This window comes from Megascapheus bottae, chromosome 11 (assembly GCF_031878675.1).
Source record: "Megascapheus bottae isolate mThoBot1 chromosome 11, mThoBot2.hap1, whole genome shotgun sequence".
NCBI lineage: Eukaryota > Metazoa > Chordata > Mammalia > Rodentia > Geomyidae > Megascapheus > Megascapheus bottae.
In genome coordinates, this window is record NC_143519.1 from 61344006 (window position 1) to 61416094 (window position 72089).

A 72089-nucleotide genomic window follows, 5' to 3' on the forward strand; every position below is an offset into this window, starting at 1 on the left:
CTAGATTATAGTTAATGGGCAGCAACACATGGCTACGAAACTTTAAAAAAACTTTCCCTTTTTGTATCATACAAACTCAGCCCAATTAACCACCAGAAAACTGGAAGTGGTGCTGTGGCTTACCTGGTAGAGCAGTAGCCTTGAGCTGAAGAGCTCAGGGACAAAGGGACAATGCCCAGGCTGAGTTCAAACCCTACAACCAAAAAAAAAAAAAAAAAAAAAAAAAAAAAAAAAGCAGGAGGACTTTGAGTCACCTAACATTTTTGATAAGGAAAAAAAAAACAACATACCATTACCACAAAAGTCATTCTCTTACTGGATAGGACCATTAGAATATCAAGTATCAGTTTTATTCACAAGGTTTTAAAAAGTCTTACAAAATTATTTGTATAGGAAAATGTACAAACAGATAAATTCCAGTATGCAAACTAATCACAAAATCTAAATTGATTCAAACTAGTCCCAAAGCAACGAGTTCATTTCTCTTTCCCTTTTGTCTTCACTAACAAACACTAAACCTAAGTGGCAGCAACATGAATGTTTGACCTAAAATACAAAAAATCTCTAGTGAAAAATATATTCCATATATACAAAACCGGGGGGGGGGGGCAGGAAAGGTCTGACTTTAACTTCTGCAGTGTGAGGAGCAGTTCCACAAGCCCTAAGCCTGAGGGCCTCTCAAGTGGGTTTCCTGAGAGCAGCCCAAGTTGGGGCCCCAGGGTTTCATTCCCAGCAGGAGGGTCTCCTCAAGCGTTTGTAAAGGTATAACTTGTTACAGTACATTTCTAGAGTAGGTGGAGTAGAAGTAAGTGGCAGTAGCACGTCTCCATGTTGATACACATAACTGGGGCCTTTTCAAAGTCAGTATCATATGGAATTCATTTTTAACCCTGATCATTTCTCTACTGATCCAGAGTGATGTTTCAGCGAGTGTGGACTTTTCCTCTCTCCCACCACCAGCGTGTGTTCATGAGTCAGAGGCTGACAGCAGCTCTCCTCTGATTCCTGGTTAGGTTAGAGAACTTCAAGGTATATGTCAGTGGTGTAAAGTCGCTTCTAGCCACCAAAGCTTGTCAGGATCTTGTCCAATAGAACCTTCACCGTTGATCCATGACACATTAGAACCTAAGGCATGGAATCTTTCAGTAGAAAAAGAGGCAATCAGAGGTGTGTTTTTTCTGGAAAGAAAATGTCCATGAATATAGCTGCTGTGGGTTGTCCGTACTTAGAACACATTTACCATGAGAACAAGCAGAAACACCAGGTTGTGTCTTGGTAAGTACATAGGCTGGACCATCTATCCATTAGTCTTTGAAGTTGATCATGTGACTTCTGGTTCGGAGAAGGATTACAAATCAGCCTGCAGTTTGTTCTTGCTTTTTGTGGAAGTTTCAGCTTACAACTGGTCTGGCTCAGAAGCAACTGGTTGAAAGGCTTCAAATGTCATCAGTTTGGTTCTGATTTATTTTTCCCCTTCTAGGAGCCATACAGGGTCCAGCTGGCTCAGGATAAGCCTAACATGGGGTGTATCCTTTGGTGTAGACATATCACTTCCACGGCAGGATGGGGACTACTTCAGGCTTCCTGAAACAGTCCCAGAGGAAAGCTTTTAGGTTCAAGTTAAAACTACTAAGAGATAATTGCAAATGCTGATTATGAATAACTACACTTATTCTAACTATGAATTGCTTATGTAGAAGTGTAATTATTGGTTGGATCCATGAGTTAATACTTCATGGGCAAGAAGACATTTAGTTAGCAGTATTCAAATACTCCAGTAACTTTGTCCTCTGAGAGTACGATAAATGCTCTAATTTCAACACATAGCTATTCCCATTTGCCAAGTTTATTCAGAAGATGAAACTATAACCCCCAACAATCATGATGACTTAATAATGAATTCTTTGGCTGATTGTCAACCCTCATTCGAACAAGACAAACATTTCTTCAATGTGTTAGAAATCACAGTCTTTCACCAAAGAGACTGAAATGTTGTGATGGTTTTTCCTTCCCATATATGTCACCCAATCAGGACTCCAGTGCCTACCTGAATTCTGAATTCTGTTACAAATTCAACAAACCAGAAACTCCAGGCACAGACAGAATTGAGTAGAAATGTTAGTAATAAGCTGTAGAAATAAAATTCTTTAGAAGATGAAACCATATTTTCTGTCTTGGAAAATAGCTTGTTAGGAAGAAATGTTAACTTAGCCTGTAAAAAATAAATAAAGCTAGTTGAGTTAAAACACTCAGCTCAGCTGGGCATTTGTGTCTCATCCCTGTAATCCTAGCTACTATCTAGAATCCTAGCTACTCGGGAGACTGAGATCTGAGGATTGTGGTTCAAAGCCAGCTTGGGCAGGAAAGTTTGTGAGAGTCTTACCTTCAGTTAACCACCAGACTACTAGAAGTGGCACTGTGGCTCAAAGTGCCAGCTTTGACCAGAAGAGCTTAGGGGACAGGACCCAGGCCCTAGGATTTCAAGCCCCAGGATTAACAACAACCACAAACAAAACACCTGGTTAGTCCTTTGATAAAAAGAAGACATCTGAACCCCACAAAGGTTTGTAGTAGTTGTCATTTCCTATTTTCTTTTGAACATTTAAGATTCATTCACTACATTTCTGATTCATTAAATGCAATAGAAGAGAAAGTATTTTTCAGAAACTGGAGGAGTCTCTCCCTCCCTCTCTTCCTCCCTCCCTCCCTTCTTTCCTTCCTTCTTTCCATGCTGGTCCTGGACTTGAAATCAAGGCTTTTGTGCTCTTATTTGGCTTTTTCCAGTAAAAGCTGGAAGGCAATTTATTGTGTAAGCCACAACTTTTGTTTTTAAATGTTTTTTGCTGGTTAATTGGAGATAATAGTCTCAGGATTTGTCTGCTCAGCTGGCTTTGAAAAATGATCAGATGTCAACCTCCAGAGTAGCTAGGTTTACAGGTGTGAGACACCATTGCCTGTTTCACAATCCTTCGTTCCTTCTTTCCTTCCTTTCTGTCCCAGGGCTTGAACTCAGGGCCTAAGTCACTTTCCCTGAGCTTCTTTTACCCAAGCGCTCTATCACTTGAGCCACAGCTCCATTTCTGACTTTTTGGTAATTTATTGGAGATAAGAGTCTCACAGACTTTCTTACCTGGGTTGGCTTCACATTGTGATCCTCAGATCTCAGCCTTCTTAGTAGCTAGGATTACATTCATGAACCACCAGTACCCAACCACACTTTTCTTTTCTTTTCTTTTTTTGCCAGGGCTTGAACTCAGGGCCTGAGTACTGTCCTTGGGCTTTTTCAAGGTTAGCACTCTATCGCACCACTTCTAACTTTTCTATGTATGTGGTACCAAGGAATGAAACCTCGGTCTTCGTGTATGCTAGGCAAGCACTCTACCACTAGGCCAAACTTCCGGCCCCCACAATGTATTTTTTGTTTGTTTGTCTTTGGTGGGTCATGGGGCTTGAACTTGGCCTGGGCACTTTCCTTGAGCTCTTCAGCTCAAGGCTACCACCCCATCACTAGGCCTGGGCATTGTACCTAAGCTCTTCAGCTCGAGGCTATTGCTCTACCCTGGAGCCAAGCCCCACTTCCTGTTTTCTAGAGGTTAATTGGAGACAAAGAGTCTCAGGTCCTTTTGTGCCCGGGCTGGCTTTGAACCTTGACCCTAAGATCTCAGCCTCCTGAGTAGCTAGGATTACAGGCGTGAGCCACCGTGCCCGGCTCACACTCCATTCTTGATTGAGACTCACACTCAAGTAATCTTTTATCTTTTTTATCATCATGAAAGCTGTACAAATTATGGGATGACTCAAAAAGAACACGATCAGAAAACAATCTTTCATAGCGAAAATAGAGCTCAGCTGTATACAGGTTATACTTATTTGCTTAATGTGTTTTATTCGTCTCTTCTTCATTTCCTCCATTTGGAGACCAAAACTAACATTTTTTCCCCCTTCAAAGCCAAGCAGTGTTTTTCTTTTCTTTTTCTGCTTCTATAAATTCTCCAGAAACTTGCTTGGTAGTTTAAAAGAAGACATGAGCATGGCAGATTTAGATCACTGTATAGCAGATTATACAAGAAACACACCTGTACCTGCGCCATAGTTTGATGTTGACTTTGTGTATGGGATAAGTGAAGTCTCATCGAAGGGGCAGGGGAGGTGTAGGAGAGTGGCACATGAGCAGTATGTGCTCAAAGTGTTCCCAGCTCTCAGGGTGCAGGAAGACAAGTTCAGCAAAGGCACAGCCAAGGGCCCCTTTTGCACTGCCTCTCTCCTTCTCCAGCTAGCAGTATGCCTGGAAGCTCTCCCATCTATAAGCTTGCCACCTCGGCCCAGCTCATGTGATAGTTTTATGATCATTACTTTAGTTTCCTTCATTCACAGTCAGGTTGTTTAGAACTGAGTTCAAAACTCACTCTCCTCCCCGTCTTCAATTGCTGTGTTCTGGGTTTCTCTGATTTGGCTAATAGATCTATCTGATTAGAAATGCGTGGTCATGATCAAGGAGCCAGTGAGTCAATGCCAGTTTGAGCAGGAATGTCCCTGAGACAATTAGCTATCCCCCCACCAAAAAAAAAAAAAAAGGGTGGGGAGAAGATTCCAGAAGTAGAGGTGTGGCTTGAGAGGAAGAGAGTCACAAAGTCAAGAGACAGCTTCAGACAAGTTCCAGCCCTAGTAAAAGCACATACTCATAGACAATAACTAAGGTCTTATTCTGCAGGGTACACCAGGGTGGTATGGCTCACACCTGTGAGAGGGTGAGAATGGAAGGATGGTAGGTCATGGCTCAGTCTGGGCACAAAAGTTTGTGAGACCCCCTCTCTGTTCCATGCATAACTAGATGTGGCAACCTGCGCCTGCCACCCCAAGCATCATGGGCAATTGAGGCTGGGAGGATCATGATTCTAGGCAAACCTGGATTTTTTTTTTAAGTGTGTGAGACCATTTTCATGGGGAGGGAAGTTTGATACAGTGCTGTATGCCTGGAATCCCAGCTATGATGAAAATCCTAAATTAAAGTGGAGTACCTATTTGGGATGAGATGGGAAGGAAGTGAGACCCTATCCTAAAAATAATGAGTGAGAACCAGAGCTGGAGGTGTGGCTTAGAGGTGGCATACAAGTCCAGCAAGTGCAAAGTCCTGAGTTCAAATCCCATACCATCGATAAAAAAGAAATTAGAAATGATGGAAAACCTCCACAAGCTTCCCCACATTTTATGGTGGGAACTGAGAACATTCTAGTCTGCCATGAAGCGATGACTTACCTGACTGGAGGGCAGGATGGTGAACTGCATCGTATCCCCAGCCTCTTGGTTTAGCTGGCTTCGAGCACTCCGTGTATCCTGAGGCGATATGGAGTCCATCGTTGTATCCTTGTATCCGGAGAAATCAGTAGGTCCTGAGAAGCTTCCAGCATGAGCCAAAGTGAGATCAGCTCCTCCAATCACCTCTTGACCACTGTTTGAATCTAAAGATGTTGAGTTTCCGTGGGGTCCACATTCTCCAGTCATCTCAGGGTAAGAGTCACACAACGAGATGTCATCGCCTCCCGTGGAATTCCGCATGAGGGGCCAAGCGTCGGAAAATTCACCGCATGTGGACCGAGAAAGGGTCCCGAAGAGAGCTGGCATCGCCTCCCCCAGCGGGGCTGTGCTTCTGAACACAGTAGAGAAGATCTCTAAGTATTCCTTGGCACCAAATGACATGACTTCAATGCAACATTTCTCAGGGAGGAACTGGCAGCTGGTAAGTCAGACACACTGGTGATAGACAGTAGTTTTCTATATCTGGCGTAGTTTCCAAGGTCTAAGCTAACTTTTTTTTTCCTGTTCTTTCTAGGTCTTAGCTGAGTTTCTTTGATGGCTGTTCTAGGACTCTAAAATAGTGCCTCACCAGTATACAACATATTAAACGTGACTTCTCAAAGACAGAGATGTCCTGAATGTAAAACAAAAAATAAAAGCTAGGTGCTCATGTCTATAATCCTAGCTATTCAGGTTGAGGGTGAGATCTGGAGGACCATGGTTCAAAGACAACTTAGGGAGAAAAGTCTGTAAAACTCCATATCTAAATAACTAACAAAATAAGCTGGGCTGGAGGCATGGCTCAGATGGTAGAGCACCAGCCAAGCAAGCAAACTGAGAAAGGCTGAGACAAGAAAGTCCATGAGACTCTCTAATTAACCACCAGAAAACCGGAAGTAAAGCTGTGGCCCAAAGTGGTAGAGGGCCAGGCTTGAGTGAAAAAGATCAGGGACAGGGTCCAGGCCCTGAGTTCAAGACCAACAACAATAACAACAACAACAGAACTGGTTGTTAATTCCTCTTGCAATTCCCATAGTGTCACTGGAAATAGAGTCCTCGAACTTTTCCATGCAAGCTGACAGTTTAGTAGAACACATCCTTGAAAAGGCAAATATATAAAGTGGTTCATTGAACACCCAGTTACCTCTCATGAGGGGTGGCCTTTGAATGTACCCCACAACCAATAGCTGGGCGGGGTCTACTGCAGGTTTCCTCACAGCATAGGGAGGGGATCAGGTGAACCGGCCCTGTGAAAACCAGTAGAGACTGAGTTTCAGTCTGAGTCTCTCTCCACAGCATATTTGTTAATTACCAGGACAGCAATAACTTCATAGTACAGAGGCCTGGGAGAAACTTCCTTAACCAAATGGCTCAGATTATCCTGTCCAGGCCTAGGACAGAGGGACACAGTGTCAGCTGATCTAGTATACTGACAAAGCCAATAATGTCTCTTCTGTGGCATTTCAGAATTTGATCTAAGAACACACTGGATAAATAATTCCAAACTGATGAGCATCTAACAAAATTTCTATCGGATGTTTTTACAAACGTCAATGTCTGGTGATGTTTGATATCCTCAGAAAGATTAAACAACATTCCCACATTAAAAGAGACCATAGATGGTCTGGGAGTTTGGCCTAGTGGTAGAGTGCTGGCCTAGCATGCACAAAGACCTGGGTTCGATTCCTTGGTACCACATACACAGAAAAGCCGGAAATGGTGCTATGGTTCAAGCGGTAGAATGCTATTCTTGATGAAAGAGCCCAAGGACAGTGCTCAAGCCCTGAATTCAAGCCCCAGGACTGGCAAAAAAAGAGACCAAAGAGATTTTTTTAGAACAAAACTCAATCCTGTCATCTGGGATTTTCTTTCACATCCAAGGAGACAATGAAGAAAATTCCCTGCCTGCTCCACCCCCCCCCCAAAAAAAAAAGAAGAAAATGTGAGCCGGCACCAGGTCCATGCTTCTAATCCTTGCTAGTCAGGAGGGTGAGATCTGAAGAACATGGTTAGAGGCCAACCAGGCTGGAAAGTCTGGTAGACTCTAATAGCCACAAAAAAGAAACAACAACAACAAAAAGACGAGGTGTGCTTCAAATAGTAGATCATCTGCTGTGAGTAAAAAAGCCCAGTGAAAAGTCCAGGCCCTCATTTCAAGTGCCAATATGGATACACACACACACACACACACACACACACACACACACACACACACACACACGCTACCATTAGAAAGCCACACCCACTGCTTTGTACATGGAGTGATTGATTTTTTTTTTTTTTCCCCCCCATGAGTCCTGGGGTTTGAACTCAGGGCCTGGGGACTGTCCTTGAACACATTTTTTCTCAAGGCTAGCACTCTGCCACTTGAACCACAGCACCACTCCTGGCTTTTTCTGTGTATATGGTACCGAGGAATCAAACCCAGGGCTTCAGGCATGTATGGCAAGCACTCTAGTACTGGGCCACACTCCCGGCCCTGTGGACTGATTCTTGACAACTTCCATCGCTCTGAGCCACCGAAGGAGCTAAGTCCTGCAGGAATGAACTCACCGAAGGTCTGGGCTGGGTCCTGGTGGCACTGACAGCAAGCTCTGTGCCCGTAGTTGCTGAGTTGAGGCCTGTCAAAACAGGACAGCTCAGAACCACTGTACTGAATATCTTGTGACCGCAGAGACCCTAAGGAAGGGAAGCAGAAAATTCTATGAACTCTACAGTTTCTCTAAAGGAGCCTGAGTTAACATCATAATACAAACTAGTACTCGTCTTGCTTTTCTACTTTTTTTTTTTTTAATTTTGGTGTTTAAATGGAGATTCGAGTCTCATGGGTGTTCTTGTCCAGGCTGGCGTTGAACTGCAATCATCAGCTCCCCTGAGTAGCCAGGATGACAGACATGAGCCAGCAGTGCTTAGCTGCTTTTGTATATATATATATATTTAAAAAAAAAGAAAAATTAGCTGTCATTATAATTTCTTTTCAACTTTTAATTTGTTACAATTTTTTGTGACAGTTGCTCCTCGGCTTACTCTAATTTGTTATGTTCTGATCACTTCTGGTAAGTTGAAGACACTTGTGAAGTATAATCTACTGGGCATTATAGATAGCATAGCCTTGCCTACCTCATGTATATGTATCAATATTTCCATTAGCCAACTGTGGAGCAATCCATGCAAATCATATGGTGCAAAGCCTATTTTATAACGCAGTATTCAATATCTCATACAGTAAAACAAACAAAAACCCAGAACTTTTTATCACTATAGTAAAGTGGACAAACTGTTAAGCTGAATTATGGTAAGATGAGGACTGCCTGCATTTCTTCTCACAAGGGAAATACAAATACAAAAGAAGTGTTAAGAAAGCTCAAAATGAAGCCCAGTACTGGTGGCTCCTCCTGTAATCTTAGCTACTCAGGGGGCAGAAAAATCCTTGAGACTCTTATCTCCAGTTAACCACCAAAAAGCCTGAAGGAGAGCTGTGGCTCAAGTGGTAGAGTGCTAGTTCTGAGCAAGAAAGCTTGGGACAGCATCTAGGCCCTGAGGACTGGTATCTCACATGAGCGTGTGCGAGCACGCGCACACGCGCACACACACACACACACACACACACAAGATTGGATGTAGAGCTGTGGCTCAAGTGGTAGAGCAAGAGCTAAGAGTTCAAGTTGCAGTACTTGCACACAACAACCCATTAAGCAAACAGTCAGCTCCTGGCACTCACAGCTGGGCTTTTTCTCCATGAACTGTCTCTTGCAGTAGATGACACAGAGGATGAGAAGAGCCAGAAGCACTGTGGCCAGAGCACTACAGATCACGGCAGCCAGAGCTGTGTCTCGAGGGCTGGAGACTGTGGATGCGATTTTTACGAGGTTGACCTTGCTGGTACCTGGAAGGCACAAGAATAGGGACTGTTATATACCTTTGGCCACTTCATAAATACCAAAGCTTACAGGACTTGTCAGCAAACAGTCCTCAGGGTGGCAGAAATGATACCCAAGGAGAGCAGCCCAACAGGCGTATAGGTGCAAGTACTTTCTTCTTCTAGAAGATTTCTGCAATGTAACATCTCCACTCTGGACCCTAAAATGTGTAGGAAGTGTTCCCGCAATACTATACATAATCCTGTGTGCCTCAGGAGGCAGAGATTGGTGTTTGGTCCACAAAAGCAGAATTCTGGTCTGCCATCTTGATTTGTGAGTCTGTATGAATTCGCACAGTAGTCCGGGACTGAAGGGAATTGCCACCTTTCCAAAATGAGCACGAATCAATATTTTAATGATATCCAGTTGCTGCAATATTAATCTGTAAATGAAAGTGCCTCCAATAGGCCCCTTCTCTATTAATTTTCTTAATCAGTCTACAGGGGGACAAGAAAAACACACAAGTTGGCTGCGAGTTTGGCCTAGTGGTAGAGTGCTTTGCCTAGCATGCATGAAGACCTGGGTTCGATTCCTTAATACCACATACATAGAAAAAAGCTGGAAGTGGTGCTGTGACTTAAGTGATAGAGCTCTAGCCTTGAGAAAACCCAAGGACAGTGCTCAGGCTCTGAGTTCAAGCCCTAGAACTGGCAAAAGAAAAAACAAAATAAAATAAAATAAATGTACAATGGTCTTGGAGATGGTACTATGATTTGAACTCGGATCCTCATGTTTGCTGAACAAGCCTGGCTCCTGAAACAGGCCTTCAGCCTGTTTTTGCATTGGTTATTTTTTTAGAGTCTTGTGTCTTGTCCAGGACCATGTATAACCTTTGGTCCTATTTTATACTTCTTACCATAGCTAGAATGACAGACACATGTACCAACATTCAGCAATTGGTTAAGAAAGGGTCTCACAGACATTTTTTTTTCTGATTCTGGGCTTGCACTCTGGGCCTGGGCACTGTCCTTGAGTTTCTTTGGCTCAAGGCTAGGACTATTACCAGTAGAGTTGTAATTCCAGGTCTAGCTGTTTTGGGGAGTCTAGCTGTTTGAGAGCCTCATGGATTTTCCTGCCCAGGCTGGTGAGTCTCAGATTTCATCCTTCTGAGTAGCTAAGTTTACAGGTCTGAGCCGTGGCACCCAGCTTAATATAAACTCTCAGTTCTGCATTTTTGTGTAAGACAAGGTATCATACCTGGGTACCCATGACACCTGCAGAGTCCTCGTGGGAAGCTGGGCTCTGGAATTTCCTACTGGATCTTTCTTTCTATGTGCAGGCTGATAAACCATGTTTTCTACTAGCATCTCTCTTATGGAAAATGGGCTCTTCATTACTAGCTTTACTTTGTGTGTGTGTGTGTGTGTGTGTGTGTGTGTGTGTGTGCATACATACATGTGTGCGTGTACATAGGGGGTGAGTCATCTAGTCTTGGGGCTTGAACTCAGGACCTATGTGCCTTTTGCTCCAGGCTAGTCACAGCTTCACTTCGGGCTAATTGGAGATAAGCATCTTTTCTGTCCAGGCTGGCTTTGAACTGTGATCCTCAGGTCTCAGCCTCCTGAGTAATTAAGACTTACAGATGGAAGTCACCAGAGCCTGGCTCTAGCTTTAATTGTTATACAGACACCAGCACATGCTTGTTCTAAATGTTCAGTTCATAGATCAATTAATATATTGAATTCCTGCAAAAAAAAAACCTCTAGCAGCACTTCGGAAGGACTAGTGTTACCAGAATTCCACTCTTCCTGAATTCGAATGCATGTCTAATCTCAACCAATTCAGTTACTGACCTCTCTCAGACTCTTAGAGGATTGGGCTTCAGAAATTAGTTTAGAAAGAGGATTGCTTTCAGAGCTTAAAATTTACAATATGCTGGAGGCATGACACAAGTGGTAAAGCAAGCATGTGGCCCTGTGTGGTTTACTGGTTTTGTGATAAAAGTTATTCTGAAGGACATTATAAAATATTCAGAACCTAGACCACAGACAGGAGAGACTGACGTTAAATGTTAGCCCTATCAGATGCTTACCTCCCATAGTAACTTTCCCTTCCCCTCCTTCCTTCTCCTGTTCTTCCTTACCCTCTCCTCCTTTTCCCTGGCCTTTCCTTCTCCCTTCTCTCCTTTGCTTCCCTTTTCCTCTTCTTCCCTTCCCTTTCCTGTCTTATGCTATATTCTTCCCAACCATTTGAGTAAGACATGTATAATACACACACACACACACACACACACACACACACACACACACACACACACACGAGCGGAGGGTAATTGGCTCAAACTTTGTATATAGGCAAATCAATTTTACTTAATCTGCTAGCATATACAATGTGGTTTGGCTTAATTTAAAACATAAATATGGTTGCACAACTTCAACCTGCCTTATCCCTAAGATTAAGGAGGTTACTGCTGTTTTTACCACAGTGAAAGCCAACATAGGACTTCAAAGCTTCTAGCTTTGGGATGTTATTTTTAACACTTGAAAGGTGTATAATTAGATGAATGTTAAATATAGTATGAAAGAGCCCATTGTAAGTTATGCTTTCTGTCTAGGCTCCTGTTTTATTTTTGTTTTTGTTTTGTTGGTCAGTCCTATATAGGGCTTGAACTCATAGCCTGGTCACTATCCTCGAGCTTTTGTGCTCAAGGCTAGCACTCTACCACTTTGAGCCATAGCTCAAAAACTCTTCCAGTTTTCTGGACGTCTCATAGACTTGGCTGCCTGGGCTGGCTTTGAATGGGATCCTCAGATCGCACCTAGTTCCTATCTGAGAGAGAGAGAGAGAGAGAGAGAGAGAGAGAGAGAGAGAGAGAGAGAGAGAGAGAGAGAGAGAGAGAGAGAGAGAGAGAGGACCTCTGTATGTGGTCAGCTCTAGAGAATGATACACTGACTTCTCGCTGTGTAGCCTGTCACTTTGAAAACTTCAGAATAACAGAAAATGCCAGAATGTTTTCTTGTTGGTGACTCCATTTTATCACAAGCAACCAGTGAAAAATTCTAGCCATAAATACATAATTTAGACATCTGGAAATATTTCTCACTAGTCAGGCACCACTGTCTCAAGCCTGTAATCATTAGCTACTCTGGAGGCTGAGATCTCAAGATCATAGTTTGAAGCCAGATAAGACAGAAAGTCTACAAGAGTCTTATTTCCAATTAACCACCCCAAAAAAACCCCAACAAAACAAAACCAGAAATGGTGCTGTGGCTGAAAGTGGTAGAGCTCTAGCCTTTAGCAAAAAAGCTCAGAGACAGTGATCAGACCCAGAGTTGAAGCCCTGGGATTGGCATAAGGAAAAAAATATCTGTTATCTACCTATGAATTATGTATCTATGCATTTATTGTCTATCCATCTATCTTTATTCTTTCCTCTCCTTTACCAGAGTATTTTAGCTTTCCTATTTGTGCTAAGCTCACGACTATTCAACCCATTAATTTCTAGGTGGGTGTCATTTGTCATTGCCATGCATACAAAGCCCAAATTGAATAAAGGCTTAGAAAAATTAAAACCAACTGATGAATCTTATTTCTAACTATGATTGCTAATAAGAATAAAATTATTAACCAAGTTCTCTGCAATCTTAATTGAGACATAGTTCGAGAAGGGAGGTTTTATCTTGTTAATCTAAACTGGCTAAACAAAAATATCTAGGGTAACGTTCAACTTATGAATTCCAGATGTGTCACAAAGGAATCAGGCAGTAAACAACATAGCTGTTTTCTTTTTTAAATCTACTTTATACTGAATACTCAGATACAGGACAGATGTAAAAGTAAATTTTATTATTTATACTTCCTTCAATGTAGACTTACTTTTTCAATAATGGAGAGAGATATCAAAATACGGAAAATGAGAATTTTCTCCTCTTTGTGCCTCCATCTGCAGCCATACCTATAAAAAATATGGACAGGCACCTGTGGCTCACACCTGTAATTTTAGATACCTGGGAGGATGAGATCCTGTTTGAAGATAGTCCAAGCAAGAAAGACCATGAGGCTGTACTCTCCAAGTAACCAGCAAAAAGCCAGAGGTGGAGGTATGGCTCAAGAGGTAGTGCCAGCCTCTTTGCTCCTAGTCTTCTTGCCCCTTCTCCCTCTCTTACCCTCTTCCTCCCCACCCCCACCCCCTTGACTTGAACTGGGCTTGGGCACTGTCCCTGAGCTTCTTTTTGCACAAGGCTGGCACTCAACCACTTGAGCTATAGCTCCATGGCTAGTTTTTTTTTTTTTTTTTTTTTTCTGTGATTAACTGGAAATGTGAGTCTCATGGACTTTCCTACCTGAACTGGCTTTGAATGGGGATCCTAAGATCTCAGTCTCCTAAGTAGCTAGGATTACAAGGGTGAGTCATCCTTTTCCTATTCAGAATGGAGTTTTCTTCCCATGTTAGTATCCCAGAATGTTGAGGTTGTTTGCCTGTGTGGCTGAATCCCCTTTTGTGACGGAACTAAAATCCATTTGTCCACAAAAAGAATTACCGCAGGCCCTGTGCCTTATCCTTCTTACTGTAGTTATTTTGCAGGAAATTGAATATATATGGGCCAAATATATGTATGAGGAAATACAGGGGCCGGGAGTTTGCCCTAGTGGTAGAGGGCTTGCCTAATATGCACGAATGCGCAGGTTAAAATTCCTCAGTACCACATACTTAGAAAAAAGCTGGAAGTGGTGCGGAGGCTCAAGTGGTAGAGCTCTAGCCTTGAGAAAGTCAAGGACAGTGCTCAGGCCCTGAGCTCAAGCCTAAGACAGGCAAAAAAAAAAGAAGAAGGAAATATAGATTTCTTCTCTGCTAATTTCTCTCAACCCAACTCCTCCCTTTTTTTGGTGTACCAGTTCTGGGACTTGAACTAAAGGCCCAAATCCAATCTCTGAGCTTTCTGGCTTTTTGTTTATTTGTTTTTGCTTAAGGCTAGTACTCTATCATTGACCCATAGCTCTACTTCTAGCTTTTTTGGTGATTAATTGGAGATGAGTTTCACAGACTCCTGATCAGGCTGGTTTTGAACAGTGATCCTCAGATCTCAGCCTCCTGAGCAGAGCAATTAGGACTCTAGGCATGATGGAGTACTATCTTCTAACACGCTACTGTTTTGTATATGACTTAAATATTTAGTGTAGTTTGTTTAATCTTAACACTTCTATTTACTTATAATTAATAAGTCCAAACTGGTACCAGATAAAAATCATAACAAATCTAGTTTTGTAGGTCATAATTGGCTCTCCAGTCATGTGGCAGTCCCTACCCTCTCCCCGCCCCCACAATTACAATCTGTTCTATCATATGGACAAGTAATATATGGAGGCAGAGTTATAAGGAGATGACATACAGAACAATGAAAATGAGTTGGAGACACTCACCTCACAACTTCCCAACCAATAAAGTTTTGTGTGAGCCAGGCATGCTCTGGGGTCAGATTTGTCTAGGCGGGTAGGGCTCTCTCTCTCTCTCTCTCTCTCTTGTACTTTTTAAGATGAGTACCTCATGTGATGGAAATACTAAATAGAAGTAAAAGGAGGGACCGGGAGTTTGGCCTCGTGGTAAAGAGCTTACTGAGCATGCATAAAGACCTGGGTTCGATTCCTAGCTACCATATCCATAGAAAAAGTGGTGCTGTGGTTCAAGTGGTAGAGCTCTAGCCTTGAGAAAGCCCAAGGACAGTGCTCAGGCCCTGAGTTCAAGCACTAGGACTGCCAAAAAGAAAAGAAAAGAAAAGGGATATAGGATGAAAGAACAGCCAAGAGTGGACAAAGCAAATGTGTTGGGATAGGAGGGAACAGTGGAGAGATAGGAGTTAGAGAGTTGTAGAGCGGTAGTGGGGTGAGGAATTCAGGCTGGAAGTGAGAGAAGTCAGAGGAATACTAAGCAGAGTGAGCCAGATGCCATCACACCCCTAATCCTAGCTAGCCAGGAAGATGCCATCTCAGGATTATAGTTTGAAGTCAGCCTGGGTGGCAAAGACCATGAGACTCAGCTCCAAAGAAGCATTAAAAAACCAGCTCACATGGTAGATTGCTAGCCTTGGGCAAAAAAGCTCAGGGTTAGTGCTCAGGCCCTGAATTCAAGGTCCAGAACTGGCAGAAAGAAAAAAAGGGAGAGAGAGAGAGGGAGGGAGGGAAGGAGGGAGGGAGGGAGAGAGAGAAAGAGAGAGAGAGAGAGAGAGAGAGAGAGAGAGAGAGAGAGAGAGAGAGAGAGGGAGGGAGGGAGAGGAAGGAGGAGGAGGAGGAGGGGGAAGGAAGGAAGGAAGGAAGGAAGGAAGGAAGGAAGGAAGGAAGGAAAAGAAAAGAGACAAAAACTACCATAAGAAATGCTGGCAAGCCTGAAAGTGACCACTAGTGACAGCCATCATTGTCCATAGCCATGACAGTGCAAATGATGACATCGACTACCAAGTATCTTATACCAGGCTCGAACTCATGACTTCACATTCCTCTTTATCTCTGGATAGATTATTAGTAGAGCTGTTTTGTACTTTAATTGCTGTAAATATCCTAATTAAAAAAACCTCTCCTCCAAGCCACAAATGACAACAGGTATGTCTACAGAATTTTTCAGTAAACACAATAAAGTTGAAAAATATTTCTGGCTTTCAAGGATGTGTTTGCTTCTGTGTATAATTCCCACTGACCTACAAAAAGTCTGGCAGAGTTTATTTGACTGAAGAAACAATGGAGCTTTTAAAACTTCTACCCCAAGAAAGAGAAAAGACACCATTGAAGAGATACATTATTATGGCTTTGAACATCTGTGCAGAAGAAAAACAAGCTCAAAAATAATCAGGCTTTAGATGGGACCAAGACAGGATTGCCATCTGGGAGACAGAACAAAGAGTTTAAAGTTGGGCCACTGCCTTCTCTGTTTTGCCTGTAAATGCTGCTTAACTCTCTGAGTGCCAGGCTCGTTATGGAACTCTGGAGTTCAGGCCCTTCTCAAGCGTGTCCTGGTCTATCATGTCTCAGACTCGCAGAAGGCTGGGCTGAAAAGAGGCCCAGAGGGGACACTGGTGAAAGTATTGTGCAATCATGGATTTTGGAACTCTGGGCGTTTGGGGTGTGGCCCAGAACCAATTTCCTGCAGGTACTGAAGGACGTGTGTAATTTAAAAAAAATTTTTTTTTTGGTCAGTCATGGGTTGAACTCAGGGCGGGGGTGCCATCTCAGCTTTTTTGCTCAAGACTGGCGCTTTAAGTCATAGCTCTAGTGGTGAATTGGAGGTAAGAATCTCATGGACTTTCCTTCCTGAGATGGCTTTGAATCAGGAGCCTTACATTTCAGCTCCCTGACTCACCAGAATTACAGCCTGAGGCACCAGCCCCCAGCAATGCTTCTATTTTTAGATTTATTTTTATTTTGGCAGGATGGGGGGACAGAACCCAGGGCTTCATTCAGGTTCTACCACTGAGCTACCAATTCAACTGTGATTTATACTGTAGTGTCCTTTTTGGAACCCACCTAAAGAGGCAGGAATTTGTGGGGGGGGGCGGTGCCAGTACTGATAACTCAGGGCCTGGGTGCTGTCCCTTAGCTTTTGTGCTCAAAGCTGGTGCTCTACCACTTGAACCATAGTTCCACTCCTGGCTTTTTGCTGGTTTACTGGAGGTAAGAGTTTTCCAGACTTGTCTGCACAGCCTGGTTTTGAACCTCAATCCTCAAGTCTCAGCCTTTTGAGTAGCTGGAATTATAGGCATAAGCCAGCAGGACTGGGCTTCAGCCAGGGTTTTCAATATCCTCCGAAAATGAGAAGTTTGCTGTAGCCATTTTTCAACATATTCCCAGAAAAAAAAATTGTTGGCCATATAAACAAGCTTTAATATTCATTTTTAATGGAAATCATACTGAATGAATTGTGACAGTTCTCAGCTTTCTTTAAAAGGCTTTAGCTGAATTCCAGGAAATGGAAACAAGAGGTGTTTTCTATTTTCTTGGTTGTTGTTTTTGTTTTCATTTTGTCTTGTTTGTTCATTTATCTGTCTTTGGGAGTGGAAGGGGAGGCTCTGAAATGGAGGGACAAAAGGTGAGCAAATGCAGAAGTCCTACTCACTGGACAGTATGTGGAAAATGAACTACACAGCTATGGGTGGGGATGGGAGGGAAAAACTGCAAGAGTGAGGGGAAGAGGTGACAGTGTCCAAAAAGAAAGGGACGCATTGCCTGACTTATGTAACCACAACCCTCTGTATATCACCTTTACAAAAACAGCAAAGAGTAATTTTTTTAATGAGGTGGGGGAAGGCTTTAGCTGGGCTGTGGCTCACTGATAGACTTGCCTTGGTTAGCTAGCATGGGGAGAGAGGGGGTGGAGGGAGGGAGGGAAGGGAGGAGGGACAGAGAGGGAAAAGGAGAGAGAGCAAAGACTTCCATAGTGTAATACAATCTTCCTCCTACCCCTTCCTGAGGTCCAGAATAAATAAAGAGATCTGTAATTATTGTACTGAGTGGCATTAGAGAGAAAGACTTCAAGGGTCAGTCTGTTTACTCAATACTAAATGTCACAAAATTACAGTCTTGTTTTGGGTTTCCTTGGCTGCTTTTGTGGCTATCTGTGTCCCCTGTGTGATTGCAGGCTGCCTTTTCCTGTCCGGTCACATCCAGCTTGTGCTTTGATCTAGGTTTCCCCCTCTGAGCTCCCTCAGCCATGGCTGCCTTGGTCTGGTTCAGCCATGAGAGCAGTGGGGTAGGTAGTGTATGATTCTAATCCCAGCTCTTGGGAGGTAGAGGGAGAAGAATCCAGAGTTCAAGAACCAGCCTGGACTATGGAGTAACACTTTGTTTCAATTGATCATCAATTAATTAATCAAACATTTAGTGAATGAAATGTGTAAGTCTGTTGTAAGGCTCTTACATGTTTGTTTTCCACAAAGAGCCTGAGTGCTTTGGCCTATCTAGGAAAATATCTCACTGATTTTTGAGTTGTCAGCTGTGTCTACATTGACAACTACGCCTTCTGAGGATTTTCCAATAAAAAAGACCAGGTCACAGCAGGAATCAGTGACCCACGCCTGTAATCCTAGAGAGGCTGAGATCTGAGGATCATGGTTTGAAGAAAGTCTGTGAGATTCTTATCTCTAATTTACCACCAAAAAGCCAGAACTGTGTGGCTCAAGTAGTAGAGAGCTAGCTTTGAGCAAAAAAAAAAAAAAAGTTCAAGGACAGTGCTCTGGTCCTGAGTTCAAGTCCCAGAATAGGCACAAAATAAAAATAAAATAAAATCATTAACACTGATGAAAAGAAAGTAGAGGGAAGCAAAGAACCGTAAACAGCAAGAGGAAGGACGGATGTTGCAATGGTGGCATGGATGGTCCCCAAAGTGTGACTCTTAGACTAAAATCCCCACTAGCGATCAGTCTTCTGGCCCGACACCCTGGAGTCTTGCTCTGAGGAGCAGAGATTGTTTCAAAACCCTCAGTAAATGGAGCCCTTCATTAGTCCATCCTGGCTTTGTGAACCCACACTGTGAGGCTCCAAGAAGCATTCTGGAAGATCAAGCCATTTAAGTATTAGCCAAGTCATCAGAAAAACTGCTACAGAAACAGGAAGCCCGCTGATTGCATAATAAAACAGCCCTTCTGAATGTCATTGGATTGTGTGAATGAAATGGTCAATTTGTCTGATCAGATTAAGTAAGTACTGACCTGGAGGCTGCTGGGGAAATATCCCAAAGGGCCTTCTTAACCTCAGGGCTGAGCCAGCTGAAATTTGTGGGGTAAGGGTAGGAGATGGGGACATGGCAGGGGGAGCTAATTGCCTGTTGGTGCTAGTGGCAGCAGCGGCCAGAAGAGCTGTGACAAAGGTGGTGATGGCAGCAATAGAGACAATATACCTGTGGGCTCTCCTCTCACCTCCAGCAGTAATTTAAAAACCAGGAATGGAGTCCACATGCCAACCAGCCACAGATGGAGGCTGAGACGTGTCACATTGCAGATGGGCCGAAACAGCAAGGGAAAGCATTTTAGTTCTCTTTCTTCTGTTCCTTTGCCTTTCTCTATTCTTCTAGTCTTATTTGCTCCTCTGCCTATTTTTTTTTATTATATCACTTAATATTTCTTTTGATTCCATTCTAACATATTTTCTTCTTTCCTATTTTCTGGTGCTTTTTCCTTCTTTCTTTCTTTTTTTTTTAGTACACTGATACCTAATCATTTGTCTCTGAGTTAGACTGTATTGGTTTCCATTTAACTGTGCCTAATTGGCTCATCCTGCTGTCCTTTCAGTTTGGATTGTTTTAATGCTTACATTAGATTTGCTCATTGGCTACAACTGTATGTAATTTCCTTTCCTGAGCTACAGAGAAAGAAAAGGAGTTATATAGGAGAATATCTATCTATGATTTTGAATTTCTAAAGCCTGTGCAATTATAGGGCTCTGGGTTAGTTTTTGACTTAAAATTGTGTTCTGTTGTGGTACTGGATTTGCTTTCATTTCCAAATGGACAGAACAAACCATAGAAATACAAGGAAAATGGTAAGTCAAGAAACCTCAACTCCCACTCAAAATAACCAGGCGATATAGCAGCCAATGGAAGATCTAGAAGTAAGTTTTCAGAATGCTTTAAAAACACTGTTGGTAAATAATGTTGAGTAAAAAGATAGAAAGCCTACACATGGCTATATGAGAGCATGATGAAGCTAACCAAAGATTATTAGAGGAATTCATGGAATCCACAAACAGCTGAATGAATTCTGAGGGGAGGAAAAGGAGTCCAACCAAAGCATAGTCACTCAGAGAAGACACTGAACAATCAAATCAATGAAGTAAAGAAGCCCATATAAGATCTGCAATCCTAATATGAGATAAAAATAGATTTTAAAATAAGTGAGAAAAGACAAAGACAATACACACTAATAAAGGTATTTCTCATACAGGAGGATATAATACTTCTAAATAGCTATACACCAAATGCCAGAGCACCCAACCTCCTCCAACACACTTTACTTACACTAAAAACACACATGGAACCAAACTCATTGTTGATGACTTTAACACACCACTGTCACCTCTGGATAGATCAATCCAGCCAAAGCTTAAAGAAACCTCAGAACTAAGTAACTACATAGACTACCTAGACTTAACAGACATGTACATAATATTTCTCCCAGCAGTATCAGAGCATACATTCTTCTCAGCAGAACATGGAGCATTCTCCAAAATAGAGCACATTTTAGGTCATAAAGCAAATCTACACACATTCAGAAATATTGAAATTATTCTCCCTGCATTCTGTCAGACTACGATGAAATAAAATTAGAGCTCGAAAAAGCCACTGGTGAGTCACTGAAGAGATCAGAGGGAAATCCAAATGTTTATGGTATTTAACAAAAACAAACACACAAAAGGCCAGTTCCTCTGGGACACAGCAAAGGCAGTACTCAGAGGAAAATTTGTAGCTCTGAGTGCCTACATTGATTCTTCTCCCAAGTTACTTAAACTGATCCCAAGCTCTAGCAAAGTAGCAGGGTATAAAATTAACCCACAAAAACGAATAGCTTTTCTATATGCAAACAATGAGAAAAGGCTGAAATCAGAAAAGCAAGTAATAGCCACAAAACAAAAGCAAACAAAAAAACCCTAGGAATTAACCAAAAATGTAAAGGACCTCTAAAAAAATTTTTAAAAGCCCGAAAAAGGAAATTAAAGCAGATTTAAGGAAGAAGGAAAACCTCCCTTGTTCCTGGATTGGGAAGAGTAACATTGAGAAAATGGTAATACTGCCCAAAACTATTGACAAAGTCAATGAAATACCCATCAATATCCCAATAAACATTCTTCAGTAATATAGAATAAGTAATCTAAAAATTCATAGGAATAAAAGAAGACCCTGAATAGGAAAAACAATCCATAGCAGGAAGTGCTGGAGGAATATCAAGACCAAACTTCAAAATCTATTATAAAACTGTAGCTATAAAAACAGCTTAATACTGGCACAAGAACAGCCTCGTGGACCAATGAAATAGAACCATGATTCAGAAATGAGCCCACTAACCTATGGCTAACTAATCTTTGATAAGGGAGCCCAAAAAATAGAATGGAAGAAAGACAACCTCTTCAATAAATGGTGCTGGTAGAATTGAGTATATATATCGAAAAATTAATGTTAGATCCTTATATATAATACTGCACCAGAATCAATTCCAAAGACCAATTCAAAGACCTCCATGTAAGACCAGAAACCCTGAAAAGATTACATGAAAGGATAGAGGATATACAAGGGCTTCTTGGCACAGGTTGAAACTCCCTAAGTAAAGATTCAGAAACCCAACAAATCAGGCTGGATAAATGGGATTGCATTAAAGTGTTGAGTTTCTATATGGCAAAGGACATAGATAACAGGATAAATAGAAAACGTGCAGATGGGGACATGATTTTTACTAGTTACACATCAAACTAAGGCCTCATATCTAAAATATACTGAAAGCTCAAAAAAATTTAACCCCTCCCCAAAACAAATCCTCAAAGAAACAACAATCCCATTAGTAAGTGGGCTAAAGACTTAAAGACAGACTTCTCCAAAGAAGAAATAAGAATGGTCATAGACATACGAAGAGACGTTCAACATCTCTGGCACTGAAAGAAATGGAAATCAAAACATCATTGAGATGCTACCTCACCCCACTTTGAATGGCCATTATCTGTTATTAAGATGCCAATGGGGATGTGCCCAAAAGGGATTATTACTACACTGCTGGTGGGATGTATACTTGTTCAGTCACTCTAGAAAGCATTATGGAGGTTCTTCAAAAGACTAAACATAGAACTCCACTATGATCCAGCAATCCCACTCCTGGGCATTTATCCAAATGACCAGAAACCAACTCATACTAATACGACCAGCACAACCATGTTCACTGCAGCATTATTTGCCATAGCTAAGGTACAGAATCAACCCAAGTGCCCCTCAGTGGATAAATGCATCAAGAAAATATGGCATATATATACAACATAATTCTATGCTTCTATCAGAAAGAATGATAGCGCCCCGTTCCTAAGGAAATGGAAAGACTTAGAAAAAAATTAAGTAAAGTAAGCCTGACCCAAAGAAGGCTGCATGCTTTTTCTCATTTGTAATAACTGGAATATGTCCATAAATCTACAATTGAATCCAATGGATACTAAAAGACAAATAATTACACCTGGGGGCCGGGAGTTTGGCCTAGTGGTAGCGTGCTTTCCTAGCATGCACAAAGGCCTGGGTTCAAATCCTTGGTACCACATACATAGAAAAAATTGGGAGTGGTGCTGGTGGTGCTGTGGCTCAAGTGGTAGAGCTCTAGCCTTGAGAAAAGTCCAAGGACAATGCTCAGGCTCTGAGTTCAAGCCCCACGACTGGCAAAAAAAAAATAAAAAAAGAACCAAATAAAAACCATGATAAAAAAAATAATTACACCTGAAGATGATTAATTATCAGCATTCTAAGCTTTTGCGCATGAGAACAAAGGAGAATATTCTTAGGAGAGGATCACAATAGCTCAATAGCTATGCGTATCTATCTCTCTATATATCCATATATAAAATGATGCCTATCAATACAAATTCCAAGAAATGGAAACAAGAGGTTGTTGTTTTTTTTTTTTTCCTGTTTGCAGGTATTTCTTTTTTTTCTTTCATTTTTTTTTCCCTTTGGCTTATCCCCAGTTGTCACTGTTTTTGATTTCTGTACTCTGTCCTACATATAAGTTAATCTGATTTGGGAGGGGGAAATAGAGCCACAGAAATGGTGGGACAAAGCGTGAAACAATTCAGCAGTGATCCTAGATACTATGTGAGAAGTAAACTTTACAACTGAGCAGGGCAGCAAGTGGAGAAAATGAGGGAGACGCTAACACTACTCAAAAAGGTAACACTAGGGCCGGGAGTTTGGCCTAGTGGTTAAAGTGCTTGCCTAGCATGCATGAAGACCCGGGTTCGATTCCTCGGTACCACATACATAGAAAAAAAAAGCTGGAAGTGGTGCTGAGGCTCAGGGGGTAGAGCGGTAGCCTTGAGAAAGTCCAAGGACAGTGCTCAGGCCCTGAGCTCAAGCCCAGGACTGGCAAAAAAAAAAAAAAAGGTAACACTATTACCTTATTTATTTAAATGTAACCCCTCTGTACATCATCTTTACAATAAAATTTAAATTTAAAAGACTGCTAGTTTTCTTCTAAATTTCCTTCTATATTGTGTGTGTGTGTATGTGCATGTACGTGTACAAACGTGCATTTGTGCCAGTACTGGAGAGTAAACTCAAAGGCCTTGCCCTCTTGCTTCACATTTTGCTCAAGGCTTGTGCTCTACCAATTGAACTCTGACAGCTTTTTACTGGAGATAAGAGTCTCATGGACTCTTCTGCCTGGGCTGGCTTTGAATCCCAATCCTCAGACCTCAGCTTCCTGAGTAGCTGGGATTGCAAGTGTGAGCCATCCATGCTCAACTGTTTTTGTTTCCTAAATGAAGTGCTCACCAGGTACTATTGCTATAAAATATAAGTCAAATGATAAGACTTGCAGTGTCTCATGGACACTGGACATGTTGGTGGGTGTGGTCTATGCCTGACCCAGTTGCACCCACCCACAAAAGTTAACAGCACCTTAGCCCAAAAACCTGTGTGTCTCAGTACTACATAAAGCCAGACACTCATGAATCATATGAGAAAACAGTATATTTGATGTGGTGAAAGGCTACAAGTAATATACACAAAGCGAGGCACCAGTGGCTCACGTCTATAACCCTTACTATTCAAGAGGCTGAGATAAGAGAATTGTGATGAGTTCAAAGCCAACCCAAGGCAGGAAAACCTGTGAAACTTATATCCAATTCACAACCAAGAAAGCTGGAGATAGAGCTGTGGATCAAGTGGTAGAGAGGTAGCCTTGAGCGAAAACCTCAGGGACAACATCCGTACCCCGACTTCCAGCCCTAGGATAGGCACCTCCCACTCCCACTGGAAATCAAGCTAAAAGTAACCGTCAATAAGGGCATATTTCAGCTGGGTGCTAGGAGCTCATGTCTGGAACCCCAGGAGGCTGAGATCTGAGGATCGTAACTGAAAGCTACTCAGGACAGGAAAGTCCATGAGACTCTTACCTCCAATTAACTACCAAAAAAAAAAAAAAAAGCCAGAAGTAGAGCTGTGGCTAAAGTAGTAGATTGCTAGCCTTCAGCACAGAAGTTCAGGGGCAGCGCTCAGGCCCTTAGTTTAAACCCTAGGACTATATAAAAAAAAAAAGGGACATATTTCTTGTCCTTTCAAACTAGTTGCATTTATTGTACAAGGAAACATTTAAAAATCTCTGTGGAAAAAAATCATTTTTTTTTTCATCACACAATTTCATACTTCTTGGTGCAAGGGAAAGTGAGTATTGGCTGGGTTCTGAGCCAGGTGACATTTTTGCAGCGTCTCAGAGGCCCATCGCTGGCACAAGCATGCCTTCCTCCCACTCAAGACTTTCACTGACCCCTCACTATCTGTAGAACCACGTGGCTTGTTTCTAACGAAGCCCCCAAGAGCAAAGCAAACATCTAGGTTAAACACACTTTCAATATCGTTATACCCTGGTGAAAACCTGCCTTGAATGCTTTTCAAAACCATTTGTTCCAACCACAGTATTTGTTCCAAACTTAAGTAAATACGGCTCAAAGAAATCACACAAAAATCTGCCTTTCTTATCAGACACAGGCAGGATATGGTTCTAAAATTTCTTGCTTCTTTTTTTTTTCCTTCTTGTTCTATTTCTTTTGTACATTCCATTATTAGAAATGGAAGAAGAAGTTGGAGCCGAGCCTGAGGCTAGGATTTCATTAGGAAAGGACCTTTTTACTCATTGGTAATTTACATTAATGGCATTAATTAGCCTGTGGCCCCAAGCTCAGTCTGTCATTATGAATAATTAGTGATCTGTGGGCCAATTGATCATTGCAAATCCACTATTATTTCAGGTTTTAGGGCATCAGGGTGCTCTTTTTGGTGGGGTGAGAGGATTGGAAATGGAAAAGACAAGAGTTTATCAAACTTCAGGCCTCCTGACAGCTCTTATGCAGTGTCTCTTGCGGCTCACCCACCAGTGAGACAGACCTCAAGGCCTGGCCTGCTGCGATAACCTCCCAGCAGAGGCAGAGCTACGTGCAGCCTTGCAAAGCGAACAGCTGCAGTGGATGAGGAAAAAGCAGTAAGGCCGTTGTTTGTCCTGTGGTTGGGATTCGGACACTTGATATTTCTCCAATTGGTTCTCTCAAATCTTCAGGGAGAAAGCTCATTTATCCCCATTTTCCAGGCCAGGAAACAGAGGTTGCCTGAGGCTGCACATCCGTACAGAGCAAGTCAGAAATCCAAACCGTCCCCAGTCATGTTCTATCCTGTTACCATCTGCAAGCATGGAAAATTCTGCCTCCTATCCTTCCTTCCTTCCTTTCTTTTCCTCCCTCCCTCTCTCTCTTCCTTCTTTCTTTCTTTTGTACTAGGGATTGAACTCAGGACCTTGAGCTTACCAGGCAGGCCCACTCACAACAATTGAACCATGCCCCATCACTGGTGCCCCACCGCCAGCACTCAGTTTTAGACATTCTGGATTATATTCTAAAATTTCCCCCACCTGCCGTGATGACTTGAGTGGAGCTGTGGGCCTGCCACACTAACTTCACTGTTCATCTAGAACCATTCTCGATCTCTACTAAACACCACACACCTAGGACAATAACTTGTTGCATGCATAAGACAGCAGCTCCAATGAACCAGGGGAGGAGTTGAGTACCCAAAAAGTGTTACAAACCAGGGGCCATGAAGGAAGTTGGCAGCACAGGGTTTACTCCTGAGGCCTCTGCCACTGCCTCCTGACCCAAGCTTGACACAAGTCCTTGAGATAGCTCAAGAGGTGTCCCTTCCAGATAGCCAGAGGGAACATACCCCAGAAGAAGCTCTTTGTACCTGAGTTGAAACAGCCAAAGGAGATGAAGGAAAACATAAGGCACAGTGTGTAATTTCCTCTCAAACATGCCAGACTCTCCTTTGAAGTGATTAGCTGTGTTTTGGAATGATCCCCAAGAACAGTGAAAGACATCCAACTGTCTAGAACAAAGATAAGCACCACTACTGTTTACTAAAACTCCAAACTGACTTCTTTCTCCTGAGCACCTTGCATTTTGGATTTGGACAGATAATGTACTTTGCTTTCTAAAACAGATTACTATCCACATTAAACACGGACATCTTTCACTATCTCTGACATGGTAGATTTGTACACTTTAGTTAACTAATGAAACCCTTAGAAAATAATGTAAGAACAAGTCACCAGAGCTAGATGCTGGTGGCTCATGCCTGTGACCCTACTCAATCAGGAGGCTCAGATCTGAGGATTGAAGTTCAAAGCTAGCCTAGGCAGAAAAGTCCAGACTCTTCAATTAACCAGGAAAAAGCTAGGAATGGAGCTATAGCCCAAGTAGTAGAGAACCAGCCTTGAGCAAAGAAAGCTAAGCAAGAAAGCAGGGCCTTGAGTTCAAGCCTCAGTGTCAGCATGAAAATAACAAGATTAAAAACAGAATAATTCTCTCATAAAATGTCAGTGCAGCTCTTGTGAGGAAGAGAGCAAGTTCCTCTACCATCTTGCCTGGTCATCACTGTTTCTTGAGGATGAGGCATAGTTTCCCCCAATCCCTGCTCAGGCTGTCCACCGTGCCTGTGTCATATAATTTGGGAGAGGGGTTTGCTGGTCAGGTTTGTATATTAAGCATTAAGAGGGAGAACAGCCATCCTTCTTCCTGTGCCAAATCCATGAAGACTGAAAACGGGAAACAAATACCTTTGATCACTAAGGAAAGCACAGGATCAAAGAGATGAACTAATGTTAACCGACAAGGACAAGGCTCCATTGTGTTATGGAAAGCCATATTCTCAGCATACAAGGAGCTCTCTCTTCTCACTGATTTGTTCAGCAAGAAAAAGGAAGGAACAAAGAGTCACATGCAGGAACAGTTTCGGAAAGCAGTGTATCTAACAAGCCAATGGTAGAGAGAGATTTCTGTTCCAATTGCCAAGGGAAGAAAGAAGTTCCAAAACATAATATGGTAAAAAGCTGGCTGTCCCTTGTGCCTGGCTTGGAAGGCAATCACTCACAGTGGGGCTCGTAAGGAGGAGGGGGGTCACCGCAAGGCACACACTCCATATCTTGAAAACCAACAAGCTTCGTCTTCCGATAAAATCTAGAAGAGAAAGGAAAGTGACTCTGATCACTTCTGCCATCGAAGGTGGCAGCTGCAATGACATGAGTTACATGCACAAATTATCCATGATCTCCAAGACTAGCTCTATTGCAAAGTGGTAGAGCACGAGCCTTGAGCTGAATTGCTCAGGGACAGCACCCAAGCCCACAGTTCAAGCCCCAGAAAAATGCAATTGAATTTTAGACAGGCAGATCCTTGGATAGCCTTTTAGGGAAGGCAGCAAACACATCTGAAATATCAATTCCACTTCATAGAACTTTATGTATCCTTAGCCAGGTGCGGTGGCTCATGCCCATAATCCTAGCTACTTAGAAGGCTGAGATCTGAGGATCAAGGTTCAAAGGTTCAAAGCCAGCCCAGGCACAAAAGGACCTGAGACTCTTATCTCCAATTAACCTCTAGAAAATGAGAAGTGGCGCTTGGCTCCAGGGTAGGGTGATAGCCTTGAGCTGAAGAGCTCAAGGACCGAGCTCAGGCCAAGTTCAAGCCCCATAACCCACAACAGAAAAGAAAAAAAGAATTTTATGTACCATTTTTCTGTATTGGGATGAGGTATTTCTGTATTGGGAGGAGAATAGGAAATCAGATGTTTGGGTCATATCTATTGCAATTAAAAACAACAAACACCTTGTAAATAAAGTGCCAGGGTTTGTTTGTCCTAGTACTGGGGCTTGAACTCAGGGCCTGAGCTTTTCCTTCAAGGCTGACTCTCTACCACTTTAGCCATACTCTCACTCATGGCTTTTGGACGATTCATTGGAATAAGAGTCTCAAGCAGTTTCCTGCCAGGGCTGGCTTGGAACCGTGGTCCGTGCGTACAATGGTCTCAAAAGACCTGAGCGGAAGTCACTATAAAACAAGCCACCGGTTGTTCTCTTCCCATGAATGCTGGCTTTCATGGGAAGAAAGGATGTAATTTAAGACTAATCATATAAATAAACTGTGAAGTAGTCATTAAGTGTTTATCTTTAACTCGCCCCCAAATGCTGTGTTTACTTAAAGAATGAGGTGACAGTGAAGAAACTGAACCAGTCTTGGGGCTCAGATGACAGCCATGGGGTTAGGCACGAGGAACCTCCAGGGGGTTCCTGTAAATGCCCAGAAGATAGCTTTGGGGGGAGCAATCAAGTCTTTAATTTCTTCTTTTCTACCCCTCTCAGAAGACTGCTTAATCTCAGTCATTCACGCCCCCGGGGAACTTCCTCTTTGCCCATTTTCCAGATGAAGAGGTAGACACAGACACACGAGCAGATGAAAAAGCCAGGCATTGGTGCTGGACACAGAATCTTTCGGATCTGTCTTGCCTGGGCTGGTTTTGAACTGTGATCCTCAGATCTCAGCCTCTTGAGTAGCCAGGATGACAGGTTATGAGCCACCACTACCCAGCTGGGTCTCTTCTTTTATGAGTTGCTTATTCATTTCTTGACCTGCTTGAGTTTACTTTGATGTTTGTCTGCAGGCCCTCGAGAGGTCTTCCTTTCACTGTTCTCTTGGTTAGCATACCTGTTAATGACATGTGTCACCAGCGCCTGGCACAGGGTAAGCATGGAGAACCCCAGACCCCCTCTCCAAGTGGATATGAAGACAAAAAGTCACTGGATCTCTGTAGATGCCTTTGGGTAAGTCTCAGTGTGTCTGGGTATAGAAGCATCCAAAGGGAACACTGCACTTCAGTGGCCACTCACCCTGGCAAGCAGTCCCCGCAGATGGCATCGCTGGTGATGGAACAGTTGGCTTTCTGGAATCGGTTCACCAGGGCACAGTCCAGACACGGCCTACATTTCTGGAAGCCCCAGCCCTCCTTGAACCTGTGAGGCCGGCATGTCACGCACTGCGCGTCCTCACCATAGCCAAAGCCACATTCCTGCAGAGGTGAACAGGACAACAGTGAGACATTCACTTCAAGGTGTGAAGAGGGGGATAAAGCAGAGATCTGGTGCCATGGTTTACCTTTCCTATACCAAAATGGCCCCTTCCCCGGCTAATCTTAGTCATCTACTCTAGTCTAGAAACCCTGAAGAAGAAATGGTCTCTGGACTCTTGCTGTGGCATTCTTGATAGATTGGCAGAGAATTGTGATATCTTCTTTGCCAATTGAGCCAGGCATGGGACTGTGCAGAAACTAAGTCAGGACAGTGTTTGGACTTATCATAGCTCAAAGGAGAAAATAAGCATATGAAGAAAGACCAAAGACCAGAGCTCAGCACAGGAAAGACTTCATAAGCTTGAACACCTGAAATCTATGCACCTGAGTTCCCTGATATGCTCAGCAACTGAAGACCTGCAAACAGAAAGATGCTTACATATTTGCTCAAAGAGAAGCTGGGCATAGTAGTGTATGTCCTGTCATTGTAGCTACTCAGGAGACTGAGATCTGAGGTTTGAGATCAGAAGCCAGTCCAAGCAGGAAAGTCCATGAGACTCTTTTATTTGTTCTATGTATCCTTTATTTCTTGAGTCTTCCCAGTCTCCACAAGACTCTTAACTACAAGGAACCACCCAAAAGCTATCTATGCCTCGAGTGGTAGAGCACTAGCTTTGAACAAAAAAAAGCCCAGAGACAGAGAGTGCCTAGGCTGTGAGTTCAAGACCCAGCACTACACACACACATTATCCCCCATCTTCCCCCCTCCAAAAAAAAAAGAAAGAAGGGAAGGAAAGGAAAAAGAAATATTTGTGTGCTGCATTGATGAGAGAAGAGGTTTCTTCAGAGAAAAGAAGTGTACTTCCACAAGTGGCTAAGGTACCATTACAGCCAGGGTTCGAATTTGCAGTTTCTTTATAACCACCACATTGCAGGGTGTGCTAGGTTATTTTTGGGGGGTGGGGGTGAAGTGCAAGTACAGGGATTTAAACTTAAGACCTTCCTTAGCCTCTTCACTCAAGGCGGGCACTCTACCACTTGAGTGATGTCTTCTGGCTTTTTTTTGCTTCATTAAAAAGTCTCAGGGATTTTCCAGCCTGGACTGGTTTCAAACCTCCATCCTCAGTTCTCAGCCTCCTGAGTAACGAGGACTACAGGCGAGAGCTCTACATCTTGTGCGGGTTTCTTTGAATGCATGTGCGTTTTATACATACAGGGAGGTGTCTGGCAGGGTGCCAGCTCACAAGACTGGCTGCCAGTGCTTTCTGAGTCATTGTATCTGCAAGATCTCTGCAGAAAGAAGCTGAGAAAACCCAAGAATACAGTGTAGATGTGACTGGGGGAATAGGGTGCAGATGAAATTTGTAGGGTCTCAGTTTTCTCCTCTGCAACCCTGGATGCAATGCTAGAAGCCAAGTCTCGGCTAGTTCAAATTTCCATCTGTCCAAGAAATGTACCTACATTTATTCCTTCATCCATATTTATATGCCAAATCAACTAAGCTGTACTGATTGGCCAAACCAACATAAAGATAACACTGCTCTGAGTAGCATGCTATTCCATAAGAGATGCTAGTAATCAATCCAGCCTTTCTACTAATTAACTCATTCATATTTAGGGTGAATGATGTATTTTCTCCTTTTGGATGCTCTCACTTAAAATTTCATTTTTTTTTACAGCCTGCAATGCTGGCACTCTATCATTTGAGTTATACTTTCCAGTCTAGTACTTTTGCTGGTTATGGTTTTCTTTTCTTTTGGGCTGGTCCTGGGGCTTGAATTCAGGACTGTAACTGAGCTTATTTTGCTCAAGGCTAGCATTCTACCACTTAAGCCACAGCTCCACTTCTGGTTTTCTTTCATTGGAAATAAAGAGTTTCATGGACTTTCCTGTAATGGCTCACTTAGCCATGATCGGTAGATCTCAGCCTCTTGAGTAGTGAGGATTACAGGCATGAACCACCAGTGCCTGGCTTTTGCTGCTTCTTTTTGGGTAGGGTCTCCCTTCCCTCCAGCGTGCCCCAAGAGCCACAATCCATCTATCTTAAGGCTTCCCACCTTTCCTGGGATTGCAGACTTGCACCACTGGGTTAATCTTCCCTTTGTGGAGACGGAGTCTTGAGGATTTTTCTGCTGGAGGCTAGCCTGGAACCATGATCCTTCCAATTTCAGTCTCTAATATAATCTGAGAGAACAGATGTGAGCCTCTGCACTCAGGAATAGGGGTCTTGAGAACTTTTCTGCCCTTGCTGGCCTTGAACCTCGATTCTTCCATTTTCAGCCTCTCAAATGGCTAGGATTACAGACATGAGCCACTGGTGGCCAGCCAAGTGAACAGCTTCAACACATACCATGCAGAGGTGAGAGAGCTCCAGCAGGAGCTGAGTTAGTCACTAAGAATTCCTGTGGCACTGTCTAGGTCATGGCAGGAGGTCATGGTAGCCGCTCTTGCACTCGTGACTGTGTTGAGGACACGTGTGTGGTTTGCCTAAACACATTTGTCACTAGGGCGGCTGTGAGCCTGCAAAAGCATTCTAAGTACAGAAGAAAGCCTCCCACACACAGCCTCAGAGCAGGATCAAAGTGGGTGCACGTGACATTGGGGGGTGGGGGGATGCATTGTTCACTGGCAAAAGAAAGCATCATCAGTCAAAGGCTTAGGCAGAGCCAGCATTTCACAATCCCGCTTTGATCAGGGCAGCCTGGGTTGTGTTACAACACAGGACACAGGAAAGAAAAGGACGAGGAGGAGGAGGCGGCGGAGGTGGTGGTGGTAGTGGAGGAGGAGGAGGAGGAGGAGGAGGAGGAGGAGGAGGAGGAGGAGGAAGCAAAAAAGGAAGAGAAAAGGGAAGAGAGGAAAAGGAAAAAAAAAGTGTACACAGGTGGCTCACACCTATAATCCAAGCTACTCAGGAGGCTGAGATCTGAGGACTGTGGTTCAAAGCCAGTCTACCCTGGAAAGTCTGTAAGACTTATTATCTCTAATTAATCAGCAAAAAGCTGGAAGTGAAGGTATGGCTTAAGTGGAAGAATGCCAGCCATCAGGGAAAAAGCCAAGTGAAATCACAAAGGCCTGAGTTCAAACTCCAGCACCAACAAAAACAAACAATAGCTTGCAATGACAATAAGACATTAAGATATTCATAAAGTGGCCATCATACTTATTGAATCTTGAATTCACTAGAAATTCAGAGATGTTTTCAAGGAATTAAATTACAATATGGAACTCATAGCCATCACGTTTTGAGTTGACTGTCATACTTCAAAGCCTTATAAACACAGAGACTCTGTAATTACTGGTAATCCAGACTACAAAGTAAACTGCATATAAAATATTAAATTACCCCCAATATAAATGTCTACTTTGATGTTTTTATTTCCCTCAGTAAAACCAGGTGATTAAAATGCCTTGCAACCCTCTCCATTACGTGCAGTAAATAGCTATGGAGTGAAAAGGAGGGGTGGGGGGGGTCAAAAGAACTCAAAGGGAAAGCAAGCCTTTAACCACGGCTGCCCTTGCTAGCGCTGGGCTGAACCTTGAAAAATGGGCATCACCCCTTTGACAAGAACCCTCTTTTCTCCTTTTCCCTTTTCTCCCTCTTTGTACATGGAAAATGACTACACATATAGAGTGTTCATTTAATTTAGCAGGATATCTTTTTTTCCCCAGTCAGTAACTTTCTACTCCTTCTAACAGGAAAACACTGGCTTTAGGTTTAAGGGGTGGGGGGCAACCTGCCAGAAAGAGTCTATGTGGCATGCACACAAATATGTAAAACTGTTCACCTGGCTAGGTTTTGTTGTCTCCATCTAGTTCATCTTGCAGAAGAGTGCTTCCTAATGCATCCCAGACTTGAACTCAGGGCCTCACATTCTTATATAACTTTTACACTCGAGGACATTGTTTGACCACTTGAGCCATAGCTCCACTTTCAGCTTAACTGGAGTTAAGACTCTCCCACACTTTTCTGCTAGGGCTGGTTTTGAACCATGATCCTCAGATCTCATCCTTCCGAGTAGCTAGGACTACAGGCATGAGTCACCAGCTAGGCAGTGAATGTACAGAAGGGTCTCATTTGGTCAGGCTGAATGATCCATCAGGTGGGCAGGGGTTGGGGGAGACAAGGTGGGGTCCCTGGATGAAGGGTGGGGGCTGGGTAGCCTTCTTTCTCTTGGATCCTGATCCAGCCTAATGACTCCTCTCTCCTTCTTCAACTCTTGTTTGCTTGCTCACATCTGTCCAGTGGCAAAAAGACTCAAGGCAGTCTCCCTGAAATCCCATTCTGTCCCTGAAAATCTAGCATTTCACAAAAGAAAACAAAACAACAACAACAAAAAACACCAGCTGGTTTTATGTCCACAGCAGAAGGCTACAGGCCAACCACAGGGAAACATCTAGAAAGCCTTTGGGGAAGTACATTTTAACCTTGGGTGTAATGAATTATTTATCTGTATAGCCAAAAAGTTATTAGCTTTGGTTCTTTGAACTTTAAAAAGTTCAATGTTCCATTCCCAATGTAAATGAGGAAGAATTTTTTTTTGGGGGGGGGTAGTGGAGAAAAATCTAGAGCAAATAGAAATAACAAATTCAATTTACACAGCCAGTTCTCAGAAACTTTGTAAATGTCCTTCATAAAAACAACCCTAAGGAGATTATTTCCTTCTCCAACTTTCAGTTTATAAAAATCCACAGTAGATTTTTTAAAGAAAAATTACAAGTGAGAGCTTGTTAATATCACTCAACCTGAGCTCCATCATGTATAATTAAACATAAATAAAGTGTACAATACTGTAATTAAATGATTGAAGTCAATCCCCCCTCCCTTTTATCTTGGCAAATTACATTCATTTTTGGTGACTTTAATAGTTTTCAAAGTCTTCAAATAGTTTTCGATATCTTTAAAAATATAAAATTGGATTTGTATTTCATTGTTTTTGAGTGTTAATTTTTTGTTCACACTATCTAAAATAATTGGTTAGAAAAGTTGACTTTGAAAATGATGCCAGAGGTCTGAGGCCTGTTTCAAGTGGCTCAAGCAAAAACCAGTTTCCTCATTTATGCTTTGAGGCAATCAGTTAAAAGCATATTGCTGGCATTAATTCTGAGGGGGAGGAGGGGCCATGGAGAAAGTCCAATTCTAGGCAGTAAGACTTGAAGTCTAATGGTTTTTTTATGCCCAGCACCTGTGGCTCATGCCTCTAATCTGAGCTACTCAGATTAGACTGAGACTGAGAGCTGAGGATCATAGTTCAAAACCAGCCAACAAAGAAAAGTTCATGAGACTCTTATCTCCAATTAGCCAGCAACATGCCAGAGCTAGAAGTATGGCTCAAATGTTGAAGTGCCAGCCTTGAATAAAAAAGCTAATACAACCCCAAGACTTGGAATTCAAATCTGAGTACTGGCACAAAACAATGATGTTTTATTTGAAAACTCAAAACCACTCTCTCCCATGAATCGCAAAACTGTGTTTATTGTCCTGACCTGAGGATAGCTGATGGCTAAGTCATATACATTTGGGGGTCCTATGCCCAACAAATATTAGGAAGCAAAAAGAGTATGAATTCTGTGCTGGTCCTGGGACCATGATCCTTAGATCTCAAACTCCTGAGTAGCTAGAATTTATAGGCATGAGCTATGGGTGCTAGCTAGGCTGTGAATAGAGTGAGCTTGCTTGCTTGTTTGATTCCTTCCTTCCTTCTTTTCTTTTCTTTCTTTTATTTAACTTTTGACTCTATGATTGGCAAAACATTCTCAATCTTCCTTAGAAGCATTCAAACAATGTAACTCTGCAGTGAAAGAGATAAATAAATAGAGTCCCTTGGGATAAAGTCCTTTAAACAGTGTCCAAATGGCTCAGTGACCTGATCTATTTTTTGAAAACTCAACTCCAGCTTTTTTTTTTTCTTTTGGTAGTGTATTAGAGATAAGAATCTCATGGACTTTCCTGCCTTGGTTGGCTTTGAACTGAGATCCTCAGATCTTAGCCACCTGAGTAGCTAAGTTTAGAGGCATGAACCCCGGATACCCAGCCATCTCTTTTTCTTCTTCTTTTTTTTTTAATTTCACTTTTCCTTCTTTTTCTTTTCTCCATCTCTATCTCTCTGTTTCTGTCTCTGTCTCTCTTCCCAACTTGAACTCAAGGTCTCAGGCTCCTGTTTAGCCTTTTCCTTCCAAGTTGTACCTCTATCACCTGAACTATACCTCCACGTCTGACTTTTGCTGGTTCACTGGAGGTAAGAGTCTCTCAGATTTGTTGGCCTGAACTGACTTTGAACCATGATCCTCAGATCTTAGCCTCCTGAATTGCTGTGATTACAGGTGTGAGCTACCAGCCCACAGCCTGTCATTCTGGAAGCCTCCCACTCAACAGCCAGGGCCTCATTGCATTTCAATGTAATCAACGGAAATGAAAGGAAATATCCACTTTCTCATTGCCAGTGGCTAAATGCATTTCAAGCCCTCAGTAGCTCCAGTGGCCAGAAGTTCCCATAGAGTTGCAAAAGTGTTATCTCTTCACACACACAGACCTCCTCCATAACAAGATGCTAGAGCAGTATCCAGTATCCGAACCAGACAGCAAAGGTGGGTGGGGTTCAGTGGCTAAGTGCTTGCCTCTCGTGTGCCAGGGCCTGTGTTCCATCCCCAGCACCCAAACCAAAATAAACCATAACACAACACAAGAAGGATCATTTTCCACAATGGCGCCACCTATCCCAGCCCCAGCACAGCTACTTACAGGCTGGGACAAAAGGACAAATGAGTTGAGCTCACGGGATCGAGACCCGCATCTGTAAGACAGGAGTAATGAGCCAGGCGGTGGTGTACACTCCTGTGGTGCTAGCTGCTCAGGAGGCTGAGATCTGAGAATCACAGTCTGAAGCCAGCCTGGGCAGGAAAGCCTGTGAAACTCCTGCCTCTGAGAAAAAAAATATCCACAAGTGGAACTGTGGCTCAAGTGGTAGAGTCACAGCTTCGTGTAGAAAAAGCCAAGAGAGCCTAGAAGGCCCTGAGTTCAAGCCCCAGTACTGGCACAAAACTAAATAAACACAAATAAAATGGGAGTAATTATCATCTGTGTTCATGAGGTGATGTGGGCAGGTCCTATCATTTAATACATAAATGTCACAAAGGTAATACTTGGGTTAGCACAATAAAATTAACCTTGTCACCTATCTTGGTCTCATGACGCATATAATATATAGTTGTATTAGAGTATGGAATAACAAAACACATGTAAGAGGAAATCCATTTCTGTTATATTGAGAGCAACCTTTTATCTAGCTAGGCGTAGTGGCACACACCTATAATCCCGGCACTAGGGAGGCTGAGGCAGGAGGATTGAAAGTTGGAGGCCAATCTGTACTACATAGCCAGCTTCAGGCAGTCACCCGCATGGTAAGACCCTCATCTCAAAAAAGAGGGAAAAAAAAGGAGTGGCTGGGCATGACGCCTCACAGCACACCTGTAAATCTCAGCTACATTCAGGAGGCAGAGGTAGGAGGATCCACTGGCTGAGGCTGGCTTCAGGCAAAAATATGAGACCATCTCTGAAATACAGTAATAAGCAAAAGGGCTGAGAGTGTTGCCAAGTGGTAGAGCACTTATCTATCAAACAGAAAGAGAGGGAAAGGAGGGAGGAAGGGAGGGGGGAGAGAGGAAGAAGAAGGAATGGAGGGAGGAAGAAGAAGGAAAGGAGGGAAGGAAGGAAGGAAGGGTATCCTTTAGGTCAACATACCCAAAGTATCCCCATTTCACAAAAGATTCAAGTAAGTGATCTTTAGAAAGTGTTGAAGGAAGGGTGGGGTGTCAATGTAAAGAAGCAGCGGAATTTATTGGAGAAGCAGGACTTGGTTCATTTCTTATTATCTGGCAATTAACTGCAAAGCAAGGACACATCCGGGATCGCTGTCCCAGCACCTTCCAGCAAACTGATCTTCCTGCCTCCCAGCTAAGAAAGAGAAAGTAAGCCTACACACCTGGAAAGACACAGAACTGAATGCATTCCAAGGAAAATAACAACGAAGAGCAATAAACCCACAGCTGGAAGTGTAAGTAGGCCTAAGTGCCCAAAGCGCTTTCAAGCTTTTTGTTTTGTCTTGTTTTGTTTGCGTGTGCATGCGTGCACAAGCCTGTGTGTGTGTGTGAGTGTGCACACGTGCACACACGCACGCACACATCCTGGATCTTGAACTCAGGGCTTGAGAGTTGACCCTGAACTTCTTTTGCTCAAGGCTAGTGCTCTACCTGTTGAGCCACAGCTCCACGTCCAGCTTTTTGTGGTTCATCAGAGATAAGAGTTTTGTGGACTTTCCTATCTGGCTGGCTTTGAACTTCAGTCCTCAGATCTCAGCCTCCTGAATAGCCATCCTGAATAGGATTACAGGCATGAGCTACCAGCACTTGGCTTGTGTAAAGTTTTCTGTCTAGAGTGTCATTAGAATGTGGATATCTAGGTCTTTCGGTACTATTTTTCAGAAATACCATCCTCTCCCTCATTATATTGTATTTGCTTCCTTATCAAAGATCTATTGACTTATGTATTCATTTATTATTTTTTATTTTTTGTTAATCATGGGGCTTGAACTCTGGGGCTGGACGCTGTCCCTGAACTATTCCTCAAGGCTAGCACTCTACCATTTGAGCCACAGCGCCACTTTCAGTCTTCTGGTGGTTAACTGGAGATAAGAGTCTCATGGACTTTCGTGCCTGGTCTGGTTTTGAGCTGCAATCATTAGAGCTCAGCCTCCTGAGTAGCTAAGTTACAGGTGTGAACTACCCAGTGCCTGAACTCTACTGGCTTTTATTTTTGTAGACCTACTTCTCTTTTCTCTCCTGACAATCTATTCTCTTGCTTATTACATACTGTCTTGATTACTGTAGGGGTTTTTTTTTGTTTTTTTGTTTTTGGGGTTTTTTTGTTGTTGTTGTAAGAATTGACATTACAGAATGTCTATCAATTATCTAATTTTTCTGCTCCTTTAAGATTTGGTTTTTTTCTTTTCTTTTTTTTTTTTTTTTTTTTTTTGGCCAGTCCTGGGCTTGAGCTCAGGGCCTGAGCACTGTCCTTGGACTTTCTCAAGGCTAGAGCTCTACCACTTGAGCCTCAAGCACCACTTTCAGCTTTTTTCTATGTATGTGGTACCGAGGAATCGAACCCGGGTCTTCATGAAGCATGCTAGGCAAGCACTTTAACCACTAGGCCAAACTCCTGGGCCATGGTTTTTTTTATTTTCTTTGTGTGTGTGCTGGTACTGGGGCTTGAGCTGATAGCCTGGGTACTATTCCTTAGTTTTTCCTGCTCAAAACTGGCCATTCTTCTATTTGAGTCACATCTCTACTTTTGGGTTTTTGGTGGGTTAAATGGAGAAAAGAGTCTCACAGACTTTCCTGCCTGTCTGGCTTTGAACCGAAATCTGCAGAGCTCAGTATCTTGAGTAGCTAGTATAGGCATGAGCCACTAGTACTCAGCTCTTGGTTTAATTTTAATAAAAAGGTAACAATGTGATCATTGGTTTATTGTTAAGCTTTCAGTAGCCTATTGATTCTTTTTAACCAACCCAAGTAAACTCTAATAAACATATTTTTCTTTTGAGGAAATACCACACACACTACATTATGCCACCAAGGCTATCTTGTTGAATTTTTTGGCTGATAGAACTTGTTTATCTCAAGCAGGTGCATGAATCAAAAGCTTTGAAAGGGGAATTGTATAAATATTTGGCTAAAGTGACATCATAAATCAGGAATTCCATTTTTGTATCCAAAAACTTCAGTAATCATTAACTAAAAGAATTTTAATTTTAAAGAAAACAGCACATTTTATCCTCACAGATATACAGCTTTCCCATGAAACCAATGTACCTTTGACAATTCCATGCCTGGCCCACACTGTCTGCACAGGACACAGTTTCCAGATCGATCTCTGAATTCCTGCTGTCTACAGTCTCCAGTTTCACCAAGCACTTTGCACGACTAGGGGAAAAAAAATGGTTTAACAAAAATGTTATCTTCAAGCCGGTGCCAGTTTAAGCAGGAATGCCCTGAACAGTGCTACTGAGGACAATTTTGTTTCCCCAATTGCAAGTTCAAAATCCTCAGAAGTGCTGTGGGATGCTTATGGTAATGAGAAGTCACTCCTTACAAATCTTCAAGCGGAAGATTTGTGAGGATATTACCTTTTCTTTCCCCCGCCTCTTCCCCAAAGAGTTGTTAGACTCTTTGGGGGAGCTGGGAAGAATAATTCCAGGTGGATTGAAGACTATACAAATTGGGAGTGGCACTGTGGCTCAAAGTGATAGAGTACTGGCATTGAGCTGAAGAGCTCAGGGACAGCTCCCAGGCCCAGAGTTCAAACCCCATGACCAACAACAACAACAAAAAGACTAAAAAAAATATCTGGGTGCAAAAACTCCAATAACCACCCCTCCTCTCCTCTCTCTTTCTCTCTCCTTCTTCTCCCTCTCCCTCCCCCACCCCTCATCCTCACTTCTCTTTTCAGCACTAGGGCTTGAACTTAGAGCCTAGGTTTCCCCCCGCCCCTCAACGATAATGTTCTACCACATAAACAACAGATCTACTTCCAGCATTTTGCTGGTTAATTAGACATAAGAGACTCAAGAGACATTTCTGCTTGGGCTGGTTTTGAACCATGATCCTCAAATCTCAGTCTCCTGATAAGCTGGGAATTCGGGTGAAAATGAGAATTCGTGAGCTAGAACTTCATGGCTAGTATGTGTTGTGATAGATGTACACCTTAAAAACATAAGATAACGGGGGAGGGGAGGAAAGTGGGGACCAAGACATGAGAAAGGGTATCAAATGTATGTGAAGTAAAGTACTTTCTATCTGGTGAATGTAATGTAACCCTTCTATTAATTACAATAAAAATATTTTAAAAAGATGAAATATATCTTTAAAAACATAAGATAACATTATATTAATATTATAAATAATATGACATCCTTCAGTTTAAATAAAATAATTGGCAACACTTGGTACCAACTCTATGGCTGAGCAGACCTCTCTCACTTATTAATTAAATGTACAGCTGACCAAATACAATTTGAAAGAAATAAAACATAATGTAAGATCATCAAAAGAAAGAATCTTAAGCCAAGCACTGGTGGCTCAAGTAGCTAGGTACTGTAATCCTAGCTACTCAGGAGGCTGAGATCTGAGGATTGCAGTTCAGAGCCAGGCTAGACAGGGAAAAAAATGAGAAAAAATTAAAAATACATCAAGAGAAAAGAGTCTTGATATATATTTACAGGCTTGTTTTCACAAACCTTTCATGAAAGAAAAGGTAAGTCTACTTACCAGACAATCCAGCAGAAGAACAATGGAGAAGAGCGTTTTCTGATATCCTTGGCGTGGTTGGAAAGCCATGGCTTCTGTCAGGTATGTTTATCCCTACAGAGTTCTAAATCAAAGCAAGAAGGAAGACATGGTTCACCTTCAAAACTTTAGTCACCATGAAATTACTCTACTATAGAATGTCTTTTATGTGTATATGTGTGCAAGTACTGGGACTTGATTGAACTCTGAGCCTGGGCTTTGTCACTTAGCTTTCTTGTTCAAGGCTGGTAACTCTACCACTTAAACCAGACAGAATTCCACTTCTAGACTTGAACTGATTCATTGGAGTTAAGAGTTTCTCAGATTTTCCTGCCTGGGTTAGATTTGAACCTCAGTTCTCAGAACTCAGCCTCCTGAGTAGCTAGGAACATAAGACATAGGTCATCTGTTGACCAGTTCTCTTTGTCTCTGTCTAGATATACAAAATACTAAGCGTTATATATGTTTGGAAAGGAACCATTCTTTTAAAGAAGCTACAATATCTTAAGATTTTCAAGTGAGAACTGATACTCTGCTTATGTACACTTTCTATCTCCTGCTAGCTCTGACTGCCCAGCTAACACCAGCCTTGATTTTCTACCCCAGTCTTTGCAGTGTCTGATCTTCAGCCAGAAAAGTCTCACACACAATCAATGACCTAGAAACTTCCCATTTATAGGGCTCTCTACAGTGCAAGCGAGATAATCAAGAACTAGCAAGTCAAAAAGTACTAAAACAATCAACACCCACTAGCAGCTATGGATAGTTTGCAGCATGCTTAATCCTTGCCTACTCATTTAGGACAATACAAGATACCATTGTCTTCATCTTTTGTTTTTGTTTTTTAACCTGTCCTGGGCTTGAGCTCAGGGTCTGAGCACTGTCCTTGGACTTTCTCAAGGCTAGAGCTCTACCACCTGAGCCTCAGCACCATTTCTGGCTTTTTCTATGTATGTGGTACCAAGGAATCGAACATGGGTCTTTGTGCATGCTAGGCAAGCACTTTAACCACTAGGCCAAACTCCCGGCCCCACATTGTCTTCATCTTAATGGGTACAATGAGACCAAGAAATCTGACAGGGCCAAGAAAACTGCCCATATTACCCAGCTCACAGGAGGCAGAGCCTGATGCACACAGGTGGAACCCACTGCTAGGTCCCTGTGTTAAGGTCTACGGTGCCATATTTACCCTGAAGCATGCTGTGAGATGTTCAGTCAAAACATTTGGCTTGCCAGGCAGTGGTGGCTCATACCTGTAATCCTAGCTACTCAGGAGGCTGAGATCTGAGGATCACAGTTCAGTCAGCCCAGAAGGAAAGTCTGTGAGACTCTCTCCAAATAGCCACCAAAACAGCCAGCCATGGAGCTGTGGCTCAAGTTGTAGAGTACTAATCCTACGAAACACACACACACACACACACACACACACACACAGGAACAGCACAGCACCTGGACCCTGAGTTCAAGTCCAAGAACTGGCACAATATAAATAAACAAACCTGTGCTTGGACAGTAGAGGTTTCTTTTCACTCAGGAGCAGACAACTAAGTTGGCATTTGTGAACTTGGCCTCAGAGCAGCATAAGACCAATTGTTTATTGGCAGAAAAATAAACATGCTTTTGGGGGGGCGGAGCTGGGGTGTTAGGGGACTGGGCTTTTTTGCTCAAGGCCAGAGCTCTACTACTTGGGCCACAACTCCACTTCTGGCCTTTTTTTGGAGGGAGGGGGTTAGAGGTAAGAGTCTCACAGATATTTCTGCCCAGACTGAATCCTGGGATCCTCAGATCGTAGCCTTCTGAGCACTGCCTGGCTAAACATTTGTTGGAAAACACCAAAAGGTCACTAGTAAGTGAGTCACAAAGGGTCCTGCTTCAACATTGGAGCAAAATCTAAACCTAGTCCTTTATTTTCATCAAGAATGATATAAGATGTGGCAATGCAGATAACTAATTTCTTGTTTATTTTTACAAATACACATAAGACCAAGAGATTTTTTTTTAAATGGGGCTTTCTCTGGTGGCTCTGTCTAACATGTAGGAAAATAAGAGAAAAAAATGCTTGGTGCTTGTTGTATGTGTTCATCCTATGGCTTGAACTTAGGGCCTAAGCACTGTCCCTCAGTAATTTTGCTCAAGGCTGGCATTCTGCCAGTGGAGCCATAATTTCACTTCCAGCTTTTGGTTGGTTAATTGGAGATAAAAGCCTCATAGATCTGTCTGCCCTGCACTGACTTCAAACTTCTGTTCTCAAATCTCAGCTGCCTAAGTGGCTAGGACTATAGACATGAGCTACTATACCAGTGGCACGGTTACTTTTAAAGTGAAATCACTCAAGGATTATTCTGGAAGACAACAGGTATTGTTGAGTCCGGGCCTCCATAGAGCGGAGCCTCAAACAGGCCAGAAAAGCAAAGGTGATTATTTCAGCTGCCTGGTAGGTCCAAAAGACAACATTGACGTTTATCATGTGTTAAATAAATGGCTCATTTTGAGTGAATTCCACCTTTCTCTTCTCTTTCTCACCTGCTAAATCTCAGCCAGTAACTACTGAACCATTCATCCATTCCTTCCATAGATAGTAGAGTGAAGTCTAGAAGAAAATTTTATTCCCTAATCTGCATGCCTCCATTCCTCCTTTTATTTTATTTATTTTTTAAATATTTTTTCCAGTCCTGGGCTTAAGCTCAGGGCCTAAGGACCGTCCTTGGATTTTTCTCAAGGCTAGAATTCTACCACTCGAGCCTCAGCACCACTTCTAGCTTTTTCTAAGTATGTGGTACTAAGGAATCGAACCCAGGTCTTCATGCATGCTAGGCAAGCACTCTACCACTAGGCCAAACTCCCAGCCCTCCATTCCTCCTTCTTGACATGGTCTTAAATTTTGAAAAAGCAAAGAAGGTGTGAGATAGAAACCTGTGATTTGTATGGAATTCATATGAAAAAAATCCTTACAAGCTGAAACTCCCTTATCTCAAATGCTTGGTACAAGAAGCACTTCAGATTCCAGATTTGTGTTTTCAGTTTAAAATATTTTCATAGACCTAATGAGGAATCCTGGGCATGAGATCCAAACCTCAATGCATCTGACATTTCATGTATATTACTTTTATGCATATCCTGAGAGCAATTTTATACCGTGTTTTTACTAATTTTGTGCACGAAAGGAAGTTTCACGGTGTAGGATCTTTCCACCTCTGATATCATCTGGGTGTTCACAGAGCTTCAGAATTTTGAAGCACTTCAGATTTTGGATTGAAATTTCTCAACCTGTAATGCCAAAGCATTTAACCCCATAAATGAAAAAAGGAGCTTAGTAGCTTAAGTTAGTACCTATCACAACAATACATTGGAACAAGAATGCTCTCAGAACACTACACTAATGACTAGAGAAAAATGAGCAAAAAAGGAGGCATTTCTTAATGTTGAATGATGCATGGTTTTATGCAGTTGCATAAAATAGAGATAAAAAATTGAACTAGTACTAGTAACGCGTGTTCATAATCCTAGCTCCTTAGAAGGCTGAAATCCAAGGATCATGATTCAAAGCCAGCCTGAACAGATAAATCCAAGAGGTTCTTATCTTTAACTACCAAAAAGCCAGAAATAGAGCTGTGACCCAAGTGGTAGAGTGTCAGCCTTGATTGAAAAGGCCTTTAAAGGACAGAGCCCAGGCTTTGAGTCTGAGCCCTCATCTATAACGAAGTAATATGCATCATCATACGTTCTCTATGAATTCAATCAACATCGAGTGCACAGTTGGGAGAGAGCAAGGGAAGGATGAAATTGTCCTACAAGAAATGTACTTAGTACCTGACTTAGGTGACTGTACCTCCTCTGTACATCACCTTTAAGATAAAGGACAATGTCCAGGCCCTGAATTCAAATCCCAGTAGTGGCAGAAGAAATAAAAACAAAATATAAAGGGCCTGTATGTCTGGCTCTCGTGATTGAGCACTAGCTTGTGAGTGAAAGTGTCAGAGCCTGAGGTTAAGTTCCAGTTCCAAGGAAAAAATATTTTAAAAACTAAAGCATACAGGGGCTGGGAGTTTGGCCTAGTGGTTAAAGTGCTTGCCTAGCATGCATGAAGACCTGGGTTCGATTCCTCGGTACCACATACATAGAAAAAAGCCAGAAGTGGTGCTGAGGCTCAAGTGGTAGAGCTCAAAAGTCTCTGATGTATGAAAGAACTAGAATATAATAAAATTTTGTTTAAGCATCTTACTCTTCTTTCTTTACCTTTAATTTTTTTTTTTGGCAACTGGGACTTGAACTTGGTATACTTTCACTCATTGACTGGTGCTCTGCCAAGTGAATGTCTCCAACCCTTTAGATTTCAATGCAAACATTTTCATCTGACAAAAGGATGAGAAATAAGCCAGGTGCCAGTGGCTCACACTTATAATTCTTTTTTTTTTTTTTTTGCCAGTCCTGGGCTTGAGCTCAGAGCCTGAGCACTGTCCTTGGACTTTCTCAAGGCTAGAGCTCTACCACTTGAGCCTCAGCACCACTTCTGGCTTTTTTCTATGTATGTGGTACCGAGGAATCGAACCTGGGTCTTCATGCATGCTAGGCAAGCACTTTAACCACTAGGCCAAACTCCCGGCCCTCACACTTATAATTCTTGCTACTCAGGAGGTTGAGATCTGAGAATCGGGGTGTGTAGCTGTCCTAGGCAGAAAAGTTTATGAGGTTCTTTTGTCCAATTCCCCTGCAACAAGCTGGAAATGGAGCTGTGATTCAAAGGGTACAACACTAGCCTTGAGTGAAAAAGCTAAGGGACAGTGCTCAGGTTCTGTGTTCAAGTCCCCGTACAGGTACACACACACACATTAAAAAAGGAAGAAGAGAAGGAAGGAAGGAAGGAAGGAAGGAAGGAAGGAAGGAAGGAAGGAAGGAAGGAAGGAAGGAAGGAAGGAAGGAGGAGAAATTCTACAGTCACCCCATGGATTGTTTCTCTATAGTTTCAAGTTTTCTTTCCACAGCCAACTGCCGGGAATACATGTACCAAACCACTTCTCGTCCATCTGCTCCCCTAGATGGCTGTCCATTCATTTATTTGGAATGTACCTTTAGTCAAGGTGAATGCTCTTACTCAGCATGTACTGAATATCAGTAAAACATGTTGGCTATTTTCAGAATTTTAAGTGCTTCACTTTTAACTTAAGAGTCATCAGATTTAATAGGACTTAGCTGTTTGGGGCCTTAAAGATGCACAATTTAGTTGGGGTTTTTTTTTGGTTTTGTTTTTTGTTTTGTTTTCTTTTGTTTTCTCCCTTGGTGTGGGTCCTGGGGCCTGAGCTTTTTTTGCTCAAGTTCAGCACACAACCACTTCAGGCTTTCTGCAGGTTAAATGGAGTTAAGAGTCTCACAAATTTTCCTGCTTAGGTTGGCTTTGAACAGCTGTCCTCAGATCTCAGCCTCAGCAGTAGCTAGCAAGGATTGCTGATGCCTAGCAGTGCAAAACTTTCCATTAGCATAGTGATAATTGATTTCCTGGATCAGTCCTGGGGTTTGAACTCAGGACCTGGGCACTATTCCTTAGTTTTTTCCTCTCAGGGCTGGCACTCTACTTCTTGAGGCACAGCTCCTCTTCAAGTTTTTGGTGGGTAATTGGAAATAAGAGTCTCATGGACTTTCCAACATGAGCTTTAAACCCGGATCCTGAGATCCTAACCTCCTATAGCTAGGCTTCCAGGAACGAGCCTCTAGCACATGGCCTTGGACTGGTAATTTTCAAGGGCAGAACTGGCTCAGGGAGGATGAGCTAAACCAAGGATAGGTTTGGAGATTTAAATAAATGAAAAAAATGAGAATAGGATTTTCTTCCTGAGTTCAAAACATCTCCAATATGCTCTAAATTCCAATAACAGCCATCCCAGAAAATTAAATTAATATATCAAAGAGCGCATACATCATTACTTGACTGGATTTTTCATTCAAAAAATATACAATTAAACCTCAGAAACATTTTTGTTCATTAGTCATTCAAATTAAGTTTCTGTCTTTTTATAAACCTCTTATTAGGCCCTGATGGCTCACACCTGTAATCCTAGCTACTTCAGAATCTGAGATCTGAGGACTGAGGCTCCAAACCAACTCCAGCAGAAAAGTCTTTGAGACTGTTACCTCCAATTAACTAGAAAAAACGCTGGAGCCAGGCGTTGTGGCTCACACCTGTAATCTTAGTTACTCAGGAGGCTGAGGTCTGAGGCTCGCAGTTCAAAGCCAGTGAGCCTCTTATCTCCAATTAATCACCAGAAAACCAGATGTGGTGCTGTGGCTCAAGGGGTAGGGAGGTAGCCTTGAGCTAAGAAGCTCAGGGACAATGCCCAGGCCTAGAGTTCAAGTCCTACATCTGACAAAAAAAAAGCTGGAAGTAGATGTGTGGCTTGGCACCAACCTTGAATGAAAAAGTTATATGAGTGCAGGCCCCAGTATTGAAACAAAAACAAAACAAAAACCATATATATATATATATATATACACACACAAACCATATATATATACACACAAACCATATATATATACACAAACCATATATATATATATATATATATGGTTTAACTAGCTACATATATATAAACAAAAACCTTATATATATATATATATATATATAAAAGGTTTATACATATAAAAGGTCATATATGTACGGTTTTTGTTTATATATGTAGCTAGTTAAATAACAGCCCTTACAGGAGCCGTTCTTTACATTCTATTTGCTTGTGCTCTGGAGTCCTCCTGTGTTCACACTTTAGCTTAGTCACCGATTGGAAGCTCAATGAAACAAATAACTCACACAGTTGTCCCAGAATATATTGAGGCAACATCTCAGATTAAACATCTATTGTGAAAATTTCTTTTTCTAAAGACCATGTGGCTATGAAATAATGCAGGCATAAGGAGATATTTTCATTGATTAAAAAATAAAGCACTTGGGCCAGGAGTTTGGCCTAATGATAGAGTGCTTGCCTAACATATACAAAAACCTGGGTTCAATTCCTAGGAACCACACACCTAGAAAAGGCAGGAAGTGGTGCTGTGGCTCAAGTGGTAGACCTCTAGCCTTGAGAAGGACAGTGCTCAGGCCACGAGTTCAAGCGCGCCCTCGCAAACACACACACACACACACACACACACACACACTCACTCAAAATAAAGCAGAGTTCATGATAACCCAGGCCAATGATATTGAGACCAAAGCATTTGTTTTCACAGTGCATTCCTACATTTTATGTTATTTTCAGGACGAGCAAAAAATCTTTTAAAAGTTATGCTTTTCTTTAAATATGTCAGAAGTGAGTTTCCACATTAGAACTCAATTCTTACCTTTCTGGGCATATGCTTTTTTGAGAAGGGAGGGGAGTTGTACCCAGTACTAGAGACAGAACTCAGGGTCTGGGTGCTATTCCGTAGCTTTTATATCCTCAGGGGTGGTGCTCTTACCACTTCTGTCATAGATCTGCTCTCTGTTTTCTGCTGCTTAGTTGGAGATAAGAATCTCAAGGACTGGGCCGGGAGTTTGGCCTAGTGGTTAAAGTGCTTGCCTAGCATGCACGAAGACCTGGGTTTGATTCCTTGGTACCACATACATACAAAAAAGCCGGAAGTGGTGCTGAGGCTCAAGCGGTAGAGCTCTAGCCTTGAGAAAGTCCAAGGACAGTGCTCAGGCCCTGAGCTCAAGCCCAGGACTGGCAAAAAAAAAAAAAAAAAAAAAAAGAATCTCAAGGACTGTTTTGCTGAGGCTGACTTTGAACCTCAATCCTTAGATCTCAGCTTCCTGAGTAACTAGAATTTCGGGCCCCTAGCTAGGCACATATCTTTAAATTCAACAATGAGTGCTTGAAGTAAAAGATATATTTTTAAATGACATGAAAGCATCAATGGAAAAAAATGCCTAAGGAGAAGTTCTTCCACAGAAAATATCTGAAACAAATCCTGAACTAAGGCAATATAATCCTCCCTTTTGCATCTAAGTATTTAGTCATGAAATAACAACACTGAGGTAAATTCTGTTTACATAAGTCATGTCGAACAATATCTGCTTCCTGTTTATATGAAGAAACTGTATTGTAGTCAAAGAGCCTGTCATTGGATTAAAAACTACACCTCTATAAACACATGGAGTCGAATGTTTCACTTCAGGGAATACTGAGAATGCTTATTTTGTTTCCAAACAAAATTCTGGCTACAAAAGGGACATTTTTTTTTACAGTGATGTAGGTAATCTTGAAGATTTTTTAACCATCAACAGAGATTAAAAGATTTTGATTCCACCAAACGTGATCTCTGAGAATATATTAACTAAAATTATTTTTCTCTAACATTATTGCAAGATACATTGTATTAAAAACTGATTTGTTAGGCAGGGGCTATTGGCTCATGCCTGTAAATCCTAGCCATTCAGGAGGCTGAGATCTGAGGGTCACAGTTTGAAGACATCTGGGGTAGAGAAGGCTATTAATTCCAATTAGCCAGCAGAAAGCTAAAAGTGGGAGTGCTGCTCACGTGGTAGAACACCAGCCTTGAGTGGAAAAATTAAGGGACAGTGCCTATGCCCTGAGTTCAAGCCCCAATATGGGCACAGAACAATTGAAACCCCTTCCTTGGCTTACAATACAAATACAAAAAAAAAAAAAAAACAACAACAACTTAGTTTACTGTATGCTCTAGTGATTAATGCTCTAGCAAATACCGTGGGCATTTCTGTCTTTTCTTTCTGCATGGTTGGAGTATGATTCTTACAGATAGTTCTCATGGTTATTTTTTTCAACCCCTGGGGCTTCAATGCTGCAGTGGGGCCTGCAGATGCCTGCATGCTCCGAAGACCCAGTGTTTCAGGAGCATGTGCATCTGGGGCACTGACGAAGGAGAGGCATGCCTCCTCACCATGGTAAGCAGGTATGATGCAGACATTTCGATACTGACATTTAGGTATTCACACATTTTTCGGTTTACAAGATCCCTAGATAAGAGTATGCGCTGCCAAATCCTTCTGCCAGCAAGATTGGGGGCAGGGGGCCAGGGGTCCCATGCTCTGCTCGAGTCAGCGACTGGAGTCCGAGCTCTGCACGCCCAGTGCCCCCTTCCCTGCTGTCCCGGACTTTCCCCCCCGCTTCCTGGGGCGCCTTGACTGGCTCACCTGTTCCTCTCTGAGACTCTCCCTCTGCTAGGCATCTGCCGCCTCTTTTTTTGGGGGGGGGGTGTGCCCCACCCACCCCGGAGGATCCACCGGAAGGAGAGGGGCACCTACCTTCTTAATCAACTAATCCATCTCTCTCTGACCGGCCCCGCGGATTCCAGCTGGAGTTTGAGGATCAGTGGCGTGCAGGGCGCAGGATGCGGCTCCTAAGCGGGGCGCGCACGCTGAGAACCTCCAGCGCGGCGGGATCCTGCTCTCCAAGTAGCCCGGCAACCGCGGCCGCTCCACCCAGCACCCCTCGTCGCCACGCCCCCTCCAGACTAAGCCACGCCCAAGGGAGGTTCACCCTCTAGGAGTCCCTCCTATCAATCAGCCACGTCCCTCTCCAGCCACGCCCCCAGCTTAAGCCACGCCCGGGGCGGCTCCGCCCTCTAGGAGTCCCTCCTACCAATCAGACGCGTCTCTCTCCAGCCACGCCCCCTCCCTCACTGGCGCCAAAAGCTCTGCTGGGTAGGGGTTGTGGGCACAGCCTGGAGTGAGTAAATGTGGGTTGGAGGTGTGCTGGGGATGGGAAAGCCAGGAAGACGCCACCTACCCCACCCCAAGAGCTCTCAGTTGAATTAGGAGAGAAAGAGAGAAGACTTCTTTTCCATCCCAGCTTGGGGTGGTGAAGGCCGTGATAACCCAGTGGTGACCTCACGACATCACTGACTCACGGCTGCATACAGGTACTGTCCCTGGGCCGGCTCACTGGCCAGTCACTCGTGATAAGCAGAGGTGCATCCTCTTGCCAGGCACTGGGATATCCACCTCTTAATATGCCCAGGACCAGCTCATTCCAGCTGTGAGGGTCGCCTCTGTGAAGGGCAGGAGAAAGTAGGGAACAGGATAGGGTTTCACTTTTATTGGGTGGTGTCAGGTTATTACTAATGTGTGTTGTGTTGTATGTGGGTGCTGGTATGGGGACTTGAATATAGGTCCTCCATGAAAAACCAACCAGTTTTTGCATTCAAAGCTGGAGACACAGCTCCACTTAAGATTGTTAAAGAGAAATGGACTTCCCTTCCTAGGCTATCTGGGCTGTCTGGCTTTGAACTGAGATCTTCAGATCTCAACCTCCTGAGGACCTAGTATTGTAGGCATAACTTATGCCTGGGTATATGATTTCCATTTCTGAGCTTTTGTTTGTCTTTGTGAAACTGAGCTGGCAATGTCATTTCATTAAGGGGGTGAAAGAACCATGTATGTAATACATATTCACAGATGTGTATGTATATATTTATGCACATGTGTATTTATGTGTCTATAAATATTGTATAAGTGTATGTGTGTGTAATGTACATATATTCCTGTCACACACACACACATATGATATATCCATTCTCAACAGTAGGAATGTAAGCAGCTGTTCTGTCTGTTTCACCTTCCTAATCCACTATACTTCCCTTTGTACAGGCTTGAGTTGTTTTCTTATATCCCAAGGCCCATTACAGTCCCTCAATAAACACTTGCTGGTAACTGAATGAATGGCTGAATAAGTTGTAGTCCTTAATTGCCTTCCCCAAACTCAAATAATGTAGTGCTTGTACTAAGTAGTTATGAAGAAACCCATCACGACACTATTATGTCCAAGCATCACAAAGTTGCATGTTTGAAATCTAACACATTCCAGAATATGATTCATGACAGTCATAATTTACAAATGATATGCAGGATGTCATTTGGCTCTCAAGGGTAGTGTGTCTTGCCAGGCACTGGTGGATTATACCTATAACCTTGTCTCTTCAGGAGGCTGAGACCTGAGGATGGTGGTTTAAAACCAGACAGGGCAGGAAAGTCTGGGACTCTAATTTGCAATTATTCAAAAAAAAAGTCGGAAGTGGAGCTATGGTTCAAGGGGTACAACACCAACCTTGACTGATAAAGGCTAGGGGACAGCTCCCAGGTCTTGACTTCAGGCCCTAGTACTGGCACACACACAAAAAGTATCTTTCTCTGCACCTGGCTTCTCTGAAGACCTCTTATTTCTTGATATCCTAACACACAGTTTGCCCTTTTTTTTTTTTTTCGGTGCAAGGGGCAGGCCTGGACACTGTCTCTGAGGTGCTTTTTGCTTAAGGCAAAAAGTCAGGACTCCACTTTGGGCTTTTTGGTAGGGTTTTTTCCTTCTTCTTTGTTTTCCTGCCTCGGCTTCCTTGGAAGTGTGGTCCTCAGATCTCAGCCTCCTGAATAGCTAGGATTACAGATGTGTGCCACTGGTACCCAGCCAGTTCCTCCTTAATAAATGCAATTACTGCCTCTTCCTGAGCAAGCTCTCAGGCATATACTTTCTTTCTTCTTTTCCTCTTGCTACTTACCCTTCGATCACAGTACAGGTTCCCTTCCCTTCCCTGCCCAAGCACCTTTCCACAGCCCTCTATCCTGTCACCTTGCTCTCATGGCTATTACTGTCTGGTGATCAGATTCCCAGAAAGGTCCCCTCAGAAAGAATGGCCATCATATTCCTTGATTTGTATTCAGAGATTTCCACATTTGATCTCCAGCCTCACTTTCAGTCTTATCTTTCCTTTAGATGTCATGCTTTATCTTTTAATTAAGCTTGTCTGCTTGCCTTACCTCATATGTATCCTGAATTTGCTGTTCTTTGATTCTCGAAGGTCCCTTTTTGCTCATCTCTCTTATTCCTGTGTCCTATTTCAGGATCAACTCAAAAGCTTTGACTCTCACAAAATCTCCCCTTCATTCCGAATTGTCATTCTCTTTCAAGTTTTGTAATCTGTTAGCCTCTGTCAAGAATACCTGCGGACTTAGCTTTCTTAGAAAATGAGCATCTTTTTCTTTTCCTTTTCAGAGAAAATGAAGATCCTTTTCTTTTCTTTGTCTTCCTTGTGTGTGCACAACCCAGTACTGGGCAATGAACCCAGGGCTTTTAGCTTTTAGCCCAGTTTTTTAGCTTTTGCAATCTAGGATGGATATGTACCACTTAAGCCACAGCTCCAGTTCCAGCTTTTTTGGAAGTTCATGGGAAATAAGTTCACTGCCTTGCTAGAATGACAGGTATGAGTCACTGGCACACCAACTGAAACGGGACATCTTTTGTTCCACCTGCATTCCTGATTGTCTTAATGAATCAAACATATATTCAATAAATGTTTCCTCTTGGACTTCAATCTGAACTATCTTCTCTGAACTCACCAAGCATTCGTATCCTCTCTGTCCTTCTTTTGTACTTATGAGACAGCAGCGCTGTGTTTAGTTCATTATTTCCGGAATCACTGTGTGTGTGTGTGTGTGTGTGTGTGTGTGTGGACTTGACCTTGCCAGTTGTCTAGGGAGCTCGCTGTGGAGAAAGGCCCTACTGTGAACCTGCATGGGTTCTGGTATCAGACAATTTGGTGCCAACATGGCATTCTCTAGTTGATGACCTTGTTTTAACGAATCTCCCAGTCTCCATGTATAAAATAAGTTGTTTCATTACTTGGGCTAAGACTTGGCACATAGTAAATGTTTAGTAAATAGTACCACACTCAACAGTAGCATGTTGATGTTGTTTGCTTTTTTTTTTTTTTTTTTTTTTTGGTCTTGTGCTGGTTCTAGGGCTTGAACTCAGACCCTGAGCTTTTTCCATTCAAGGCCGGCCCCTCTGCCACTTAATGCACAGCTCTACTTCCAGCTCTTTTGGTGGCTAATTGGAGATTATTCCCACAGACTTTTCTACGTGGGATGGCTTTGCATTGTGATCCTCCGATGTCAGTCCACTGAGATGCTAGGGTTATTTTTGGTGCGGGCTTTTTGAGAGGTACAAAGTGCTTATTAACAGTCCATAAATGATCACTGAAATGATAATCCAAAGTGGAGGTGGGGAGTTATGAAACCTCTTTGCATTGTAGCTGTTAGATGAGTCTTATTCTTTAGAGAAGAGGCCCTTTAATGTACATAAATATCATCTACTCTCCCTCACCTTGAGTGTTTGTTTATATGGTCTGAGGACGGTGTCAATGAAAACCATCTAAAAAATGAATGGCAGTTCCCAGCTCATTAGCATGGCCCTAATGTTGTGGCTGGGAAAGAGTTGCTCCTTTTGAAACACTGGCTATCCTTAGGGAAGTTGAGTAGAAAAGTTATATTGCTGTGCCATGAGGATTTTATTTTTTTCTCTTTTTGTGAAGGTACCATGGTTTGAAACTCAGGGTCTTGAGCTCTCCTTTAGCTTTTTCATTCAAGGCTGGCACTCTATCACTTGAGCCACAGCTCCACTTACAGCTCTTTTTGGTGATTAATTGAAGAGAAGAGGCTCAAAAATTTTCTTGCCCAGGCTGGCTTTGAACTGTGATTCACATATTTCACTCTCCTGAGTAGCTAGGACTGCACATATGAGCCAGTGACACCAGACAGAGGTGTCTACTTACGTGAAGCTAGTTTTTAACAACATCTGAGAGAATATAAAATGTTGGACTATTTTAAGACAATTTTAAGGATATTTCCCCTAAAATTTGAATGAATGAGATAACATTATTTTGATTAAAAAATAAAGAATAATTTCAGTGATAAACTGTTTCACTGGACTCACTAAAGAAGAAAATTGTCTATCTTCCAGAAATGTCTACTTTAAGACATTATTCTTTGGGAAAGTTTATGTAATTGGTAGGACTCAGCACAACTTTCTGGCTTTTTTCTTCTTTCTTTCCTCCCTCTCCCCCCCTTTCCCCTCCTCCTCCTCCTTCTTTTGGTGCCATTATTGGGGCTTGAACTCAGGATCTAAGCACTATCTCCCAGCTATGTTGCCCAAGGTTGGTGCTCTATCATTTCAGTTATACTTCCACTTCTGGCATTTGGCTAACCAGCCAAATTAGAGAAAAGGATCTGACAGACACTGGCTTCAAACCTTGATCCTCAGCCTCCTGAATAGCTATATTACAGGCATGAGCCACCAACACCCGGCTTAAATTTCTTGAATGAATTCATGTGGGAGTCGGTCGCTCAAAGGGTCATGAAGTTTGCCAACTACAACTTTAAAAAGTAATAAGAGAGGGGACTACACGGCCCAATTAAATTATTCCCAACACCCACTGCTACCAATTATAGCCCATCAGTGGAGGGCTGTGAAGGACTTTAAGGCCTGAGGCTGAGCGATAGGCACAAGGTCACACAGCAAGTTCATAATACAGCCAGGATCAAAAGCTCCACTCCTAGATTTCTGATGTCATCTTCACCTACCGCTACTCTATAAACCAAGGTATTTTAACAGGCGGCTTGCTTAGTCCAATTAATGTCATGACATTAGTAGGACAACATATTACAAGTTGTAGCATTCCTATTCTGGGCCCACTCTTTTGAGAGTTCAAGGTATCTTGGCTGAGACTGTGACCCATTAAGTAGACTTGGCTCAGAGTTTGCAGACTACCGCCCGCCGTCCTCTTTCTCATCCAAACTGTGACAGTTTTCCACACAGATAAGAGAAGGAGTAGATTGACTGGGCAGCTTCAGAGTTGCACATTCATTCATTCATTCATTCATTCATTTATTCACTCAGTGCTGGTACTGGGGCTTGAACTTAGCTCCTCATTATCTCATTTTCCTTAGGGCTGGTGCCGTACCATTTGAGCTACACCTCCATTTCCACTTTCTTGGCGGTTAATTGGGGATAAGTCTCTAGAATTCATGTGCCTGGGCTGGCTATGAACTAGATTCCTCAGATTTCAGTCCCGATAGGCGTCTTGGATTATAGACATGAGCCTCTTGAACCTGGCTAGAATGCAGGTTTTGAAATCAGACAGACTGAGCACAGAGCTGCCACCTAGTGAGCTCACCGATTTTTCTCCCATTTATTCCAGGATTCAGTACAATGACAAGTCACTCGCTGTGAGTTTAAATGAAAGTGTTTGAAAATAGTGTTGTTAGTGGGCCTGGCCCATAGGATTCAATATATTATTAAATTAGTTAATAACTGATACATTCATAAATATCAGTGAACGTAAGGATTTACACAAGCCTTTGTAAAGGTGACAACACATAGTGTCCGGGACAGCTATTTTACCATGAAAGCATTTATAGAGATGTCAAAATTAAGCAGTAGCTAAATTAATTCTTTTCATAGCCAATCTAATTTTTCCCAAGAAAGAAAGAAAAAAGTAACAACAGATTTACTGCAAATGCATTCAGCATTCTTAATATAATCAAACACAATTGGGAATATATCATGTATACTGAATTTTGCAAACTACATTCACCAACATTCCACTGCAACTCTCCTTTGAGGAATAATAACTTACAATTGACTATTAAATTTCCCATAACATCTCCCAAGAAAATATCTACTTCTAAAAACCACACACACAAAGATATGCCCTTATAGCATGCCAACTCTTACCCACATACATAATTTCATGACATTGATACAGTTGGGTTTTCTCCCTTGGGGAGGAGTAGTAGTAAGCTTGAATTCAGGGCTTAGGTGCTGTCCCTGAACTTTTTCTTTCTTTTTCTTTGTGGAAGAGCCACAGCTCCACTTCCAGTTTTTAGGGTAGTTAAGTGGAGATGAGAGTCGCATGGACTTTCTTGCCCGGGCTGGCTTTAAATCACAATCCTCAAATCTCATCCTCCTGAGTGCTAGGATTACAGTCTAAGCCATAGTCTAGTGCTATAATACATTATGTGTAGCAGTCATTCTGTTGAGACAGCTTAGAGACACAAAAGAAGAGGGACTGTTGAGAAAATATCAGACAAAATCTGTTCACTGATACCTAGATCCTAGGAATAAAAGATGAGACTTGGATCCAAAACAGCCATTTTCACCTCTTGATCCAATATGGTTTTCTAATCAGTTCTTCAACGTGTGTGTGTGTGTGTGTGTGTGTGTGTGTGTGTGTGTGTGTGTGCAAGTATGGGGGCTTGAACACAGGGTCAGTGTACTCTCCCTTAGCTTTTTTCTTTCTTTTGTAGGTAGATCATGGGGCTTGAATTCAGAGCCTGGGCACTGTTCCTGAGCTTTCTTGCTCAAAGCTCGTGCTCCATACTTTGAGACATATCAACTCTGGGTTTTTAGATGACTAACTGGAGATAAGAATCTTATGGATTTTCCTGCCCTCTGCTAGCTGTGAACAACTTTCTCTCAGATCTCAGCCTCCTGAGTAGCTAGGACTACAGACATTAAACCACCAGCACCCAGGTTCTCCCTTTGCTTTTCAAGGCTGGCACTCTACCACTTGAGCCAGAGCTCCACTTCTGGCTTTTTGACCCTTAATAGGAAATAGTCTTGAAGATTCATCTGTCTTTGAACCATGATCCTCAGATCTCAGAATAGGCAAGACCACCAGCATGAGCAATCAGTGCCTGGCAGGTTCCCAACTGATGAGCTGGAAAAATCCACCATAGGTGGTTTAATGGCAAGTCGAAATGAACGCTGGAGGAGAACTCAGAAAATGAGCCGTGTGACCTTACATCAGAGAGGTGAGCTGCTTTTCCATTGGCTTAATTTCCTCATTGTACAATGTAAAAATTCCACTGGTACTTACTTCGTGAAAATGATCTGATCCAACCCCCCTCCCCCTCTCCCCTTTGATTCCCGCAGGAGAAAACTGAGCAGTGGAGTGTCTCTCTTAAGGTCACATAGCTGATCAATGACAGAATCAGGACTAGAAATAAGAAAGAGTCTTTTGGAATTCTTGCCCTCTCCCCAGCAACAAAAGTTGCCATTGAAGCCAGAGATAAGAGAAGTGCTCTGGGGGAAAAAAATGTAATATAATGCTTTTGTTCACTAGAACTATTATGGCTGTTATCTCTTCAATCATCATCAGGGTCATCTTGTGACAGCTAATTAAGAAATGTCCTTTGAGACAGTACCTGCTCCTTTCCTAACTGCCAGCTTCCTTTAAAACCCCAAAAGCACTCCTTTGCATCTCCCCACAAAGGCATAAGAAGTAAACAATTAACTCAATTAATTCAGTCACTGAAGTGGATTTTCAAGGACTTGACTTGTCCAAGCTAGTTTCCTACAAAGCCTGCATTAATCAGATAATTGCTAATTCTCTCCTTTGTTTTGTGCTGTGGAGAAGTATGTTTGTTAAAATGAACCTGGTAGCAGAATAAACAGTCATTAAAAATATTTCTCAAAACCCCAAATCTGAACTACAGGAGCAAGTTCAAAAAGCTGCTAATTTCTCTTCTCTGAAGGTGAACATGGACACTACTTTTTTTTAACTTATAGAGGGATATTTTTGACATTTTTAATTCAGATATTACGAACCTATTCGTTTGCATTATTAGTAGAAGCAAAATCTTTGAGGTGAAATTCTTATACCCTGGGTGGGGTTTGGAGGGACGGGGAGAATGTTGGAAGGGGTGACGTGGATCAAGATGCATTGTACTTATAAACTGACATGTTGAATTGAATGCCTAATAAACTATATACTTGCAAACAAATTCTCACACTTTCAAAATATGGGCACCATACATCATCTCCACTTATCAGCTATCCAAATTTTGAAATTAAGCAGATAATGCTAATTACCCTCCTCATATATCGAAGGGAAGTTTAGAATATGATGCAATTAGTTGGCTGAGAACAAAATCAATTACTTCTGAAATGAGACTTATTAGATATTTTTTTCTGTTTCATCAGAATTTCAGAGTCAAGGAAAACTTGGTCTTATCCCAAATAGTTTCTTTGTGGTTCAGCTACCATTCAATACCCTCTTGTCATGGTAATTAAACATTTTGCCCAAATAAATTTAGGATTGGAATATTAAAACAAACCTGAAAACCACAACTTTCTCTGTACAGAGTTCTTGCCTTTCAATGTAAAGATTTTATTCTCTTGCTGTCTCTATCATTAAATTCAATACAATATTATAATTTGGCTTTTGAGGACATGACAGTGAGAATATGACTAAAATATTTCTTTTGTAACATAATCACTGTTGGTTACCCAAACTGTTTCATACACAGTTGGCAAATTGCAACTTAGAACAGCTGTCACTATAAATTTCAAGTAAATGTTCATTTTGGAATAAGAAACTTGTTTCTCTAAATAAGGCTTGTAGTACTTCCAAAGTTTACAGAAAATAGCTAGAGGATTTTTTTTTAAAGCCAAATCTAGTAAAACTTTTATTTACCCTTACTGTTTTCGAATCCTCCAGTTTTTCAAATAAAAGTCTTGTTTATCTTTTTTTTTTTTCCCTCTGAAGATTCTTTGCATCAGGATAAATCTTTGATTGGTTTATACTTTGAAGGTGAAAGGGTAAACAAACTAAAGCGATCACATTACATGTGATGCATTTTGTATTTTCATATAAGGAAGAAAAATATATTCATATATATGTGTGTGTGTATATATATATATATATTTTTTTTTTAAGAAGCAAAGCTTACTCCAAACAATCTCAGAGTACACACTGGAGGGAAAAGCGCCCAGCTTGAAAGCTAAACTTAGCATTCACTGTCTGAACAATTCTCTTCCAAGTAAAGATTTGCATGACAGATCACCAGCTCTACAAACAACTCAATCCTTACGGCAACGTGCACACCACATCCTGGAGGATTCTGCACTGAAGAACTTTTTCTTCCTAATGGATTAAACAAAAAAAAAAACAAACAAAAAAAAGCAAACCAACACCTCTTCCTCTGTGAACCCCTGGCGCGGGGGTAGACGACCCGTGAAAGCTACAAGAACAATCTACAGATCAGTTTGAGAAGTATTTTCAGAGTACTCACCCCCTTTCAGGGCAGCGTTCGTTTCTTCCTGGCAGTACTCCTTATGCCAAATGCTTCTTACCTACCCTCCCCCTCCCCCCTCCACCCCCACCACACCCCTCCCCCCCCAAATAAAACCCCACAATGTGTGTCAGCACAAGCTCAGACTAAAACTTCCAATCCAGGAAACTGAAATGAACCACGCAGATCAAAGGCAGACGAGCTGGGGAAGACGAAATGCCTGTAATCTGATCGGCGATCAGTTGTTAGACATCAAAGGCCACGCTTGAGCTCCCCAACAGGCAGGGAGAGCAGCAGAGTTCTCCGGCCACCCTCCCCGCCCGGGCCGCCCGCACGCTCCTTTGTTCCATGGGGGGTGGGGGGTGGAGGGGACCACGTTGTGTCGTGGTGGTGGTGGTGGTGGTCGTTTGACTTGGCTTTCTGGTTTCTTCCTGCAGCCCAGAGGCCGGGCTGAGAGTGGAGTTGGCTGAGCGTGGCGAGCCAGCCCGGCGGGCGGGCGGGCGGGCCCGACGGAGCGGGGTGGGGAAGGCTCGGCAGCGCCGGCGGGCTCGGCGGGGGCTCTCGGGCTCAGCCAGCCACGGAGCCCGTGACGTCACTCACCGCCGGGGACCCGCGGGAGCGCGCGTGCGCGTGCGCGCGCGGCCAAGCCCGACCCGGCCCGGGGAAGCCCGGGGAAGCCCGGCCCGCCTGGCTCCCAGGCGCAAGGTGCCTTCCACGGAGCGGTCCTGTTCACCACCGCATCCCACCCAGCTCGGGTAATTTTGCTTTTATTTTAGGAGGACGCGTGGCTGAGCGGATCCCAGGTGGATGGAGGATTTAAAAAAACAAACAAAAATCACCATTCCCTAACAGGTATTCAGGGAAGCCTTCCCTCGGAATGGCCAGGGAAACGTGGCCATCTGTTAACTTGATTCCTTGGGCAGAAGCTTCATCTTAGTCTGCATCCACAGATGTAATCCATTTATTTTTGTGGTTGTGGGGCTTGAACTCAGGCCCTGGGTGCTGTCTCCCTCCCCACCCCGCAAGGGTCTTTTGCTCAAGGCCAGCACTCAACCACCCCTTGAGTCACAGCCCCATTTCCTGCTCTTTGGTGTTCAACTGGAAATAAGAGTCGAATTGACTTTCCTGCCCCAGGTGGCTTCACATTGTGATCCTCAGATCTGTGCCTGTCCCAGGTCTTTGATCCTCCTTTCTCCGCCTCCCACATGGCTGGAATTACAGGCCTGGCCCTTCCTGAGCATCTTAAGACGCACCAAGGAGCACTTGCTAGAAGAAGTATGTATGCAGTGGTTCTCCAAAGCTTTCAGGGCTCCTGCCAAAGAAGGGCTAAGAAGTCTCCATCTTGATCTAATTGCCCACGTTTTTGAATTATTTAAAATTTTCTTGGTTTTTTTTTTCTTAACCATGATTTCAACCCAGTCAAATCACTTTATTTTCAACATTTAACAAAATAGAAAACAAGGAGGAATTTTAGGCCCATTGCAATCCAGAATTCAGTGCAGTTCTGAATTTCAGACAGTTGGTTCATTTTGTGAAATGAAACCACTATTTGAGAATGAAAAAAAAATGGTGATTTTTTTGTAATATAAATTATCAACGTTGGGAAGGCCAGTGTGTGGGGGGGAATCTTTTCTTGGTAAAAATACCAGTGTCTTCCCACCCCCCCCTAATCCAAGCTACTCAGGAGGCTGAGATCTGGAAGATCAAAGTTAATAGCCAGCCGAAACAGACAAGTTCACAAAACTCCATCTCCAAACAATCAGCAAGAGTTAGGCTGAAGATTTGGCTCAAGTGGTAGAGCACCAGCCAAAAGCAAGTCAAGAGAAGTTGAGGTCCTGAGTTCAAAGCTCAAGTAGCCAGGTCAGTAAAAGATTTCGGGAGCATGGCCTAGTGGAAGCGTGCTTTCCTAGCATGCACAAAGTCCTGAGTTTGATTCCCCAGTATCACATAAACAGAAAAAGCTGGTCGTGGTGCTGTGGCTCAAGTGGCAGAGTGCTAGCCTTGAGCAAAAAGTGTCCAAGGACAGTGCCCAGGCCCTGAGTTCAAGCCTCAGAACTGACAAAAAAAAATATGTTGGCACCACTGGCAAAACAACATGGACAGCTATTTCACAGTAACCTTTAAAAAAGTAAGTAAGACTCTGTTCTAAAATAGTGCCTATAATTCTGAAATCCCAGCTACATGGAGATGGAAGGATGAAAGTCAGAGGCCAGCCTGGGCAAAACAAAAACAAACAAACAAAAATCTAGCAAGACCATATTTTAAGATCAAGCTGGTTGGTGTACATACACTATAATCCTAGCTACTCAGAAGGTGGAGGTAGAAGGATCATGGTTGAAGGCTGGCCTGAGGAAATAGTATGAGACCCTTCCTGAAAAATAACTCAAGCAAAAAGGAGGGCTGGAGGGGGGACGGGTGCCTCAGGCAGTAGAGCATCTGCTTGAGTAGTAAGATCTTGAGTTCAAGTGATGGGACTGCCAAGAAAAAAAAACAAAGGAAGAGAAAAGGTATGATATGATAAACACATAGATTAGCAATGTACCTCTTTAGTGTCATTATCAGCTGCTACAGACTATATTTACTTTTATGTGCTATACTTTCATGCAATAAGCAGCATAGCCCAGGGAACCATTGTGATCTCGTCCAGTAATTCGGAGTGATTTCCCAGAGCCTAAACAGCGCATAAACAGAGCAGCTTATTCTTTGCCAAGCTACACTTTGACGGTGTAGAAGGGCTGAGGCTAAGCACAGAGCCCAGTGCTGTATTTCGCATCGTGACAGAAAACGTAGATCATTCATACCCAAGCATGGACGATGTTCTTGATGACAGGGGAGAGCTTGTCTGTTTTGTCCATCAAGTGCAACTGTGTCCTTTTTAACTCCATCTCTTGGAACAAACTTGCTTCTTCCTGTTTTGTTTTGTTTTTTTCTTCTTTTTTACCTCCTCCTCCCTCGCCTCCCCTTCTCCCCATTCTTGTCCGGGAGCTTGAACTCAAGACCTCTTAGGGGTTTGTTTTTTTTTTTCACCCAAGGCTATTGTTCTACCACTTGAGCCGCAGCTTCACGTCTTGCTTTTTCGTGGTCAATTGGAACTTAAGAGCCCCAGTTGTCTTTGATCTGCCGTCCTCAGATCTCAGCCTCCTAAATAGCTGGGATTACAAATGAGAGCCACTGGTGCCCAGCTCTTGTCTTTATTCTTAACAAATGCATCTTACATATCTTATCAATTAGTGTCCAATATAAATCTGAGTGATCCAATGCAAATATTTCCCGAGCTATAAGCATTTGATGGGTTATTCAAAGACTGGCCTGGATTGTAGTCCTCTTGTTTACACTTCTTACTGTGGGTAGGATGACAGCTATTACATACCACTCTTTCCGCTGAGATGAAATCTTATGAACGTATTTTAGCCTCTACTATTTGGAAACTATGACTTTTCTCTTCTCACTTTTCCACTGATGATCTCGAATTACAGTCATGAGCCACTGGTACATGGCTTAAATATTGTTCAACATTATTTTCAGTATCTGTAAACCTGTCCCTTTAGTCTGTGGTGGATTTTGGTTAATCTTTCTTTTCCAGTATTTCTATTTCTTCTGTTTTTCCTCTATAATACATAATGCCTTAATAAATTCTTATATTACCTTAACATATTAAATTTGAGTTCAGCTCTTTTCCATTGACAAACACCACATTCCATTCCAGAAAAAGAGATAATTACGGAAAAACAAATTAAAAAAGAATAAAAGTATCACCTCCCAGGCACCAGTGGCTCATATCTGTAACCCTAGCTACTTAGAAGGCTAATATTTGGGGATTGTGATTTGAAGCCAGCCGAGGCAGGAAAGCCCACGAGACTCATATCTCTAAGTAATCACCAAAAAGCTAAAAGTGGAGCTATGGTTTCAGTGGTCAATCAATAACCTTGAACATAAAAGCTGTGGGACAGTACTCAGGTCCTGAGTTCAAACCCCAGGACTGGCACAAAACAAAACAACAACCACACACACACACACACAAAACCAACCCCACACAGATACACAACTTGGAGGTCTGATTTATTCCTCTTTGTACAAGTAGATGAAAGTAATGAAAGCGAGAAGCTTGTAAGGCTTTGTTCTTCCCCCTCATCTGCTTGTCTCTTGCAGACAGTGGCTCCTTTGACTGTGAATAAGGCCCCCCAGCTCTGCCACTGCACCCCTGTGCTTCCACTCTGTCCTCTTGCAGAGTTGTGAATAAATAGTGAAGTTCCTCCATGCTGTGGCTCCTGCCAGGAGCATTCTTTTTTCCCTGTTTATTTAACCTTCTTGCTGGGGACCATTAGAGTTGCAGCAGCATGATATTTAATGCAGAAATTGCAGTCCTCTGCTTTATCTCACCAGGGCCTCTTACAGATGGATCAATGGGATGATCCATCTCCTTCTTGTTGGGGAGACTTGGTGACACAGAAGGAGGTTACAGAACAAGACACTGTCCTAAGAAAATTAGGATGGAAGGCACACTTAGCTCTTGGAAATTCTAGCATGAAAGAGCAGATTTTAGTATGAAGACTAGACTCCAAACAGCCAGAAGACAGTGAGGCAAATAAACACGAGGGCATGGGAGGGAAATGGGAGCCCCCCCTCCACCCATCCCATCCCTCACCTGTCCCCTCTCCTGCCCCCACACCTGTTCCATCATCTGTCTCATTTCCCATCCTTCACCACATCCCCATCTGATCTCTCAGCTAGGCTACCACCGCCCCATGCCCTGACCCTTCACCCCTTTCTCACTCATATCCTCTTGCTTGGCCTATTACCTGTCCCTTGCTTGCTATATCATCTGCCTCTCTATCTGTCCCATTCCTACTGACTTCCTACCCCCACATCTGTGCATTAACCCTCTGTCCTCCTCAGTGGTATACCTCTGATACACTGGGTATCCCATGGCCTGCAATGGGCACTTGGAGAGCGTTTGTTGATTGAATAAATACATGAGTGCTTGCTTTCATGTACCTAGCATTCCTATCTTGTCCACGGTCCCCTGCCTCAATCTCTCCCAGAGTGCAGATCCTATGCCACTACTGAAGAGCTACTCATGTGTCAGGTGTTGGTTGTACCAGGTAGAAATGTGTGCACTACAATATGGTGGCATTCCAGGGACTCGTGCAGACTCTAGACACAGAAGTCAGCCCCAGAGGGGTTGGTGAGCTTTCATTATTATTTTATTATTATCTTGTCAAGTCAAGGCGTTAGGGGTCACAGACTGGATCACAAATCGTGAGAAATGAGGTGTCTGTCAAGTACCAGAAGTGATCAAATAATCGCCCTAGTTTCTAGGAGAGAGGCACCAAGAGATATCCAGTCCTGTGCTTCTTCTTTCTGAGAACCAAGGGCTTAGCCATTTTCTAGAGCCTTCCACAGAAAGGCTGCCCAAAGATGTGCAGGGGTTCATCCATGTTCTACAGGATAACTCTCTGGACACAGGTCAAGATGGAAGGAAACAGAAAGGGTAGAAGAGGGGGCTTAGCCCCTGAATGGCCTCCAAAGAATGGAATGAGGAGACATTGCCCGTTCTGTGTGGAACCAAAAGGAATTAAGCAAACATAGAATACCTAGCCAGTAGCTGCCTCAATTTCTCCCCTCTCAGATATTATAGACTACTTGGAACATATTGTGGGACTTTCAGGGCAAACAGAATTCCCAGGGCCTTGGAGCTAATTCATATTTAATCTGGAAGATGGAGGGAGATCATGCCTTTTATTTTATTTCACTATATTGTGTTACATTATTAGTAATAATAACATGCTATTATGTTTTTTACATTCCTATGTTATTTTGTATTATCTTATTTGTATTATTTATTATGTTATGTTTTATTTATTATTTTATCTTACTTTTGGCACTAATCCTGGGGCTTCGGCTCAGGGCCTGGGTGCTGTCCTTGAGCTTTAGTGCTCAACGCAAGCACCCTACCATTTGAGTCACAGCTCTACTTCTTGTTTTTTTGATGGTTAATTAGAGATAAGAGTCTCTTGGACTTTTCTGCCTGGGCTGGCTTCAAATCACAATCCTCAGATCTCAGCTTCTTGAGTACTAGGATTACAGGCATGAGCCACCAGTGCCTGGAGATAATGCTTTTTAGAAAGAACTAGTGCCCTTAATCGTGGTCAGCTAGCCTGCTGGATATCACAGGGGGGTGCCAGCCAGTAAAGGACCCCAGTGCCAGTGGACTTAGGGATGGCATCACTGGTTCAGTGGGGCAGAGCAGGCCAACTCTCTCCTGGTCTGTTTTCTGCTGCTCTAACAAGTACTTGAGATTGAGTGACTGATAGAGGATAGGAGTTTACTTGGCTCTCATTTCTAGGGATTGGGAAGTCTAAAAGCCTGATACCTGCGTGTGATAAGGTTCTTAAGTTCCACCCTAACCTACAGGCAGAGCCCCCAGCAAGACAGAACAAGTATGTTGGCTTGGGTCCCTTTATCTTTGTGACATCCTGGGGACCCCACCCTGGTGACTTCATCTACCTATAGTCATCTCCCAGCGGTCCCTCCTTTAATATCAGTCGCATACACATCTAAGGATGAAGTTTCCGAGATAAGAATTTCTGGGACAAATATTCAAAGCCTAGCACTAGACTGTTTTCTATATTATGTCAGGAACATATATTAAAAAACTAAGTTGTCAAAAATAGCATTAGTTAAATTATGGGAAAATGCTATGGCTATTTGAAAAAGTAAGGTAGATGTGCACAGAAAAATGTACATGATATCTTTTTGAATCTTAAAAAACAAACAAACAAGTGATACCAGGTGCTGATGGCACCTCATTGTTTGAAGCCAGGTTGGGCAATAAAATCTGTGAGATTCTCAGCACCAAAAAGCCAAGTGGTAGAGTCCTAACTTCATGCACAAAAACTCTGGACAACACGCAAGTCCTGAGTTCAAGACCCAGGATGGACACAAAATAAAACAAAGCAAATCACTTAATAAATATCATATAATAAATAAATATCATATCATATAAAACCCTGAACAACTTTTCATATAAATATTTGTTGTGTATTTGTGAATATGGAGAGGGGAGTAGAGAGCAGAACAACTGGGAATCATAGCTCTCATCTGTGAGAAAGCTTTCATATCCTTGGCCAGGATTCATGATCCTTTTCTTCATCCCTGAACATCCTGTTCAGAACCTTCTTTTGCTGGGCACCAGTGACTCTTTCCTGGAACTGTAATATCCCAGTCATTTTGGGATCCCCGATTCCCCCCCAACAATAGAGTCACAACAGAATTAGACAACTACTCTTGACAGGTTACTACAGTAGCCCAGCGACTCAGGAGGCTAAGATCTTAAGAATCATAGCTTAAAGCCAACCTGGAGAGGAAAGTCTGTGAGACTCTTATCTCCAATTAACCACCAGAAAACCAGAAGTGGTGCTGTGGATCAAAGTGGTAGAGCACTAGAATGAAAAAGCTCAGAGACAGTGCCCAGGTCCTGAGTTCAAGCCCCACAACTGACAAGGAAGAAAGGAAGAAAGAACCCTGTTTTGGCTCTATGATAGCATCTTGACATAGTCCATCATGGGTTTCTTTATTTAATGTGTGTGTGTGTGTGTGTGTGTGTGTGTGTGTGTGTGTGCGTGCGTGCACACATGTGCATGCATGCATGTTAGCATGTGTGTGCAACACAGTCCCACAGCTTGAATTCACAGCGTGGGCACTGATCTTATTTGCTCAAGGTTGGTTCTCTACGACTTGTGCCACAGGTCCGCTTCTGCCTTATGGTGGTTAATTGGAGATAAGAGTCTCAGGGAATTGCAAAGAAACTTGACCTTCAGATCTCAGCCTCCTGAGTTAGCTAGGATTACAGGCATGAGCCACCAGTACCTGGCTCTTCTAAAAATATTTTGCCAATCCTGGGGCTTAAACTCAGGGCCTGGGCACTGTCCCTGAGCTTCTTTTGCTTAAGGCTAGCACTCTACCACTTGAGCCACTGTGCCACTTTCGGCTTTTTCTGTGTATGTGGTACTGAGGAATCAAATCCAGGGCTTCATGCATGCTAGGCAAGCACTCTACCACTAAGCCATATTCTCAGCCCTTCTATTTTTTTTTTTAATTTACTTTATTAACATGGATTACATCATTGGTTTTTGTTCTTATTTTGCATGTGCAGCCCTGGACTCTCTGAAAGCAGAAATCACATTATATTCATCCGTGGGTCCCAAGTTCAGCTCAGGGTTAAGGATCACACAGAAAGCCTGAAGTCCCTAACACCACGGGCCAGTTTGTCTTGCCTGATATGGTAGCGCACACTCATTGTCCTCCTTCAGTCAAAAATTCTTAGTTAAAAGAGATCTTCAGCAGGCACTAATGGCTCATGCCTATAATTCTAGCTACTCAGGAGGTTGAGATCTGAGGATTGTGGTTTAAAACCATCCCAAGAAGGAAAGTCTCTGAGACTCTTATTGCCAATTCAACAGAAAAGGCTGGGAAGTGGAACTGAGTCTCAAGTGGTAGAGCACCTACCTTGAATGGAAAATAAAGCTAATCAAGGGTATGAGGCCTTGAGTTCAAGTCTCAATACTGGCACCTGGGCGCCCCCTCCTCCACACTCCTCATCATCTCAACTCTCTGTTAAGAATGTCTCCCAAGCGGGCCTTGAATGATATTACAGTTCTTGGTTAGTCTGTGACATTCTTCAGACTCAGGGGACCCCATGAGTGGGATCTGAGTGGAGAAGCTGGGAAGCACAGAACTGTCCTTTTGTGTGTGGAAAACCATGGGGGAGAGTGACCTTCAATGATGCCTTTCTCCAAGGTCATGTCCCATTAGGACAAATGCTACTCCACTTACCAACTTAGATGGCAGTTTTAAGTAATTTTGTCCTAAGCAAATGTGGGAATTTGGCAATTGCTTTAAGAGCAAAGAACTTGAGCCAGGGTCAAGTGGCTTATACCTATAATCCTAGCTATTCAGGAAAATGAGATCTGAGAATCTGAGTTTGAAGCTAGCCCAAGCAGATTTGAAAAACACTTACCTGTAATTAACCAGCACAAAGCCAGAAGTGGATCCCTGGCTCAAATTGTAGCATTTCAGCCTTGAGCAAAAAAAGCCCAGGTCAAGGCCCTGAGTTCGAGCCCTGTTTCTGGCACACATGCACACACACACACACACACACACACACACACACACGTGGAATGGCAATTATTGCATTTTTCTATGAAGGTGAAGATGTCAGCTGAGGATAAGCAGAACCCACTATGAGGACTGTATTCTTTTCTGCTGCCTGATTTGGGTAGCGTATCAGCGGACTTTGTGTTTCTACACAGAAATGCTTGAGACAGTTAACTTACAAAGTAAAACCATTTATCTACCTCACAATTTGGGAGGTTCAGAGTTCAGCCCCAAATGGCTCAGTCTCTGGTGATGGAAGCGCCTAGAACCAGAAGCAGAGAGAACGGGGTAAGCTAAGGGAGGATGATCCAAGCTTCTTCTGTAACAACGCACACAAGAGAACCAACTCAGAGTCCCCGAGGCATAGCCCAGTCCCTTTGCAGGATTCCTCATGACTTCCTAGTGGGAGTGGAATGAATCTGAATTTCCTTCCTTCCTTCCTTCCTTCCTTCCTTCCTTCCTTCCTTCCTTCCTTCCTTCTCCTCTTCTTCCTCTTCTTCCTTCTTCCTTCTCTTCTTGTCCTAGGGCTTGAATGCAAGGCCTGGGCATCATCCCAGACCTTTTTGGATAAAGGCTAGTGTCTTACCACTGGAGCCACCTCCACTTCTCATTTTTGCTTGTTAACTGGAGATAAGAGCTCATGGACTTTCCTTGCAGGGCTGGCTTTGAATTGCCATCCTCAGATCTCAGCCTCCTGAGCCCGTAGGATTACAAACTTGAGCTACTGGCACCTGACAGGTTCTACTTAAAGTTTCTCCACCACTCCCTACCTCATTGGGAACCAGCTTTCCTTCTTGGAAGACCCCCAAGCTAGATCCAAACCACAGCGAGGAACTGCCATGTCACTGATAAGCCCCCACCCATATGGGAGTGATGTAGGTCCCAAGGGGAGGGATGGGATCCTAAGTATTAAATGATGAGCTCACAGAGGTCAGAAAGACATTGAGATGCGGTGATTCGCAAACAAGAAATGTTATTCAGGGTTAGTTTTGCCTGGGACTTCATGGGTCTAATATTTTATACTATGTAGGTTTGGAAAAGCCACCGTTGTTCATTAAAGTATTTCCAGGTCTTCTAGGCATTTGTTTTACCTATAGCTTTACCTTCACTGCATCCCACAATGTCACCTCCAGAACTTGTTTTTCTCTTATCAATATCAGGGTATCTCTGTCTACCACTACCTGGCCTCCCTCTCTGCCAGGTCTTTTGATCTTAATGTGCAAGTCATTCCTTTGATTATTTTGGTGCCTTGCTCTGGAACTTTCTCCGTGATAGCAACTTCTTTCAACAAATATTGCTCTGACTTTAAAATTGGAGTCTTTGGAGAAACAGATCACAGGCAGAATATTGTTGTTTCAAAGTGTTCCATGATATAAATCCAACTCGGGTATTTCTTTCTGATTACCACTGAAGTCCTCTCAAGATTACAGTTAAGAGCTAGATATACAGTGTATACCTGTAGTCCCAGCTAGTGAAGAGGCTGAATGAGAAGGATCTCTTGAGCCCAGGAACTCTAAGCCAACCTGGACAACACAGCAAGATCTCATTTCAAAATCAGGAAAGGAAGGAAGAGGAGAGGGGAGGGGAGGAAAAAGAAAGGAGGAAAGCATACAGGGAATGGTAACAGAAAGATTGCAGTGGTTGGGCTGGGAATTTGGCCTAGTTGTAGAGTACTTGCCTAGCATGCACAAAGACCTGGGTTCGATTCCTCTGTACCATATACATAGAAAAAAAGCCAGAGGTGGTGCTGTGGCTCAATGGGTAGAGTTCTAGCCTTGAGAAAGCCCAAGAACAGTGCTCAAACTCTGAGTTCAAGCCATAGGACTGGACTGGCAAAAAATAATGTGTGGGACCTTTACTTGTGCAGTGATGTTGCCTCCAAGAGACCCACCTCACTGCCAAAGACAGAAACAAACTCCAAGTGAAAGGATGGAAAAAAATTTTCTACTCCAATGCACTGTGCAAAAAAGCAGGAGTAGCAATCTTAATCTCTGACAAAATTAACTTCTCAGTAAAGTCAGTATATAAAGATAAAGATGGCCACTACATATTAGTAAAGGGTACAATTCATAGCCAGGATATTACAGTTATAAACATTTACTCCCCCAACATGGGAGCACCCAAATTTCTCAAGCAAACTCTCCTAGAATTACAGAATAAGATAGATTCAAACAGTCATAGTGGGAGACTTCAATACGCCACTCTCACCAAATGACAGGTCAATTCAACAAAAGATAAGCAAAGACACCATCGACTTAAACGACACCATAGCCCAGCTGGGCTTAACAGATATACACAGAGTCTTCCACCCAACAGCGAAACGTTTTACATTTTTCTCAGCAGCACATGGAACACACTCCAAAATAGATCATATAATAGTTTATGCAGAAAACTTAAGCAGATACAAGAGGACTGATATAATCCCATGCATTCTATCTGACCACAGTGGAGTCAGACTAGTTCTGAACAATGCAGTCAAAGTCAAAAAACATTCAATCACTTGGAAGCTGAACAACACACTTCTGAATAACTCCTGGGTTACAGAACAAATCAAAGGAGAAATTCAAAGCTTTCTTGAATGTAATGACAATCAAGACACAGCACAAAGGAACTTATGGGACACAGTAAAGGCAAATTTATCACACTATACAAAGCTTTTAACAAAGCAGTTTATGAATGTAGGGCATCCATCCCTCCCCTACCAACTCCTCTCACTCTTCTAAATTTTGTAGGATATACATTGGATTCTTGTCTGAACGCCCCCCACACCCGCCATTCATCTACCTTTTTCCCCTTGACCCCATATCACTTCTTTTGTGTACCTACTTGTGAATATTTTATGATTCTGAACTTTGATTTTGGCTTTCTAAGCAATAATACTATATGAGATTTCCCTTGAATTCACCATATTTCAGTCAATACATTTGTATACACTTGCCTTATGCTGGGGCTTGAACTCAGAGCCTGAGAGCTGTTCCTTAGCGTTTTTGCTAATGCTCTATCACTTGAACCACAGTTTCACTTGTGGCTTTTTGGCGGCTAATTGGACATAAGCGTTCACAGACTTTCTTTCATGCCCTGGTTAGTTTCAAACAATGATCTCCATCTCAGCCTCCCGAGGAGCTAGGATTACAGATGTGAGCCACAGTGTCAGGCTGTGTTTGATTTTTGTTAAAGCAACAGAGCTCATACAAATGTACTTTAATCTCTGTTTTAAAGGTCAGTAGACAAATTGTGTCTGCTCTTATGGCTCTTGAAGAGAAAGCGTTCCCCTCACTCCAGGAGAGGCTCTCTGAGTAGTAACTGTAAGCCTGCAGGTCAGTTACCATGGAGCACTGGGTATGGATAATTACAGTTCCACATGGCTATGTTTCTTGACAATTCACTGATGTTGGTTCATGTAGCTCAACTTCTCTGCTATAGAATAATCTTACTAGAATTCAGTTTTTCATGCATCCACTTAAGAAGAGTTCAAAAATCA

The 72089-nt window shown here is 42.7% G+C and overlaps 1 protein-coding gene across 2 annotated transcripts; it reads right to left on the reverse strand.

The window, feature by feature from the left end:
- Positions 1-935: 935 nt before the first annotated feature.
- Positions 936-59530, reverse strand: Tnfrsf19 (TNF receptor superfamily member 19). 2 transcript variants are annotated; one of them, XM_090342396.1, is made up of 10 exons: positions 59453-59530; positions 40585-40687; positions 39130-39240; positions 29087-29265; positions 27295-27380; positions 9017-9181; positions 7849-7974; positions 6440-6542; positions 5257-5647; positions 936-1584 (listed from the first exon to the last, which is right to left on the reverse strand). In XM_090342396.1, exons 2-10 carry the CDS (start codon positions 40651-40653, stop codon positions 1576-1578), a joined length of 1239 nt encoding a protein of 412 aa, XP_090198522.1. In that variant the 5' UTR covers positions 40654-40687; positions 59453-59530; the 3' UTR covers positions 936-1575. The 2 variants fall into 2 exon arrangements, with proteins under 2 accessions (XP_090198522.1, XP_090198523.1); XM_090342397.1 differs by lacking the exon at positions 59453-59530 and adding an exon at positions 49853-50208.
- Between the last annotated feature and the right edge of the window lie 12559 nt (positions 59531-72089).

What these genes read in the sequence shown, in the direction of transcription:
- Tnfrsf19 (XM_090342396.1), bottom strand. Translation starts at nt 40,653, where the DNA reads ATGGCTTTCCAACCACGCCAAGGATATCAGAAAACGCTCTTCTCCATT. An exon ending in CAGGCATGGAATTGTCAAAG is followed by an intron (nt 29,266 to 39,129) that starts GTACATTGGTTT and finishes TCACCTCTGCAG; the next exon opens with GAATGTGGCTTTGGCTATGG. An exon ending in AAGGCCACCCCTCATGAGAG is followed by an intron (nt 5,648 to 6,439) that starts GTAACTGGGTGT and finishes TACTGTGTTCAG; the next exon opens with AAGCACAGCCCCGCTGGGGG.